The sequence below is a fragment of the Micromesistius poutassou genome (genome assembly GCF_964030765.1).
Source record: "Micromesistius poutassou genome assembly, chromosome: 18".
Lineage (NCBI taxonomy): Eukaryota > Metazoa > Chordata > Actinopteri > Gadiformes > Gadidae > Micromesistius > Micromesistius poutassou.
Window position 1 is genome coordinate 6,508,412 of NC_140288.1, and position 61,246 is coordinate 6,569,657.

Consider the following 61,246-nt stretch of genomic DNA (forward strand, 5'->3'; position numbering starts at 1 on the left):
CCACTCATCACCAGGGCGTCCTGCGCGCCTTTCATAACCCACAGTAAGCCATCTCTATCCGCTCTCTGTGTGGGCCAAATCCTTACAACCAGTGACAGCAAAAAGAACCCTGTTACTTTAGTGCTTCAAAGTGTTCAAGACGCACAAGACACCAATAAATACACAAAAACAAGGGTGGTGCTGTACACTATCGCCGGGCAACTGTACAACGTATGAATAAAAAAAAGAACGATAAAAAAAAAGAAACAATGTATCAAGTTGAGTGATCAGCGCATGATTCCTGTGGTGCTACGATGCTGCGGAAGTGATTGTATTAGTCACACGCTGACAGAAAAACACAGACGCAAATACACACCGCACACAGCCAACACACAACCCACAGTTTGAGTCATCGTGTTCTCTCCGCTCACACCCCCACCTCCCCAATACACACACACACACACACAATGGAAGCTGATTTAAAGACCCTTTGGATTACTATTTGGTAAGTTACTGCCCTTCCTAATCTCTCTCTCTCCCTTTCACTCTCTCCTATTCATTCTGTGTATGTGCAAGACCTCCTGGACACACACACACACACACACACACACACACACACACACACACACACACACATACACACACACACACACAGGGGTTGTTTCCTTGCAAGTGTTGTTAAACCAACACCAACATACGCACACAACTTTATGTGCACCTATTATGCAGGATTGGGCCAAGATGGTGAACTAAATTGAGATCTGTGTATAATTTCTTTCGGGCTGGAAACTTTGGCCAATGGCGCCTCACCCTTCACCCTTCAAATGGATTGCCTTTCTATTTTAAATGATAATTTCCACCCGATTTCCATTTGGGATTTCTTTTGCTCCTTTTTGCCCCGCTTCAAAAAATATTCAAAAATATTCAAAAATATTGAATGCAGAGACTTGGATGTGAGGTGTCTGTGTAAAAGCTCAAACGGTCTGTACACACAAATCAGTCAGCATGCATACAGATGGCACGTAGTTACACCTACACAGCGAGGACGGCAGCACGTTGGATAGCTGAAGGGACAACACTGCACCTCGCACCCACGTCTCGATCACCGTACTGTTATTATTTTGGGGACAGACTCAGCGAAGATGAGGAGGAGGAGGAGGAGGAGGAGGAGGAGTGCTGAGTGAGTCGTGCATCGTGGCCGAGATAGCTTGGTTGGGGGTGTAGAGAATATGCACAACAGACCATAATACTATGGACAGATGGTGAGGGGAGGAGAGGGACTCTGCTGTTCTGCCGGCTGATGTCATACTTGGCTTGTTCCCGTAAAACGTGTCTCTTATCTGAAGTGTCACACGAGGACACTGCAAATGCTCTTAGATTATCCTGTAGCTGGAGGTGGAGCAGCTGCCTTCCCCCCGAGCTATATAGCTGATAGAATACCCAAAAGCTCATCGAAAATAATGTCATCAGCTATATAACCGTAATGTAATCAAATCACATTACAACTGATTAAACATTGCAGCACACAAACAAATGCTTGTCAAAAGCATTTTTAGAGTAAATTGTTGTTTTGTCAGATTTTATTGATCATGCCAATGAACCAATAATGTGGGAAAGATCGATTCCTCAAGACAAGACATTTCTTAATGTCTTGTCTTGAGGAATCGATGGAAAAATACTGGTTTAAAAAATCAAGAACCCAGGAAGATAAAGCACTGTTATTTTCTCTTATTTCACATCTGGTCCACTTCCTAAGAAGACCACTGAGTGGATGGGCAGTATTGGTGTATACCAGTATTATATACCAGTATTGGTGTTGTGACAACCCGCTCCCCACCCGGGGGAACCGGGGGGTAGTGGTTGACGGGGTATACCGCCTTCACCCACCAGTCGGCAGCAGAGCGTGCGTCGGCACCCGGCGCAATCACCGGGATGCAACGCACCTGGCCGGAGGGGGGAAGAGTCGGCATAAAAGACAAGCATGGACGCACACCGGGGGGAACAAGAAGGACCAGCAAAGAGCCAGTAGATATCAGAGAGTCTCACGGAGACCACCGTTATTCTAGTATTCGCTTTGCATTACCTTGTACCCATTGAGCCGAATAAACGCCAGCTTCGGCTCACCCTGAAATCTGAGTGTGGTGCATTCCGTGTGTGTGTGAGTACCATTCGTGAACCGGGCTGCCACATATGGTGGAGGATGCGAGCAACCCGACGCCACTACCTCACACGGTAACGTACCCACTCAATCCATCATGCAGAACCCCGACGGCACCGCCGCTCCCTCTGTTGTTCAGAGACAACAACAGCTCCAGGCACAGGCTGCCGCGTTACAGCGGGAGACGGCGGAAAGTCTCGCTCTGCTCCGCGAAGCGGTGATCCGGCTCACGCAGCATGCCGTCCGCGACGCGGCGACCGCCGCGCCGACGGTCGCGCCGACAGCCGCTCCGACCAGCCGACTCACCAAGCTCGGACCGGACGACGATGTCGAGGCGTACCTGGAGGTATTTGAGAGGACCGCCCGGAGGGAGAACTGGCCGGCGGAACAGTGGGCCCACATCATCTCGCCCTTCCTCACCGGTCCCGCGCAACAGGCGAGCCAGGATCTACCACCCGAGGACGCCGAGCAGTATCCAGCGCTCAAGCAGGCCATACTGGCCTACTACGGGCACAACCTCGTGGCCCGCGCCCAACGGTTTCACGACTGGCGGTTCGACATCCACGGTGCAGTGCGGACCCAGATCGCCCAGCATGGTCGGCTAGTAAGGAGGTGGCTGACCACGGGTGAGGGACCCAGCCCGGCGGATCGGGTACTCATAGATAACACCGTTCGCCAGCTGCCGGCCGACGCCCGGAGGATCCTGGCCCACCACCATCCCGAGACGGTAGACGACTTGGTCCGGCAATTGGAGAACTGGCAGGTAGCCCAGCATCTCAGCGCCAGTCCCCGGATCAGCCTGCGGCCGACCGAGAACCGACGAGACCGGAGGGGACCCCTGACGGCGTCGCGGACACCACCACCGGAGCCGCCGATCGTGTCCCGGGAGGGTCGAGAAGGGAGACGATGCTACGCCTGCGGTCAGCCGGGGCATTTGGCACGAGACTGTCCCGGGGACAGAGACGTGTCGATGCCATCGGCGTATGCGGACGAGGGTACGTACCGGCCCTGTATGTTGGCCACCTGTTGGGCACAGGGGGTAGCTGGGTCCCCGACCATCCCAGCACGGGTTATGACCCAGGACACACAGGCCCTCCTGGACACGGGGAGTGTGGTGACCCTCCTTCGTCCCGAACTAGCGGGGGGGAAGGGTGGGGAACCTATGGAGGTGGCCTGTGTACACGGGGATACCCGGACCTATGGGTCCTGCCATGTGGTCATACGGACCCCCTACGGGGTGTTCACAGCCCGGGCGGGGATCGTACCCCACCTGCCGGTACCCCTTCTTATCGGGAGGGATTGCCCGATTTTCCACAGACTCTGGGATCCGGAGCGGGAAAATCGGGTAAGGGGAGAGCCTGCTCGCCGAGCGAGGAGGAAGGGGCGGCCGGCGTATGGGGCCATCCGGATACCAGCGACCCAGGAGGAGTCATCGGCAGAGAACCCTGGGCCCGAAGGGGACGGACCCTCGCCACCGGGATCTCCAGCCCGCTCGGGAGGGCACGCTTCGGGATCACAGCGGCTCAGACCCGGCACCTCGGATACCCTGACGGCGCCAGACCTGGACGAACCACCCGAGGAAGCAGAGAGTTCTCCTCTCACCGAGTTTTCGGACTTCCTACCGGAGGGGGGGGTAGGAACCACTCGGCCGGGCCAGTTCGCGAGCGCCCAGCTGCAGGACGACGCCCTCAAACACGCCTGGAGCCATGTCCTCGCACACGACGGACAGACCCGGGACTCGGTGAGTTGCCTGCCACACCCACATTTTAGCACCAGGGGGGCTCTGCTATACCGGGTGGTGGAAAAGGACGGGGCGGTGACCGAGCAATTAGTGGTCCCTCGGACGTATGTCAGCAAGGTGCTGTATATGGCCCACACGCACCTCCTGGGAGCACACCTGGGCATGGACAAAACCCGGGATCGGGTCTTGGCGAGATTTTACTGGCCGGGGGTGAAGAGGGACGTAGAACGTTACTGCCAAACGTGCCCGGAGTGTCAGCGGGTAGCTCCTCGCTCCTCGGCTAGGAACCCGCTTATTCCCATGCCAATCATAGAGACTCCGTTTGACAGGATAGCTCTGGACATTGTGGGCCCCCTTCCCAAGACCAGCAGGGGACACCGGTACATACTGGTGCTGGTAGACTATGCAAGCCGGTACCCTGAAGCCCTGCCCCTGCGCGCGGCCACCGCTAAGGCGGTAGCGAGGGAGCTTATGCTTCTGTTTAGCCGGGTGGGGATAGCACGGGAAGTACTGACGGACCAGGGGTCTTGTTTTATGTCTCGGGTCCTAAAAGAACTGCTCAGACTTCTCCAGGTCAAACAGCTCCGGACGTCGGTGTACCACCCCCAGACGGACGGCCTGGTGGAACGGTTTAATAAAACCTTAAAACAGATGCTGAAAAAGGCCATGGACGCAGATGGGAAGAACTGGGACCAGCTGTTGCCCCATGTACTGTTCGCGGTGCGGGAGGTGCCCCAGGCTTCTACGGGTTTCTCTCCGTTCGAGCTTCTGTACGGGAGGAGGCCTCTGGGAATCCTGGATCTCGCCAAGGAGACCTGGGAGAGTCAACCGTCACCCCACCGCACCGCGGTGGAACACGTCGAACAGGTGAGGGACCGAATGGCCCAGGTCTGGCCCATCGTCCGGGAACATCTCGGGCGTGCCCAGCAGGCCCAGACGAGGGTCTACAATCGGGGAGCCCAGCTGCGCGTCTTCCGGCCTGGGGATCTGGTGCTGGTCCTGGTCCCGACGGCGGAGTGCAAGTTCTTGGCCAAATGGCAGGGGCCATACGAGGTGGTCGAGAAAGTTGGAGAGGTAAATTACCGAGTGCGTCAACCAGGGAGGCGTAAGCCTACCCAACTATACCATGTGAACATTTTGAAGCAGTGGAAGGGGGGAGGGGATCCGCCCGATCCGGCACCCCTGGGGTTGGTGGCCCGACGAGGAGTTCCGGTGGTCCCGGTAGGAGAGGACCTCAGCCCGGCCCAGAAGCAAGACCTCGCCGACCTGGTCCTGCAACACCAGGACGTCTTCTCCGAGCTCCCGGGTCGGACCACGGTGATCCAGCACGACATCCGGACGGCGCCTGGAATAAAGGTGAGAGTCCCGCCCTACAGAGTCCCGGAGGCCAGACGGGCGGCGATCCAGGAGGAGGTGGCCCGGATGCTGCGGCTGCACGTCATCGAGGAGTCCCGCAGCGCCTGGTCCAGTCCAGTCGTCCTCGTGCCCAAACCGGACGGGAGTTACAGGTTCTGTAATGACTTCCGACGGCTGAACGAGGTGTCCGACTTCGACGCCTATCCCATGCCAAGGGTGGACGAACTGATCGAGCGACTGGGACCGGCCCGGTATCTCAGCACCCTAGACTTGACCAAGGGATATTGGCAGGTACCCTTGACCAAGTCCGCCCGGGAGAAGACGGCGTTTGCGACCCCGGAGGGCCTGTTCCAGTACACCGTTCTCCCCTTCGGAGTCCATGGAGCCCCGGCGACCTTTCAACGCATGATGGACCAGATCCTGCGGCCGCATCGGGCCTACGCCGCCGCCTACATAGATGACATCATCATCCACAGCGACAGCTGGGATGTCCACATCCGACAGCTGAGGGCCGTACTGGGCGAGCTACGGAAGGCGGGGCTCACCGCCAATCCGGCCAAATGCCGCCTCGGGTTGGAGGAGACGGCCTACCTGGGCTATCAGGTGGGTCGGGGAAACGTCAGGCCCCAGGAGAGCAAGGTGGCTGCCATCAGGGACTGGCCCCGACCGACCTCCAAAAAACAGGTAAAGTCGTTCTTAGGGCTGGTCGGGTATTATCAGCGGTTTATACCCGGTTTCGCCACCCTGGCCAGCCCTATGAACGACCTGACCCGAAAGACATTGCCAGACCGGATCCGGTGGACGGAGGCGGCCGAGAAGGCCTTTGAGTCGCTCCGGGGAGCCTTGTGCTCCGAACCGGTGCTCATAACCCCAGACTTTACTTCTCCCCTCATAGTGCACACCGACGCCTCGGAGGTGGGGCTGGGGGGAGTCCTATCCCAGGTCCGGGCTGGAGAGGAGCACCCTGTCACGTATATCAGCCGGAAGCTCCTGCCCAATGAGAGGAATTACTCGACCGTGGAGAAAGAGGCCCTGGCCATCAAGTGGTCGCTGTCTAAACTCAGGTACTACCTCCTAGGTCGGGAGTTCACCTTGGTCACCGATCACGCCCCGCTGAAGTGGATGGCCGGCACCAAGGACTCCAACGCCAGGGTGACGCGGTGGTTCCTGGCCCTCCAGGACTTCCGGTTCAAGGTGGACCACCGACCTGGCCGAGAACACGCGAACGCCGACGCCTTGTCACGCCGGGATGCCTGCCTGGGCTGGGTTCCCGGGGACCGGAGGCCTCAGCTAACGGGGAAGGGATGTGACAACCCGCTCCCCACCCGGGGGAACCGGGGGGTAGTGGTTGACGGGGTATACCGCCTTCACCCACCAGTCGGCAGCAGAGCGTGCGTCGGCACCCGGCGCAATCACCGGGATGCAACGCACCTGGCCGGAGGGGGGAAGAGTCGGCATAAAAGACAAGCATGGACGCACACCGGGGGGAACAAGAAGGACCAGCAAAGAGCCAGTAGATATCAGAGAGTCTCACGGAGACCACCGTTATTCTAGTATTCGCTTTGCATTACCTTGTACCCATTGAGCCGAATAAACGCCAGCTTCGGCTCACCCTGAAATCTGAGTGTGGTGCATTCCGTGTGTGTGTGAGTACCATTCGTGAACCGGGCTGCCACAGTGTATACGGGTGAAATATGAACCTCATTTGTTGTCGCTTGCAACCCTGGCTTAGCCCCGCCCCCGCCGACTGCGGCGAGGGCGGTAATTAAAGCTCTTCCGATCACACGTCATCGTCAGTCTTGTTTAGCCCCGCAATTTAAACTGGGAATTGAGTTGCCGTCATCATCTGGCTGATTCTAAGTATATTTGGCTCTGGAGAGGAAGTTTTCTGCAGCACTTTGCTTTGGTCATTAATGGAGGCTTTTAAATCAACAACTACACACTTTTTTTAAATACAAAGTATGACTAATGTGTCACCGACCTGACTTTAAAACTTCTGGTTGAATATGCATAGGCGACACGTTTATTAACAATATAACTATAGGTTCAATGTATTTTCTAAGCCTTTTTCAAAGAAAAACAAATTTCTGCGACAGAAAAATCCATAATCAAATCCTGGCTGCACTAAGTCATCAACCGTTTAATGAATATTAGTCACTTAGAGAATGACTCACTTCATCACAACAACAACAACAATATGCAGCACTAATATCGGCCTTTTTTCGAGAATGCTTTATTAGAAATGCTACAAGCATCACTTACTTCCTTCAAATACAGACGCTGGTAAATAAATCTAATTAACCGGCAATGACAACAACAACAACAGCAACAGTTTGCATCCGTTCAAAGTGTATCCAGGCGGGCTCTCCACTCAGATTGCGCGGGGGCCGTTTCACTGCAGAGGACGCACTAATCGCGTCACTTTAACGGCCGCTGCCCGACAGCGGCGCCGCACGTCCAATGTCCTGCGGCCTCGAGTCCTGTTCAATAGCCTAACAAATAATAATAACAATAATCGCATGCAGACGCAAGCGTTGAATTAATAGCTGCATGTCGTGTCCCTTCATTCTGTCTCTGTATAGAAGGATATGAGAGGGGGGGGGGGGGAGGGAGAGAGAGGGATAGAGAGAGAGAGTGTGATAGAGAGAGAGAGAGAGAGAGAGAGAGAGAGAGAGGGAGAGAGAGAAAGTGTGATATAGAGAGAGAGAAGCGTTTACTTGTCTGGCATCAGTACACTGGTACACGGTCTAATGGACATCTGGTGGAAGCCACCCGAGTGTGAAAACAAGCGACGGCCGCGGAACAAACAGCAGGAGAGACAAGAGACGACCACGGATGATCGCTCTGGAATGCTAAACGTACCTAACCGCGTGCGCTCGTCGTTAGGACGTGAAGTGAAAGGCGATTACCGAGCATCAGGCCCGGGCCGGCCGTTACAGTCAGCAGAGGACTATTGTGCAGAGTTATTCGAGTGGAAGTGGATGGAAGTTAACTTTGTCTGAAATTAAACTATCGACACATCCCCAGCATTGGCAGGGAGGGAGACTGGTGATGATGTGATTAAGCCATATTGAGATTGAGCCGTAAAGAGTGAGAGTTTTGTGGTGTGGGCCGGTGCCATCTGGACCATAAGGCCCGTTTTTGGATTTCTCCAGAGATGTGATGGAGGTGAGTTAGCTCCTCCCACTTCTCCAATGACGTCCACACTACTTATTTTAGTGAAGGGACACAGCTGCAGGAGAGACAGCTTGGAACACATATGTCTTCGAGAGAGAGAGAGAGAGAGCGAGCGATAGAGAAAGGGGGAGGGAGAGAGAGAGAGCGAGAGAGAGAGAGGGTTTGACTCAGCATTTTCACTCAGACCTCACAAGGCAGCTCGCTCTTTTATTACTTAATTCAGTTTAGAGGATGAATCCAGAAGGTAATCTAATATTCCCATCCGCAATTTCCGCTGTATACACTGAATCCACCGACCTTAGCTCTGCGACATTAGCTCATCCAACCTACAGCCGGTAAACGAATGACCCACGCACGGGCCACGCATGTAGAACAACACAGCCACGCCTGAACTGACATTATACTGATGATTATTTCATCACTGGCTCTCGCTGAATCCCTCTCCTTGTGTGTGTGTGTGTGTGTGTGTGTGTGTGTGTGTGTGTGTGTGTGTGTGTGTGTACTAAGACCAACATAACTATATAAGTTAGGTTAATAGAAATCTATCCAAAAGTTTAAAATCGTACAAAGTCTTTCCTAAGTTTTTAGTTTGGGAACAAGCAGTCACTTTGATATCCTATTCTTGTGAATCCCTTCATTCCATACTGTTTTGTAATCAGCAATGTACACAGACAAGGGTTTAGTTTGTGATGGAGTTGTATTTGTACAGTAAAACCCTCGTACTACAATGTCAATTTGTGAACCTAGCCATGACAATAATGGAGCCTCCACCAACCACCTCCTCCAACACCTTCCTGTGTTCAGACTGCTGCGTTCCCTCATTGACCCCCCCCCCCACCCATACATCACAGTGGAAGGTTTACGGCGTGTAAAACATATTTATTTAAATATTAAATGCAACATTTTGTAGAAGGAGATACAGGGAAAGTCAAAGTCAGAAACCAGCAAATGCAAACATTGTCTCAAAACATGGTACCTACAAGTACAAGTACAACCCCCCCCACCCAATAGCTGTAAATACTCCACAAAGGCACTGGATAATCTCTTCTATAACAACAGGAATATACGTGTACTATACATAGACGTCCTCCCACCCATTCTGAACCCCCACTTCCCACCAGTTCAGCGTCTGTCCGACAAAGGCATGATAACAAAGGGAAGGTGTTCCCGTGAGCCAGAGCGACCCCTCCCTCACGCTGTATCCCATCCAAGGTCTTTGTTCAATCATGGCGTCAGAGCACTGCATATAAAAAATATATAATAAGCTATAAATATTGCAAAGGACCGGCAGTACGGTCGCGGTACTGGCAGGCGGGCGGGTTAGTGACTTGTACGTTTTTTACGGCGACGGCACATCAGTAAATCAAACCCCATCGCCACCCCGCTAATCCCATCTGAGGGTGCTCAAGAAAGCCCTTCTAATCCCTTCCGTCCGACACCACTACTACACCCCCCCCCCCCCCCCCCCCACCACCACCCCCCTCCCGGCCTGCTGGCTTGAATCGATCCCGTCAGCTGAGCGCCCAGAAATGCTCATGTCAGTAAGCGAGCCACGAGGGGCGAGGCTCCGACCACAGAGCGACGTCCACCGCGTCCCCGACCTCCCCGCTGCCAAGGCACTCGAGAGAATGCAGTTATTAAAAAACTAACTTCATCTGAAAATCAGAGAGCCCTTTTTAGTAACAAAATACAATTGAACGCAAAAAGGGGAGGCACTTACATTTTTTCAGAACCCATAATCGCATAATATCTCGTTAATTAAATACAGTTTAAATAAGAAGGCACATTCTGCACACTTTTTTTGTGGTCGCTTTTCCCTCTCGTTTCTTTTGTGCGGTACTCTTGTGCCAAACGATGACAATCAGTAGGATTTCCCCAAGGAAAAGACAAATCTCTCAGAACAACGAAACCAGAATAATTTAAGTCATATTAGTGTGAAAGTGCGTAGCCGCCCGAGACAGCCTATCAGAAGCTGTGGCACTAACAATATTAAACGTAATGTGTCACCGATTTGTTCTTCTGTGGTTTGCTTCGACAAATCAATTAGCCCGACTGTACACAACCAAATGAAAGGAAGGGAATTGTGCCAAAGTAGGAATCGCAGGTGATCTCTCATCAGGCCAGCGAAGGGACTCTTATGAGGAGAGATGGAAGGCGATGACTCCGTCTCTATATCTTCATTCACGACGTTAACTGTGCCTCAGCATTTTGGCTACGCACGCCTACCTCCAGTCCCTTTGGTTTAAAGGTGACTACACCACCAGGTGTGAGTGGGATTAGCCGTCACAAGTCGTTTGGAAAATATGCCTCTTCTTACATCACAAGTGGGCAAGTGTTGCTCATCTATCGTCACACATCTAGGTGGACACGCCTGCCTGTGATGTCAGAAGAGGCAGATTTTCAGCCGTCTTGTGACGGCTCATCACACTCACACCTGGTGGTGTAGTCACCTTTAAACCCTCCACCTGGTGGGCAGAGAGGGGGAGGGCAACACGAGCATCCAAACGCCCACCGCACTACGCACACACACACACGTGCGCCAGTGAACGTCTACGAGTGCACGAGTTTGATTCCCTGGCCGGTGTCCAGGACGGCGGGGGGGAACCAGCCCAGCTTCATGCGGCGGAAGCAGCGCAGGCAGACGCCACACAGCCAGAACAGGTTGAGGCCGCAGCACCAGGCGGACAGGTGCACCATGGGATACGTGGCCCGGGGGAAGTGCGTGGTCCAGTGCTTGGCCACGTCGCTGCCCGTGGGCAGGTGCAGCGCGTAGTCCCCCCAGCGCCGCGACACGCCGTAGGCCGCCGCCACCGCCCGCCCCTTCTGCGCCCACTGGGTGTCGCTGTCGGGGTTGCAGTTGAACTCCACCCACTCGGCGGTGAAGTCTCCGAGGCGCAGCCCGCCGCCGCCGCCGCCGCCCTCCGCGTCGCCGGCCGAGCGGGACGGGGTGAGCGTGGCGCCCTGCACGGCCACGTAGACGTCCTCCAGCCGCCGCACCTCCTTCACCCAGGGCCCGGCGTGCTCCGTGTCCAGGACCAGGATGAGGCGCGAGCTGTGGCCGCAGTTCTTCTCCCGCCACACCTCCAGCAGCGAGGCCAGCTGGAGGCACTCACCCCCTGGGGAGGGAGGGAGGGATGGGAGGGAGGGAGGGTAGGGAGGAGGGAGAGGCACAAAAGAGAGCTAATCAAGAGTCGGATAGAGAGAGTCACAAAGGGTGATGGAGAGGTGGAGATACTGGGCGAGCCAGAGCCCTGGTGGAAACTAAGAAAGGGAGTCAGAGAGACTCAGGGCCCGGTGCTAGCACCCGGTGAGGGTGAGGAGGGGACAGTGGGCCATTAAGCCTGCAAGGAGGTAGTGTTGCAAAGGTCTGGACATTTTCATAGCAGTGGATGTTCTTCTGACAGCACGGTGGTCACCAGCAGCACGGTGGATTCCAGCTGCTTTGTGCTGTATTCTTATGTGATGAAGCTGATGGATCGCCATAATGCCTGTTCATTTATAATAAGAAGCCTTTCCTAAGCTGGGGTTTTTAAGGTGGCCAATCATCCCGGTTTGTGCCAGACAGTCTATTTAATCCTCTGTCCTGCATGCCGCTAATTGAGAAGATTGTCCCGCATTCAAGGCTGGCCCGAATACACCATTTTAAGCTTTGAATAATTGTTGGGTTTACTGATCGAGTATTTAAAGTGTTCATTTAAAAACAAAACAAGAAGGAAATTCACCGTGCGTATCTTTCCCCGTCTGACTCGGAGCCAGCGGCGACCACAGAATCACCTTTTTTAATCAACGTCTAACCCTTTGAATTTCTAAAGCAGTTTAATAAGTTAACCAAACTTATTTGAATAACTCCAATATCATAGTAGGATCTCTGTGTGGACAAACAAATAAGGCGGTTTGAACGTTGTGCAAAGTTTGGATGAGATTGCAGGACGGCCACTATTCACCCGTAGAGAAAACACACAGGCGCTATTGTGGACCGATTGGCAGAACATTTAAAATATTGCTCCAAGTTCTATTCATGTTTATTCAATTACCAACCCCTTATTAGTGGTACAGCTTTTTGGTATATATTTGTTTAAACACTGAAGTAGCAGCCAAATACTTTCATTATTAAAACCTCTTCTTTATTCAAACCATTATCTCCTGGCTTGCCACAAACTCTTATTTCTATGGCCCTAAGGAACTAGTGGTAGCGCCACAAAACAAATCAATTATTATGAATAAATAATGGTATGATTTCTTATTCAATTTTAAATATTCTCATTTTAATTGACAGTCTAATTATAAATCGCCATCCAATGCACCATCACATTTACATTTAGGGCATTTAGCAGACGCTTTTATCCAAAGCAACTTACAATAAGTACATTTGTCATATGAAGTGAAACAATATATCGCCGTTGGTACAGTGAAGATGTTCATAGAACCAAGTGCAAGTACTAACAATCGCCAGGCTATCCCCATTCCCCGTATACAGCAGTGATAGCTAGCTACTGCAGATGCTACACAACTAAGTACATGCTACACAACATGTATACACAGCACAATTAAGTACATGCTACACAATTAAGTACAGTGAATGAATACAACCTGCACTAAGTGCGTTCATTAAGTGCCAGGACATACAACAAACAATAGTGCAACAGACAAATAAGGGACTGAATGGCTATGTAGAGTCTAGGTGAACTCTGAACAGGTGGGTTTTGAGTCGTTTGCGGAAGCTGGTGAGCGACTCTGCGGTCCTGACATCAGCAGGGAGCTCGTTCCACCACTGTGGTCCCAAGATAGAGAAGAGTTGTGATTTAGCTGATCGACCTTTGGTTGATTCACTAGCGCATCACAAACACATTCATGCACTAGCGCAAATTGTGCAAGATACAGACCCCATACAGTCATGGATCCAACCATACACTAACCCATAGAATGCACATCTATTGATTCAAATATAATCCAGAATCTATAATAATATAGATCCAGGTTTCCTTTAAGGAGTTTTTTTCGTGCTAGGTGCTTCTTGCTTGGAAGACTCATCTGCAATTTTCAACCGCAGTGTCTAGACACAAAAGACCCTTTCTCAAAAACAACTTTTCAAACCTGTCAAGGGATGTTTCCAGTTTACCGAACAAAGAGACAAAACGCTGCAAACTGCCCCTCAGCCACCGTGGCAAAGTTTACGACAATCACCATGGCAGACAGGTGAACCCAACAGGGCAGTGAGCATCAGCTGAGCCTAGCGACCCTGAGGAAAACGTCGTCATTCTCAGGTTGGATTTCTACAGCTGCCCACCAATCCCCCTACCAAACATTCACCCGCTCCCTTGTCGACATCGCTCACGTTGTCAAGGTTACGTCTGACGTGTACGTGTACGTGGAGGGTCAAAGCGTGCCGAAAGGGTCTCTGTTCAGAGAACACGGCGGCGGGTTACGGACGTCCAGAGGAAACCGAAATAGCCGTGCGCTGAAACCAAACTGATGGGCCATTAACGCGCTGAGGGCCAGAATTCAATCTACCCCGACAATGGATGTGTCCGGGGTAATCCCTCGCCCCTGACCACCGCTCTGAACCCTTAACCGGCCCCCTGGAAATGTGAGTCTTGCTCACATACTGTATTGGGCGGCTCATCGGAACGGGAATGTATGTCGGCGGGCCGCGGCCGAGACAAAGAGTAAATACAAACAAGAGAGAACGAGCCATTAGGTTATGCTATCACACTTTGTCTGCCCGGCTGGAACCGATCGGGGGGGCCTCGCTAGCCTAGAAAACACATTCCTCCAGTGTGGTCCCTTCCTCTCCCCACAGGGCTGCTGGGAGATCGTCCTTGTCTTGTCTTGTCAGGCCCAGGGTGGTGGGATGCAGGGAACTAAATCTGGGCCAGTGAGGCACTTCATGGAGACCAGAGCATCAATGACTGCGGCTAGCAAGTGCCTTCTTTGTTGATGAATGCCTCGATTGATTTGTTTAGTTGATTAATCATTAATTTACTATGAAATGTACTAAATTTAACTCAGTAAGGTTTAATTTTGTTGGCTTTTTTTTGTCTTGGTGAGAAGCCAAGTGAGATTGTATTAATTAAAAAGAAAAAAGTTGTACTAAAAACGTTAGAAATTATAAACATTTCTGAAGTTAATGCAAGCAGATGTTAAAGTGGTCCTATTATGGCCTTTTTTACTGTATTATTTATATTGTTTGATCTCATAGAATTGATTTCCAACAGTAAAGGGTTGTCGAGCACATTATTTTTTGTCCTACTTTTATGAGTATGACTATTACAACCCCTATGTGAAACAGCCAGTTGCTGAGAAGAGGCAGTTAGATGGCTATGTGAAGGCTCTGCCTTTGGCAAAGCATACATTCAGAACGAAGAAAACATTTTCTAACTTTGAGATCATTTGTTAGAACTTTGAGATCATTTCTTTGATGTAAAGTGTGTTATAAATAAAATGTATTATTATTATAATTAACCATTGTTAACCAAAACTTTACTTGATGAGAGTAGCAAAATCAAACTGTTCATCTGATGACGCTCTCCCATTGACTCCCAGCAAAAGTACAAGCTTACGTCACCTCGTACCGGAAGTAAAAGAAAGCTGCGGTTGAAATCCCAACGAGCCGTTTCTAGGCAGAGCAGTAACTGTGATTTGCGGTTGTCATTTACTCCACCTTGTGGCAACTTTGTGGTTTTGATACTTTGCCAACCATTTATATACCCCAAAACATACGTAAAGAGCAATAGGAGAAGGAAAAATACGGAAAAGCATAATAGCACCCCTTTAAGTATTCTTACCGCTAACGATTAATTGATTGCAAATGTAACGATCAGATTAAATGCATGCCAACCGATCAACTGGCAAAATGGTTTCTACACCATCTGACACAGTAATCGGAATAGACATTGGCATCAAACTCGATAGATAAAAAACGATTCACCGATCAAAATTACAGTCCAAAACAAAGAAAATCTAGAAACCGACAAATTTGTTTCATTATCCGATAACCTATCGGAATCTAATTTCGGCGCTTTTGCCAACACGAAAAAATAGCGAAACCTACAAAATGTTTTTTCACCATCTGAAACCGTAACCAGAATAGACATTAGCAATCAAACCAAAAAAAACTATTCACCGATCAAAATAACAGTCAAGGAAAAAATGAACCGTCAAACCGACTTTTCAACAAACTGATCAACCGACAAATTTGTTTCATTATCCGGTACGCTATCGGAATCTTATGTTAGCGCTTTCGCTAACTGGGAATTTACACCGCAGGCGAGAGAGAGACGTGAGCGTAACGTAGGCGTATCAATTCACACCGCCACCGTTTTTTTCGCTATATTTTCAAGATTCATCAGATAATAGGCCCCTACACGTCATAACTGAGACGCTTCAGAAACGCTTGAAAATAGAAGTGAAGTGTAGAGCGCTGCCGGTGTGAATCAGTGCACTAGTCTGAATGGATTCTATCTCTGGCTGAAGTCGGACGTCTGACGGCCGACTAAAAAAGGCGTCTAAAACGGCTCCGGTGTGAATCGGCCTCGAGACTCACCGGCGAGCAGCCAGGCGCCGGTGCCCTTCTGGGTGTGGCCGCTGTAGAACACCAGGTAGGTGTCGTGGCGCGGGCCGTCGGCCGTGCGCAGGTCCAGGAAGGCGCGGAGCTTGGCCTGCACAGACTCCAGGGTCACCCCGCCGGTGGAGTAGTCGCAGCCGAACGTCTCCACCATGTGGTGGGAGAAGAGCCGCTGCACGCTGTTCAGGATGCCCGTGGAGCGCAGGTTGGACTCCTGGGCGCGCTCGGGGGCCAGCAGGCTGGGCTGGCCGTCGGCGCTGGACGAGACACCACGTCATGTGTTAAAGGTGACATATTAGACCATAGGCCACATGTGTTAAAGGTGACATATTATACCATAGGCCTGGGCCATATGGCTGAAAGACATATCACAATATAACTTGATCAAATTCAACCATATCGATAACTAGTGATCATTTTAATGACCTAAAAGGACTAGGAATTACCATGCTGGATTTAAACACTTCTGTTTAACACTTAATAGGACCTTCCACTGTGCTTCATTGATAAATACTCCCAATGTCGACACAACAATGAAAAACACTCAGATATTGTAAAAAAGTATGGAACCGTGTTTGTGTAACAAACCCAGCTGCTAGATTCGGTGGTGCAGTCTCTTATTGATATATATTGAACATGTATTATATTGATATTGATCAAAAGTCTAACACGATACGATAATTTATTGTTTTATTGCCCAGGCCTATTATACCACCAGGTGTGAGTGTGATTAACTGTCACAAGCCGGTTTGAAAATCTACCTCTTCTCACAAACGGGCGTGTCCCCCCATCTAGCTGGACATGCCCACTTGTGATGTCAGAAGACACACCTGGTGGTATAATGGTAAGATGGTAAAGGGAATCAGATTTTATGTATTTGATTGTTTCTGAAAAGTGTCAGGTGAGAAGAGGCAGTAAAGACAGAAGCTAGGAAAGATAAGCTAGGAGGGATAAGAAAGAAATGAGTCATTGTAAAATGGGGCATACAGTGGGGAAATTAAGTATTGAACGCGTCAACATTTTACTCAGTAAATATATTTCTGATGGGGCTATTGGGATGAAATATTCACCAGATGTCAGAAACAACCCAAGTAATCCACACATACAGACATCAAAACATGTATGTCCGTGACAAAAGTTATGTGTAATAAAGGGAAATGATAATGGGAATAAATATTGAACACATGAAGAAAAAGAGGTGCAAAAAGGCACGGGAAGCCAATAAACCAGCTGAAATCTGTCAGTATTTAGGAAGCAATCCTGCCCCCTATCAGTGCAAATTAATATCAGCTGGATTAGTCCTAATTGATGGCCTATAAAAAGGTTTCTCATTACCAAGGTGTCACTCAAGAAGCGTTTCATGATGGGTAAAAGCAAAGAGCTACCCCAAGACCTTGCAAGCTTATTGTAGACAAACATACGGATGACATTGGTTACAGACCGATAGCTAAACGTCTGAGTGTTCCAGAGAGCACTGTTGGAGCCATTATTCTGAAGTGGAAAGATGATCATTACACCATTAACCCGGCCACGACCAGGTGCTCCTCGCAAGACAGAGGAGACCATAGAATGATTAGAAGAGTTGTCCAAGAACCAAGGACCACTCGCGGAGATCTTCAGACAGACCTTGAAGAAGCAGGAACACTTGTTTAAAAAAAAACAATTAGTAATGCACTCAACCGCCATGGCCTCTATGCACACTCACCGCGCAAGACACCACTGCTCAAGAAAAGGCATGTGGAAGCTCGCATAAGGTTTGCTGCACAACATTTGGACAAGCCAATGTCATACTGGGAAAATATAATCTGATATAATCTGTCAGATGAGACCAAAATTGAACTCTTTGGCTGTCATAACATAAATGTTTGGAGGAGAAATGGCACTGCACATCACCCTAAAAACACCATACCAGCAGTGAAGTTTGGAGGTGGGAGCAGGCTGCTGGCATCCACCAGGATGCTGAAGATGAAACGAGGGTGGATATTTCAGCAGGACAATGATCCCAAACACACAGCCAAGGAAACTCTCAATTGGTTTCAGAGAAAGAAAATCAAGCTGTTAGAATGGCCCAGTCAATCACGTGAATCCAATTCAAAACCTCTGGAAAGAACCGAAGATCAGAGTTCAAAGAAGATTCCCCCGGAAGTTTGTGTGGAAGAATGGGCAAAAATCACAGCTGGGAAATGTGTGCAACTAGTTTCTTCATACAGGAGGCGTATTGAAGCTGTCATTACCAACAAAGGCTTTTCTACTAAGTATTAAATAAATTTCAGCAAGTGTGTTCAATACTTTTTCCCTGTGTCATTTCACTTTATTAAACACAACTTCATTTATGGACATATTTGTTCTGATATCTTTGTATGTGTGGATTACTTGGGTTGTTACTGACATCTGGTGAAAATGTCATGCCGATAGCCCCATCAGAAATATCTTTACTGAGAAATGTTGACGCGTTCAATACTTATTTTCCCCACTGTATACAGCGAGATTGACCGTTTAATATTTAGTCAATAAGCAGTGTTATCCCAAAGCGACCAATAGGGATCCCAGAAAGGTCATTAATAAACAGGTGGGGGTTAGTCAGTGTGAAACTGTCACAGCTGGATTCCATGATAAAGGGAAAGGAGAAGAAAAAAAAAATGAACACAACACTGTTTCATTGAATCTAGAAACCATAAAGGAAGGCAAGAGCAACTAAACATTGTTGAACACGATGGATGAATGCTAAATAAATAAAAGTCCAAGTTGGAAGTCTTTTCGCTGGACTCGAGCCTCAGTTCATTGTCAGCCTTGGCGATGGGACACGCACACAGAGAGAGAGAGGAAGGTTGGAGTAACAAAGTGAACATTTGAGTGGAGCAGAAGAAGAGTCGGGACAAAAGGGAGACAAAAAAAGTTTTCAGCTGGAAAGGAAGGCGAGACAGAAGGGCGATGGAACCGGTTCTGTGTGTGCTTGCACAAATGTGTTCCCAGGAGAACAGTTAGTCCTCTGCCATTGCCTTCTAGCAAGGCACACGCACGGCCCTCCATAAAAGAAATATTCACACAAATATTCTGCACGCACGCACACACACACACAGATGAGTCGATATTTAAAAGTGACGCACGTACACGCACACTGACTCGCGCACGCCAAGGCTCGGAAAAAAAACTGACTGAACCCATACTTATTTTTCATGCATCTATTCTAAAAACACAAGACCCAGTAGTATCCATGTTTTGGGGTATTCAGCGATTCCCATTGCTGCCTTGTAAGTCCCTACAAACCCAAGATGTGGTTTCACCGTCGACTCCTTGTGCGCCCCGGTAATCACCGTCACCCCTTGAGGAGGAGGTGTGTGCAGTGACTGTGGAAGGAGCCCAATCCCTTTTGCAATGTTCCCAGCCAACAGAGTGTATAATGGCCCTCTCCCGTTTTAGCCGCGGTCCACCCTGAAGGAACAAATCCACTGTGATCCTTCAGGTGGACATGTGCGCTGCAACGGGGCTGTACTGGAGGTTGGGATCCCTGCAGGTAAGATGCGAGTATTGCCACTCCAGACTAGTATCGCTCTCATTACAATCATCAGATAAGTCAAGCATTAGATGCACGTCATTAAAGGTAGAGTAGGCTATCCTGACTCGAGGAAACAGCCAGAGTGAGCTTGATGTTGAAAGTATCCAAACTACCCCTCTCTTCAGTCCTCCCTCCAAAGCGACTCCCCCAAAATACATGACTAGCTCACTATGTGGCATTAGCGGGGCGGCATTAGCTCAGGAGGTTGGCTGGTAACCGCAAGGTTGCTGGTTCGATCCCCGGCTCCTCCTAGCTGAGTGTCATGGTGTCCCTGAGCGAGACGCCTCACCCTGACTGCTCCTAACCCGCTGGCTGTCACCCTGCGTGGTGGACTCCGCCGTCGGGGTGTGAATGTGTGCATGAATGGGTGTCAGTCAACACTGTAAAGCGCTTTGGATAAAAGCGCTATATAAATGAGGACCATTTACCATTTACTGTGTGCTATGAGTGCATAAGTGCACGTAGGTAGGTTGACAGACACGTTGGCCGAGCAATCCAATTGGACAAGCTTATTTCAGCCCTTACATTAGTTCACGCAGTGCTTCGGTGAGATTGGCAAAAACATAGGATTTACTGCCGCTTTCGCTAAATGAAGGTCTTAATTCCATAACAGTGATAAAGTGCCACAGATTAATATGACGCAGATCACATAAGACATGTTATCCCAACCGGTTTATGGGGAACACAACCAACTTAATCCAGCACCTGCGACAGCCATGCGGTGGAATGGCAGGCCGCAGGTGTGTGGAGCACTAAGAGAAGAGCCGCAGATGCCAGCTCATGACACAAAGCGACCGCAGAAAAGCAGGTATCCTTGGCAGCAGCAGCAGTTTCAACGGCCGCTCCTTAAGACTAGAAAGGACCATGGTGGCAGGCGATCACAGACGCAGTGACATTATTACATCACAAAATATATGGTCCCCATTGGTACAGGAAAGGGGGTCATTAAGAGGCTGCAAAGGATGGATCATATGTTTTGGAAATCTAAAGAAATCAAGGTTTACGTTATCTTTAGGCAAAATCAGACATCTCTCTTTACATTCATTCTCTTTACATGCCGCCGGGATGGAAAGAGAATCTCAAGACACTTGACTAAAAAATGCTTCTTAAATAAATTGCATACCCTTAGATAAGAAGATTTAGGATTGGGCTTCAAACTCTTGCATTAGAGTCACCCTCACCACTAGACTACCCTGAGCCCCATGTCCCAATTAAACATTGATATTTATTCCCTTTATGCTTGGCTGTACTTAGCAGCATGGAATTACGGTAATTCTGACCTTAAAAGACTTTGACAAGCTACATCGTAACGTTGCATATCTCAAGTTGCGCATTCAAGTTGCTCTCAGGGATGTTCCAAGTCGTAGAGCAAACAACATACAGTACAACCCTTAGGGACAGGGGAGGGTAGCGGTTAAGGAGTCTGACTCCCAGCCAAAAGGTGCAGGGTTTGATCCCCAACGTCTGTGATCTCCCTTTATGCATCCTTGAGCAAGGCACCACAACCCCTCATCTGCTCCCCTCACCTGTGAATTCAGACCAGTATCTGAATTCACAAAAAAGTCCCTTTGGATGAAAGCACAGGCTAAGTCACAAAGATTGGATGTAGTAAAACGGTGAGGTTCGAATCGCTGATCTTACCATTATGTCCCCAGGGTCAAACATTTCTGAACAAGACTCGAATACAGAACTGCCATGAGTCAGCGTTTTTTTTTTTCCTTTTTAGAAAACTGTAAAAAATTATTCCATCTCAATCCTGGTTTGAGAGCCACCCGACTGCATGTATAAACAGCCTGACTGCGGGTTGCTTTTGGCCTTCTGACAGCGCGGCAGTTGCAGACGCCGCCTCGTATATATATATGGACGTATAAAAAGAGAAATTAAATGGGCCGGCCCTGGCCCGGGCGATGGGTCCGGCGTTCCCACAGCTCTGTTAAATCTCCTCTGATCGCGCCGCGCTCCGGGGGCGGCAGAACTCGCAGTTTGGGATTCAGACCACATCTCACACCATTAGGCTGAGCTCTCCCTCTCTCTCTGCTTCCATCCCTCGGTAGCACTCTCTCGCTCTTTTACGACCCCTTGCCTCCCCCCCCACCCATTCCGCCGTTAGCCACCCGCCACTGTTTACAACCACTTCTCCCCAGCGCCGTATTCTCTCCACTCTCTCTCTCTCTCTCCATCTCTGTGTCTATCTCTCTTTCTCTATGCTTCCTCTATTAAAGACTCTCTCTCCCTCTTCCTCTCTCTTCCTCTCTGCCTACCACTCTTTCTTTGTGTGTCTTTCTGGACAACTCTTTTTCTTCTGTAACCCCTTCTCTCCATCTCTCTCTTCCCTACGGTATCCCTCCCTCCCCTCCCTGACTTTGTCTCCTTCATCTCCCTTCCCTCCCTCCCTTTGTCCCCTATTCCCTCCCTCCCTCCCATCCCTTTTCATTGTCTCCTTCTTCTTCTCCCTTCCCTCCCTCCCTCCCTCCCTGTCCCCTATTCTTTAATTCCCTCTCCCTCCCTCCCTCCACCCCGCCAGCTCTAACATAACTCTCTCGCTCGTCATTCTGAAAAGGCTGATGCGCAGCCATCAAACGGGAGAATACACGCTGGCGCATTCTCGTCATGTCCTCGCCCCTCCCTCCCCCGGGGTGCGCGGGGGGGGGGAGCCTCTGCATACAGAGCGAGCGAAGGGCCCCATCCGAGACTTTTAACGAGACATGGGCAGCATCCCGAAACACACGCAGAGGCTGAACACACAGACACAGAGCGGCCCGTCTGCACAACGCTCGGTTGGAAGGCCTAAACCTCTGGGGCGAATGTTGTGCTGACGCTTACAGAGGGCCAGCGACGAGACAGAGAAACACAGCGACGTTAAGCCCCCAGAAACACAGAGCACCTGTTTTTGTTTACGTGCGCTTTGCACGCGTAAACAAAAACACAAAACCCGAGAATGAATGATATGCTGATTCTGAAATGCGGAGGCTATTGGATATTAGCGTCAGATAGCTGTCCAGATTAAGAGAAAAGATGCTGACATTAAGCCCCTTAGAAACACAAAGCACGTAAACAAACAGCAAAGGTTGGAAAAAAAGAAAATGGGGGAAAAAAAACTGATTCAGCCGGTTTTCAAATGAGCTCGGCAACCGGAGGAAAACCCTGGCTGATTGTGGCTGGCAGCTCGCGAATAACTGCTCCAACTTGGTATGCCGGTGAACGACGCAGTCCCTCAAGGGCCCCCACAAACATTAGCGCGCACGCCGCATGCATAGTTATCAGCCCACTTAGCCACACGCTCCTCTGTTTAACCACAGAGCCACCTGAACGGGGTTGATAGGACGGCACGGAACACAAACAAACAGAGGACACCTCGCATACACTGACGCGTGGGCAGGTAGCACACGCACTATAGGGATGGCCCGGGGGGGGGGAGAGGGGGAGAGAGAGAGAGAGAGAGAGAGAGAGAGAGAGAGAGAGAGAGAGAGAGAGAGAGAGAGAGAGAGAGAGAGATTTTAACGCAGCCATTGTTATTGCTGCAGCCCAAAGCAACATGCATGTTCAACACGTGTTGTGCTGCACACTGACAGCTCTCCCCGGTCACAAGCCGCCCCGTGGGAGCGCCCGTGTCCTCAGATGAGTGGAACTGATTTGCGCGTGCATAACTCATGACCTTTGAACCCGTTACGCGTGTGCATGCGCATGTGGGCGCGTGTTTGGGTACCTGCAGAAGGCTGTCGGTTCCAGGGCAGCCCTGTGTGCATACGTGCGTGCATGTCTGTATGTATGTATATGTATGTATGTAGAACGTTTGTGTGTATGTTTATGTGTATGTGTGTGTGTGTGTCTCTACCCAGTGCGCCGCACGTATGCATGCATGCATGTATGTATGCCGTTTGCGTGTATGTTCATGTGTGTGTGTGTCTCTCTACCTGCACAAGGCCGTAGGTATGACCAGGGCGTAGCCGACACAGGTGCCCCCCAGGCAGCTCCCCAGGTCGTGGAAAAGGCCATGGGCCAGGAACTCCAGGGGAACCACCACCAGCAGGGCACTCAGGAAGAGGCCATTGGTGGGCTGGGGAAACACATGGAACAGAAGAACAATAACACACAACAGGAACAACTGGAATAATCAATGCATTGCTCTTGCGTTGCCTTGCCTTATATTGTATTGCCATTTTGTCTATCTTTGGCAGGCATTCCAGATTTAGAGAACTGGTTAATCTAACCAAGTTATCTATTGTAGAAGTTGTTATATAGGTTAAAGCGTAAAGCGGTCTTTATTTTGGCCCTCCAAAAAAATAAAAACAAAATCGACCCAAACCTCTGCAGTAGCATGATTAGGGTCTCTACACATAAAGCGAAGCATCAACTACTTAGTTACTTAGTTAAACAAATTCAACTTAACAATCTCCCCTCTTGATTCTTGGCTGTTTTAAATTTGCTTGCATCTATTATATTATTTACGGTAGCCGGTAATCGACTTGTGTGGACAGACTTGGAAAACAGTCTTTTTTAATAAACTCCCGCTACGCTAACTAAGTAGTTGATGCTTTGTTTTATGTGTAGGGACCGTAGTCATGCTACTGCAGAGGTTTGGTACTCTGAGCTATATTAGTGGTTAAAAATGCAGATTTGGAAGCGTTCACAGTGCCCCCAGCCAATAACATGGAAGCCAAACATTGCACCGGTCAAACTCTACACCCGATTATCAGCAGAAAAAAGTGTCTGGCTTATTTGATGTGTATACATGCCAAAACAAAGAGCCTGGGTTCAAATTTCGCCGGAATTACGCTTTAAGGTAAGAGACAAAAAAAACAAAAAACAGTGTTCAATATATCTTTTGGGGAGTAACTGATTGTGAGAAAGTAGTCCATTATTGCCATCTGTATACATCATCCCTATTCTGCATGTGTGTCCAGGATTATTATTATTATTATCATGTTCTCTATTTTGTACTGTATTGACTTAATTATTTACCATACAATCCTTATTGTGACTATTTAGTCATTTGGCAGTGGCTTTCTTTCAAAGTGACTACCAGAGACTTTGTACCAGTGAATTTGTGCAACAGCAAGCAACCAATCACTATTACCCACTAGGGGCGTGCTATGGGCATTCTGTTAGCCTTCCATAGAATAGAATATAGTCCAATACAAACGCTGGTCCTGATCTCTGCGGCTGTTCAACAAAGTATTCTGACATTTCAACTGATAGACAACAGCAGAAGGGGGTTCTCATTAAACGCCAATATACATTATATTTCTGCTAAAAGTGAATTGCCCCTCTGGGGGGGATGAGTAGAACCTTCCAATCTGTATCTGCTCAAATCTGCACAAACCACATGCCATCGCAATACAACCAAACCTGTCCTACCTGCGCCCTAACACCCGCGGTCCTACCTGTGACCTAACGCCCGTGGTCCTACCTGTGACCTAACGCCCGTGGTCCTACCTGTGACCTAACGCCCGTGGTCCTACCTGCCAGGACACAGCGCCGAGGAGCGCGGTGGACACCACGCAGAACAGCACCAGCCGCTCCGAGATGAGGCAGAAGTGCCTGATGCCGCGCGACGCCATGACGCTCTGCAGGCCGCGGCTGTCGGAGCGCAGGGCCCGCAGCGCCTTCTGGCACTGGCTGAGCTTGGAGTGGAAGCCCCAGAGGGTGATGAGCAGCACCACGTGGCAGGCCAGCCAGAACAGGCCGAACACGCAGAAGCCCGGGATCACCAGGTACCACAGCTCCAACAGCCCCATCTGAACGGGACGGGGTGGGGGGGGGGGACACGTTTACACTGGGTAGCGTCAGGCTAGATTAAAAGGCCCATATTTTACTTTGCTTTATTTTATTTTATCTATGAGGTTGTGGTGGTGATACGGGATTACAAACCATTACAATTTAGGAGAGATTGGATTTTTCCATAATTGTTGCTCTCACATCATGTATCCCGAGTGGTCAGGAAAGAACAGCACAACAAACAGTGTGTTTTGTTCAGACGATTAACGCCTATTATTAAAAAAAAGAGGAAGAGGAAGTAGCTGCTACAAACGTTATTTTTTAGCAGCGTCTGTAAGCAAATTGACTTCTGCCGGAAACAATTTCACTCAACAAGTCCACTGGGTGAACTGGTGGGGGGGAGGGTGATTTAATGGCTTGTAATGGCTTCCTCAGCGTCACACCTGGTAGTAAAATTGGGGCTCTTTAAATAATGCAATATTAAAAATAGTGTAACTAAAGTGATACTGCGTCATTAGGCAGAAACATGAAACTGCTCCTTGAGGGCACGCACATCTCATTTTGTGAAATGATTGAGTTTTTATTTTATATAAAGCTCCTTATTTCTTAACAAGCAGTAACAGGGGAACATAATCACTCTGATAATGAAAAAATATTAAATTATACTCCCACCCCCCTGACCAGCCCTCCCCCTCAGATCCCTTCCACACACGCTGCTGAGTTTACCTCTCAGGTGGCCGGCAGACAGAGGGCTGGTGGCCGGATGAATGAAGCATGTGGGTATTATTATCCGAAAAGTTAATTTCATTTTTGGCCAAATATTTCAAATGATGTCCTTAATGTTTGTAAGGTTTTATGTTGCATTTATAGTGTGCCTGATTCACACATTGGAAGAGAGAGAGAGAGAGAGAGAGAGAGAGAGAGAGAGAGAGAGAGAGAGAGAGAGAGAGAGAGAGAGAGAGAGAGAGAGAGAGAGAGAGAGAGAGAGAGAGAGAGAGAGAGATAGATAGATAGATAGATAGATAGATAGATAGATAGATAGATAGATAGATAGATAGAGAGCATGCAAAAAGAGAATAAGGCAGCGAGCTGAGGGTTAGCAAACCAACAACCCATGACAAAATCCTGCAACATTTTCCCACAATTCAGCGGCGGACGTGTACCTTCAAGGCCGCCAGCACAAAGAAGGCCACCTCCACCAGGACCAGAGGCAGCAGGGAGAGCGTCCTCCACAGCCGCCCGGGGGAGAGCACGGGCAGCCAGCGTTCGCACGGCCCCACCCCGGAGAAGTAGAGGTCCAGCAGCGGCTCGCACAGCAGCCGGCCCAGGAAGCAGCCCAGGGCGAAGGGGTTGGCGTTGATGCCCAGGGCGTGGGAGAACACCACGACAGAGACGGCGACGAACAACGCCAAGCCGGGCAGCGCCAGCAGGGCCTTCACCCGCAGGGCCACCATGACCACGCCCAGCGCCGCCACCACGCCGACGATGGCCACGGACTTGTCGGAGGGCATGGCGGTGCTGGCGATGCCGAAGCCCAGGAGCTCCAGGAGCTCGATGGAGGTGAGGAGCGTGGGCCTGAGGCGGGCTGCGCCGAGCACGCGCTCCACCAGGGCCCAGACCACTTTGGTGGCCAGACTGGCCACCAGCAGGCAGTTGGTCACCTGCTCCTTGACGTCGTTATCCAGCTTGGGCCCGTCGACGAAGCACAGGAGGCCGAGGAGGAACGCGAACCACAGGTGGAAGAAGCTGAGGCTGGCCGTCTCCACCCCGAAGTAATAGTGGAGGATGCTGGTGATGCCCAGCACGAAGAGGCCCAGGCAGAAGATGACGAGGATCACGGGTTCGTCGGTCACCTCCCAGCGGGTGTACATGCCCACACACACCGCCACGGTGAGGTTGAGGCTGGACAGGTAGCCCAGGAAGCAGACGGCGGTGAACATGTCCACCGCTCTGGGGCCACGCCGGGGCCCCTCATCGTCCTCCTCTCCCCGAGGCATGGTGGAACTCAGTGCTCGTTTGGTCTTAACTCTTTTAACTGGGAATGCGTCCGTTTTTTGCCGTTGTATGGAAACAGAGGATCATCCCTCAAGACTTGTGTCTGTTCCATCAACCCCTGTGAGGAAATGAACAAGGGTGCGTACAGTGTTGTTGAACAGAATGCAAGACAATGACATGTCCTCACTTGTTCACACTGAATACATCCATCCATAGAATCATGTGTGTGTTTCTGCGTGTTTGCTCTGAGGACACATGTTATAACTGAATTATTCAGTGATCATGATCTATCCATTATAGCCATTAACCTGAGGCCATTATTCAGCAGTGAGCAGACATAGACTCATAGACGTTCCTGTCATAACTGAGGATGTGGCATTCTGCAGCCCCTCAAAGTTGGAGGCTACTGTTAGCTTCAGTGCTACCTGTCTCTCCCAAACTCCTCAATCTGTACACATGAACATGACGCACTCGTTTGTTAATGTCAAGCAAATTACGCATTGAATAAAGGCAGAGCAGTAGGAAATGGAATCGTGGGTGTGTCGGTAACGTGTGTGTAATATTGCATTGAGTTACCGAGAGTTACTTACATGTTTGAGATTTTACAAACTAAATGTACTTCCGGATTCAGTGCACTACGGCATCTCAGATGGACCAAAAAAAGCGAACACAACGCGACATTTCTTGATCGACCAAGAACTGCATGTAATGGCAAAGAAAACCTAAGGTTGACAGTTTATAATAACGATAAGAAATTGACTGAGAACTAGGTTACATTTTTGGATTAGCAATGACTTGTAAAATGTCCATTTCAAGGTAGCTGTTGAGTGTGTGATCAGCCACACCAAAAAAAGCTGTTCATGTTGCCTCTTTCCTCAACCTCTCCATAAAAGCGTCAGTTACATGAACTTTCTGAGCCAACATGAAAACAATTTCATGAGCGTGAGTGTGTGTAAACATGTTATATGGTGGATTTTATCTGCTGCTTAGATATTGGCATTAACCACAAGTGAATATGAACACTCATTTACATATATAATCCATTAAAACCATTACTGTGTCCAACTCATGTTGATAATGTAAACATCAACAGTGGTTTATTAGCAAAATCCCATCAGTTTTTCACTCTTTCAAATATTACATTGGTGGTACTAATTGCGCCGTTCTATACATGGCCATTTAGTACTACATTAACGTGTATCTTTGTTATGGCAAATTGGAGGCAAACAAAGTAATTGGATTATGTGAATATGAAGCCCATATCATAAATGACACACACACACACACGTTAACTAACATAAGCTGAATAATGGCGTCTATTTTGTTAAATTTTATTTGCAGATACAGTATCATATATTTGTTTTGACGATTTGAAATGAAAATAGGCAATTCTTTCACTGCTGATTATGAAGCAATTCAACCCTGCACATTTTTAGAGCAAGTGCACAATCAAAGAAGTGTTGTTATTGTGGGTGTGGGAGCATTTCTGCCTCCTCCTCAGATTAAAGCCAATGATGGCAAAAAAAACAGATTAGTCTTGCACTGGAGGCTCTCTGCACAGTGATGTATGCTGTTTTCTGCCCTAAGATGTAATCGTTAGTTATTGGTTTGGATAACCAATAACTTATAATGGCATGTGTCTGTGGTTGTGTGTGCATGAGATAGAGTAAGAGAGAGGCTGATCTGTGTGTGTGTGTGTGTGTGTGTGTGTGTGTGTGTGTGTGTGTGTGTGTGTGTGTGTGTGTGTGTGTGTGTGTGTGTGTGGAAGGGGGGGAGGTAGACAAACTTATTTAAATGATTCAGAACGTGCCTTCCTTACACAGTCAAAACACCATCCATATCCAATCAAGTAGCCCTCTCTCTCTCCCTCTCCCTCTCTCATTAGAATACACACCCAAATCTCCCAGAAAGAGTTCCCTGTTCAAAACACATCCTGTTAGTTAGAGACATGACATGACAAATGCTAATTTCTAATGCAGACTTTTTTTTTGTGAAGCCAAGAAATGGCTGTGTGTGTATGTGTGTTAGGCCTATGTTCTCTAAGCAGCTTACTCAATCATGCCATTACTAGAAAGCAGCACTATAGCAACTAAAGCTGCATCTCACCTCTACAGGATCTCTAGTTACACCTTTGCTATCTCACAACTGAAGCTAAATATTGGCTCTATATGCTACCAGGAAACCTTATAGTAAAGAGTTCTTTAGCTAGTAATGCTACAATTTCAAACCCTGTAGCCACTCAGGCTGCATTTGAACTTTACAGCAACTCAAGCTATGTGTGGGAAGTCTATATACTCAAAGCTATGTTTGAACACTGTTAACTTCAGTGGTATAACGCAGCACAAAATACAGTTGAAGTTGCATTTCAGCCCCCAATATAGCCCAGATTACATAAAGGCCTAAACGACATAACTGCACCGTAGTCAGTTGGTGGCTAGACAGGCAGCCGGTGGCTACGGCTAGCTTGAAGGCTACCTGAAGATTTAGCGTCACCTTTGGCTGATAAAGCTTAATCCGAGCCCTGTAGCAGTTCTAACTACTACTAAAACCATCTTTAGTGCTTAGCAACTCCAAAATGCTTACGCTCATGGGCCGTCCTTCACTGCAGTGAGTCAGCGAGCATTTTGGGCCGACATCAACCCCAGCTGTCCTGTCCTCAGCTGGTCTGTAGCAGGGCCGCTGGTGGTGGTGCCAGCCATGCACAAAAGGGTTTGACTTCTCAAGGTTATTAATTATCCTCAAGCCTGCGAGAGAGGTGGTGTGACCATTCTGGCTTTCTTCAAAGCACTCTTTGTAATATGACTTCCTCAACGGGGCTACCTGACAGATTGCGTAATTGGATAAAGATATTTATAGAAAGCAGAACTCTGTGGAACAGAAAGCATCAGCAAGTCGTCAGCAAATGTTACGTCCAAAACAGTTTATATAAGGCCAAGGCCTGCTTTTAATTATTAAATAATAATGACTGACTATGTCTGGTTGAATATTTAATGTTTGTAAAGAGTAACTGATATCTAGAAGGATGATCTTAAAATAAATGCACTTTGTGACATTTTCAATCTCGTTTCTTAATGGTTTCCTTCCAAGCTGCGACACATCTCCAAACAGAGAAGGAATGACAGGACCTTTTTTTATTTTCTTTCAAACAGATCATATGAACCCGTGGAACGAATGATTCCTGTGTCAGTCAGGTGCCAAAATTGATCAAGTATTCTCAGTGAGAGACAAAAGTTAGTGTGTGCATGCGTGTGCGCGTGGGGGTGTAGGACCGCCACCAGAGAGGTCTTTTCAATCAGAGTTCCATCTTCAGAGGAATCAATATGAAGACGTGGTACAGCCAAAGTGGATGTTAAGGGGAGGCGGAATGCATCAGAAAGGCTAAATCAAAAGCTGTCCATCTTCGGGGCGTCCATCACCAATGGAATGAATTTCCTAAAAAAAAAAGAGTAAAGCCGGCGAATCCAGAAAGATGCAAGAGAGTAGAGTGCATGCTTTAGAAACTTTAAAAGCTCTGCTTATAAATGTCCACTGAATTCTCCCTCACCCACATTCGCTGGGATCAGATGTCTTATTTTTGAGCATAAAAGGAGAGAATAGTGTGGATGATATTGAAGCAAGGAGAATAAAAAAAAGAAACAAACTCTTAGTTTTTTATGGCATGTCATCTAGGTCAATATATATATATATATATATATATATATATATATATACTGTATATATATATAAACTAAAATAAATACAAATAAAAATGAATTAATATGGCTATGAAATAAACCCTGAAATAAAAATATATATACAGTATATATTTAAAAAATAATAATACTGCTTTAAGGAATTGTGGGACGGCATTATCTGCGTTCCTTTCGTAAAGGATGATCCAGTGTATCCTACGATAAAGCAGATAGTAGAGGAAGCATTGAAGCACCTTTCCTTAGCATTAAGATAACTCAAACTGCTCTTATCATGGCTGCCACCTAGGAGCCTTCCTGAGCAAAAAGACTATCTGACCGCAGTCTGGACCATCCTTTACCAAAGGAAAGGAGACGATGCTAGCCCACAATTCCTTGCGGCTGGAACATTTAAAGCGACGTACCATTTGGCGTTTTATAGAAAAATGGTTGGCCCTCCTTTCAGTGTCCTTGTTTAGAAAGGTGCTAGACTAGAACTCAGTACCCTCCCTAATGCTAGCCTCAGCTGCTCTGTACAGGTAGAGGCCCAGGTCAGGTTCCCGCCCCTTTTCATAGATTCTGCCCCTTGCCATGGTCTTATTGCTCCAAAGCCTGTTACCTGCCCTGCCATATTTACTTATTTCATAGCCATATATTTTTTATTTATGGACTTATTTAATATTAAATATTCTCAGTTTAAATTCAGTATGAGCACCATAGGAATTAGCAAAGCCAAACAGAGAGTGAGAGAGGGGGGGGGGGGGGGGGGGGGTCGGGGGGGTGAGAGAAAGTACGTAAAAGTAAATCCCTCTGCACTGATTAATGTTGAAAGGAAGTGAAATCCACCACTCACAGTCACTTCCTGCTCAAAAGGCATCCGTCTCCGTGGCACAATGATGACGGCTCATCTCTTGCCAAGACATCTCCACGTCGACTCAGAGACGGATCAATTCAAATCGCTATTACACTGCGTGTGCACTTGAAGAAAAAAAAACTGCCAGTCATGACGCCAGAGCGATAAACTGCTCTTTTTCACGCCAGGCCTCGGGAGCACAGCTGTTTGTCACGTCGCGTTGAGGAGGAATCTTCCCGGTACGGAGTAGCGTGTCTGAGCTGTGCAGTGGCAGTAGGAACGCAAACATAATTCGTCGTGACACGCGATTTCGACACAAATAAAAATCTAATTCGGTTGAGGATTTAAAAAAAAACGTGTAACTTCAGAAGAAATTTCTCATCTTTAAGACGTTTGCGTAGGCCCAGGGAAGCAAAATATAATTAATGGCACGGAGTGAAACATCTTTTGTTATTATTGGAACCCAAGGTGTTTTTTTATTATTATTATTTGTGAGAACCCTTTACTAGATTTACCACAGCAGTCATAGATTTGCCAATTTAATTGAGCTCTTTCTGTGAGACTGTCCTGCTGAGCAGCGATGGTTTTTTAATAACTAGACTGAGGCACCCCAACCGCGCTGCACAGACAAAAGTCGGGTTCATTTATTCGTGATGACGGGGAGGGAAAGGACATTTCAAAAGAGTACATCTGTTTGTGTCATTCCGCCTCCAAACAGTGCCGCCCGTTTTACTGCATGTTCCCTCGCACGAAGACGCCCCGACTGCGTTCCCTCACCGCCGCCGCTGCGTCCCCTGACTACCGATAATGGTTGTTCATTATCACGAGCGCAATTCATCCAAACGGTTGCTTTGGACGTTCAATCGCTTGTCACGGGCGGCGGCGGTAGTTTCAATAACTCGCCGGCCTTTGTAATTGACGCCCGGAGGAGTCAGTTGTTTTTCTTTCTGCCTTGAACAAAACGGTTGAGTTGCTCTTGCCTCCCCCTCCCCGCCCAGATGGGGTGGGGAGGGGGGGGTGGGTCGATGGGCTGGGGGGGTGGGGCTGTCTCGTACCCCGCCGCCCTGAGCAGTAGACAGATCGACGGTGAATCCATGCCAGACAGCGGGACAGCTTACAGGTCTCTCGCTGTGCTCTCTCAGGTTTTAGCAAATCGGCATCTGTTTGCTTGTGTCTGTGAGCCGATAAAACCCATCAGCCCCCATCATGGAAATGTTTTCAGGGGGAGAAGCGGGGACTGCAGCCAGCTTGTGGAACAAGATACATGGGTGGCGATAGAGAGGGTCGATGCGGCACCGTATAGAACCACAGCTGCAACCCATACGAGCTAAGATGATTACACACAAAGTGACCTACAGGTGAGTTCGGGGAATCAGCCGAGACGCCACGAGAGTTGGAGGTGTAGCAGTAGGGGCAAACACAGGTGTGATCATTAAGTGATTAGAGCTCTTTCACAGCGGTATCCTCATAGGATAAACACAGGTGTCACTCTTAAACTCTCAGGAGGGATATTGTCCACCTGTCCACCTAGAGTGTACAGGTACATATTAGCAGTGTGTCTTTCCTGTTGTGGTACAACCATTTCCCCTGTTGTTCAAACAGGTTGCACTGTAAACACCAAAATGGTGTTTCCTTTGGAGGAATAACACCCCTGTCCGGAAAGGCTTAATGTGGATTTATCTTTACCCTCACCATTTTGAATAAGGCCCTCATTTAAAGTTTGCCGCTGTTGGATATTCTGTGTATTGTTCTGTGTACCTCACTGGTATGAGGCCAGCCACAACAAGGTTATGGAAAAATTGTATGTATAACGTTTGTTATTGTGAAGTTGTCTCTATTTGCCAGATTTTCTATTATTTACAATACTAAAAAAAAAAAAAAACAGTACCAGATTTTTTTTTTTTCCTAGAATAGAAAACTTTGGCTATGTAGTCTGAACAACCAGTTCTATACCACCATGCAATCTGTCTGTCTCTTAAGGTGCACAATCAACTCACCCACCATTTTCCCACATTTCATTGCATTTCACACTCCAGCGCTTCCATTAGCCATTTGAGTTTGTAGTAGGCCTATGCCACCGACGCTTTCCAAACGGGTCATCCAATAAAAACGCAATGCAGCATAGCCTAATGTGACAAAACCAAACAGCATTTTCGTTTAGGCCTAATTGACTGATAGTGAGTATTCATGCCAACAACAACTGATATGCGATCAGCTCAAGTGACTACTGTCCCCATCTGTCTCATGACCCGTCACAGCACAAAGACATTGCTGCTGCCCGGTAATACTATCATAGTGCTACTATAGGTGCTGACGATAGGGTTAGCACCCAATGGCTTGTTTCACATGGTTTGAAAAATATGCTATGCTATGGAGATGTATGGCTGATGCTATAATGATTCTGGTCTCTCATATGATCCACGGTAAAAGTGTGGCAATGTTATACAAGTGAACCGCTTGGGAATTTCGGAGTGAAGACTCCGCTAAGACATGTGCTTTGGCCGAGGATTCAACCCAATCCTGAGGGACGTCCTGGCTCCCCGGGCGTGGCCCTCAAAGGAGAGACACCCACCTTCATCTCTCTCTCTCTCTCTCTCTCTCTCTCTCTCTCTCTCTCTCTCTCTCTCTCTCTCTCTCTCTCTCTCTCACTCTCTCTCTCTCTCTCTCTCTCTCTCTCTCTACCCAGCTCTTTTACCCCTCCAGTCATGCGGGGCATGACTGCAACATATACATGGATACACATGCGTATACACAATATATATACATACACCCACACATACGTACCTGCACACCCAATCAGAGCAGTGACCACAGCAGCGCAAAACATGAAGAGAAACGACACCAGATCAGTCTGAACCTAACCAAACTCACCTTGGTCAGATGGGCATCGGTCACACACTGTGTGCGGGCACGTTGCTGTTTGTGTGTGTTTGTGAGTGAGTGTGCGCATGTTCAAGGCTATTTACAGCCGGTGAAACTTGTGCACTTTCTTAATTTTAGCTCTAATATATGTTGAATTTAGAACACACTTTGTGAAGATGTTCTACCTGGGAGATATTATGCACTTGACTACTGTCCTGATTTGCGACTCGGCACTCTGTCCACTTGTTCTTTCCAAACTTGGTTGTGCAGCACTTTTCTTTTGCTGCACGCCCAGTTTTGAGCAGTTACTCCAATTTAGATTCCCCTCGTCCCCTGATTGTCCTCCTCAGCCTCACTTAGAAGTCGCTTTGGATAAAAGTGGGCTCAATGACTCAACGCAAATGTAAACCAGCCAGTGACCCCAAATTACCAGCTAATCGATGCATCAATGGGAAATTATGAGGGGCTTTTCCACAGCAAAGATAAGGCTCCAGAGTAAGCATTTTTCCTCTATAGCGGTTGTCTGGTTTGTACAAAAGTATCTGTTTTGCCTATTTATGAAAAGCAACACAATCTCCTATGAAATAATTGGTTGAAGAGCAAACACATATACAAATGACAAAGTATTCCAAATAATTGAATCGTAACATTTCAATCATGCATGACACTTCAATTTGTATTGATTGTGGTTGGTTGTTCCCTTTTCCTCCGGAGCTGATTCAAAGCGTTGATAGATGCTAGACTCTATTCATTGAACCTAACATTAGTATTGACTTCAGTGAGGTCATATCAGGAGAAAGTCTGACTGGTGCACGACAAATGGTGACCTTCATTGATTTTCAATTCTTTGAAGTTTAATGTTGACAAATGTTGACTTTTCTGAGATATTGCTATTGTCAAAGGTGTGTTTGTGTGCGTGTGTTTGTGTTAGGAAAGTGGATATACACTCTTTTACACACACACACACACACACACACACACACCACACACACACAGAACAAAACCCTTGTGTCAGATCTGCTCAAAGCAACAATCAAAAACAAAACTTTCACTCAACTCTTTTTTTTTCCCAGTTAGTATTCCGGTCAAGTCACCTTGTTTAAAGCGGTTAGGGTTAGGGTTAGTCTAGCCAATCTATCCATTGTTGGAGTAGTGGAGAACACCTGAGGGATATTCCATCAAAGTCGCTAGAGAAGGCGGCGCTTAGTTGATTAAGCGCAGTTAGAATTAACGCCAACTTCCACTTGAGGCTAAAGCCATTCCATCAATGCATTTCAGCCGCGCATTATTCAGGTTTGTTCAAGCCAGGCTAATGTTATCGTGGATTATGCGTGCTCATGAGATATGGAACCATCCCAGAACCGTGAATGTCAAATCATGGATCTTTTCCAGCGGCGAACAGAAGCTGCTTGGTGGAGGTCTATGAGGAGTACAAGCATATAATAACTCTAAAAGGGAACAGTGTAACATTAATAAAAACAGGGAGACCGCCTGGCAAAAAAATCGCCGATCTGTTGAATGCATAAGTAGTATTAAGCGTAACATATTTTAATTGAATATTGACCATGGGATTTGTAAGCAGGAGGTTTTCACAAGGTAACGTGTCGGACTTACACCCGGTCCTCGGGGTTCAATCCCCACGCATTAATAATTTAGGAAGGATTACTGGAGAAATAAAATAACTTTTCATGCCATTTATTTTCCATTTCTTTGAATATTCTAAATTGACTAACCATAGTATTTATCTAAACAGAAGTGGTCTTGGCTGCCTGCCGAGAAAATCACCTGAATGGAATTTATGTGGCTGACAATTTCCCCTGCAGAGTCTTTGTCATTATGACAAAGGCTTCACTATTAGTAACATTAATATCAACATTACTTAAGTTATATTTTTTTAATTAAGTTATATTTGGGTTCTAGGTAAATTGTAAAAACACATTTATTATATAAAAAGTCAATTGGTAGGCCTACTTTCTCTGACATAAAGGGAATTACAAAAATAAGCCAACGCCAAGACATACTCAGGACATAAAACTCTGGTAGCACGTACCACAGGGCGAGTGCTACACCACTGACCCAACTGCTGGTTCATGATTTTGATAGAATACATAGATTTGTATACAAAATATGTTGAGAAAATATTCAGGATAACAATTGATAGCAATTCATTTAATTATTATTTTTTTGCATCATTTAATCTTAGACCCTTAGTGAAAATATACGCTGTTTGTACCTCATATGTACATTTATGACAAAATTGTGAGGACTAGGCTTGGCGGAACCTTCTGATGGTACACTGTACTACAACCCTTGCTGAACATACCCAGGCTTTCTTGGGCAAACCTGGATCAACAGAGACACAACTGGCGATCAGAGTTAAATGGTACCACCACGCTCACTTAGGATTCGATTAGTCGAGCCAGGTTTTCCCCTTTAGGTTCAACGCGTGTTCACGTGAAAGGGGCGTTTATCGCGTCATTTTAGTCATCTTTACAAACTGGATAGAGCAAGAGCAGTCTATTTCACACAAGAGGAACAGATCATAATGAACTCCTATGAGGAGTTAAAAAATCAGATAACAGCTAGGGGCAACACAGTTGCACATACTGGCTAGGGAGGCGTGCTGGCAAAAAATAGCCCATTGTGTAAATTTGTATAAGTGAAAGATTCTGCATATAGTCTATAAAATAACTATGCCAAATGCAAAATTGTTTGCCATTAATCCAATAGAGTGATTGATGATTTCAAAATGCATAAGCAACGTCCAACCTGCCTTATTCTATAATTTAGGAAATCACTTTAAATACACCCTATGTAAGAAATGTATCGCATATGTTTTCAACAGCTGCAAGGTAAGCGGCGGTGGCGTAGTGGATTATTATAAGACCCGAATGCCAGCGACCGGGGTTCAAATCTTGCCGGTCCATTATCATGCCTTTTACCCCCATAGATGTGGTGCCAGCACGGCCTTGAGAAGTTAATAAGCTCAAAAATATAATTCCATAACCTTTAGTGAATAAGTATTCCATATGACATAAGAATTGAGACTATTTAAGCTTCACATAAATGCGCATCACTTGGGAGATGAAGCCCGCACGCAGAAAATTGATGACTGACTGGCGCTCTACCACTCTCTCATGGAGACACACTGAGCAACAGTAAGTACTGTCTAAATAAGGTCCAACAAGGACGATCAAATAGCGAATACATCTGAAGAGAACCTGTATCTCTCATAAAGAATATTCTCAGGCAAGGGATCGCATCTGTACCGAAAGACCCTCTGTCTCCGGAGAGACCCCTGTACGATGTGGGCTCCGAGGTCCACGGGAACACCCACAAATGGTGACGACATTGTCAAAGGAGGGGCTAGGAAGCTGCACACGCCGATTTAACCCGATAGACTAAGCTGAAAACCTGCTCCCGACCAGGTTTGGTTGACAGCATAAGTCACCATGGTGATACAGCGACGCTAAAAGAGAGCGACTTTCGTGTCCCAGCTAACCCAGGCTTTGAGCGCAACATACCTCGCCACTAATCGAGGTTCGTAGTATACCCCACAGGTTAGTTTGGTCGGATAAGTTGCCGTGGTTATTCAGAGATTCCATTAAGTCACGTTAATAGAACGCAACTCTAGCTGAAAGCGAGGCTAAGCAAAATAAGCCCGGCTTTGCCTTTAGCTTGGTTGATGGAATACCCCTCTTATATGTCATTGAATCTTTACTGAAAACATCTTTCAGGTAAACTTTGTATTGCACACGGCCAATATACGATGCATCCAGAAAATATAAATCATTTAGCACATGGGAAAGTGCATTTTATTTGTATAGCCCTTAGTCACAGACGCAGTCTAGGCAGGCTTTAGTACCCACAAAATAAGACATCCCATAGTAATCATAAGCCTTCTAAAGGGCAGGGAAACACTCATTTGGTTTAGGATAGCAATCAGGTCCAAATATTATAATAGATGTCATGTCAAAGTCATCCCACTATTTTAAATTTAGGCTGGTACCAGGAATGGCAACGCATTACAAAAACACCAACTAAGCCCATTCCAAAATGCTCCAGTCTCTCTGTCTTAGGAAACAAATATCCAATTTCTGAATCAGCACTTTAGCCGAGTTTTGACTGATTGCACTCACACACAAACTTCTGGTGTAACGTTGATCCCCTTTGAAGTTTGAAGGAATCCCTGATATGTGTGACCTTTAGGAGATTGATGTTGTTTGGCTTCCGTCAAGGCATCCTATAGTTTCTGCACTTATTCCTAATACCCCAAGATGCTCTTAAAAATACTGTCTTCTCCCAGGGCACAATAAGATACAGTGGCTATGGTAAGGTACTCGGTTCGATCCCTGATGCCTGCCGTCTACCTGTAGTCATCCTTAGGTCACATATTATACCACCTAATGTGAATCTGATTACCCATTACAAGCCATTTTGAAAATCTGCCTCTTCTGACATCACAAGTGGGTGTGTCCACCTAGATGTATGACGAATAGATGAGCAACGTTTGCTACAGTCCACTGGGTAGTCTGGTAGACTGATCTATCCAGCACACATCTAGGTGGACACGCCCACTTGTGATGTCATAAAAGGCAGGCTTTTCTGAGGCTTGTAATGGGTAATCAGATTTACATTTGGTGGTATAACATGTCACCTTTAAGTAAACTCCACCTGCTTCTTCTCTAATCACTGTGAGAGAATGGAGTTGTTACTGTAGGGCTTGTACATCAGAAGGCATCATGGGAACTTTAGTACTGTGGTACTGTCAACTCCTATATAAATTTAAGTACAACCAATGCTAATCAAAACATTGTTTTTCCAAGTCTCTCGGGATAAATGCTGTGGCAGTTTCAGGCAAAAGAATTTCTCCCCATGATGACGAAAATAACAAGATTAATTACTCAACAATGACCCAAACACCATCGCTACCGGGAATATTCCTACGATCCTACTTCCAAAATGGAGGCGATGTGGGAGGCATGGAGGGACGGGAGCTACCCTCACATGACCTCCTTGTGTTGTTAGTACCCCTGCCCGAGTGTCAGACACGTCCTAACTTGACTCTGATGGGTTGTCATAGCGATTTACAGTGACACACAGATTTGTTAGCGGAGGGGGTCAAAGCGGAGGGGTCGTTCTCTTCACGAGCGTGGCTTCGGGGAGAAGCACGTGGCCGACGACCATCGCCACCCTGCGGGGAAAAAAGCTATCGTGTCGTGACCCGGAGCTGTCGGCGCGGCAACCGCCTCGGTGGGTTTTACAGCGCTCTCCTCTGCGACAGCTGTTTGCAGGGTTGCCAACTTTGGGTTTTTGGCTGGAGTGAGACTCTTGTGAAATCTAATAATGCTGACAGGCCAGAGTTGTTCGGTGGGGGGGGGGGGTTGTGACGCTGTGTAGCGCTTGTCGGAAGCAACGTTTCAGCGAATCAACTGGAATCACCAATCAGAGAATACTGCTGTGAGAACGTTGTAGGGAGATGTCTTAAACTCCTCCCCCTTCATTAAAAACAATACGCTGTGTGCGTTTTGTTTTTTTTTGGCGTGACATTTGTTGCGTGTGCGTGAGAGCGTGAGATTGATGCTGAAAGCGTGAGCGTGAGCCTCCCGCTGATAAAGCGTGTGTGTTTACGTCTGCTCACCAACTCCGCCCGGCGACGGGATGAGGGGAGGGGGACGGGAGAGGCTGCGCTGACCAGCGGGAGGATAGAGAATAGAATATAATGTATTATATATATATATATAGGAGAATAGAATATAATGTATTATATATACGGGAGAATAGAATATAATGTATTATATATACAGGAGAATAGAATATAATGTATTATATATACGGGAGAATAGAATATACAATTCTAGAGATAGAATTTTTATGTCAAAATGGATTAGAATTTTTCAAATATATATACATATTTGTACATATATTTAACAAATGTAAATCCTATCCTATGCATATATATCTATATCTACGTTTATATACATTAGTATATATCTGTAGCTATATCTATATAGATAGAGATACATAGATCTAAGGATATATAGATTATTATTTTCAGTTTTGTACTCGCAGCAAGAAATGAAAAGCAAGGACGAGGATGCATCTCGGAGCGTAGTGATGATTTATTACAGCGTTTAAATAAGAAATGGGCAATGTTGAAATATTACCCCATATGCAACTATAAATCGATCCATCTAGGTAAATAATAAATATAAAGACAGATACATAGATGGTGTTTTATTACATTGTCTTTCGTTAACTCAAAGCATTCAGGAAGAAAATAAGAAAGTACACATTGAGTGTGTGATCTGCATTATAGTCACACTGGGGTGGGGGTGGGGGGGGGGGGGCGGAGGTCTTTACCGGACCGCTCGGAAATGCCTTTGGAAATATAAACGGAGGGCGCAGGCCTGTAAAATCAACCCGTGTCATTATTCAACACCATCTCCCTGTTCTGTCCAATCACTCTCACACGCCCACACACACACACACACACACACACACACACACACACACACACTACATTACTCACTTACTCTCTCTGTTCTGCCCAATCACTCTCTCACACTTACACACACACACACACGTGCACCCAGGCTGGCCCACACACTCTATTTTATTCACTCACTCTTTATTCCCTCCAATCATTCCTTCACAAACGCGTAGACACACGCATGGACGTGCACGCATGTATCTACGCACATACACAGACTCACACACTATTTTATTCATGCTCTCTGTTCTGTCCAATCATTCGTACACAGACGCACACACACACTCCCTTATTCTCTCTCTCTCTCTCTCTCTCTCTCTCTCTCTCTCTCTCTCTCTCTCTCTCTCTCTCTCTCTCTCTCTCTCTCTCTCTCTCTCTCTCTCTCTCTCTCTCTCTCTCTCTCTCTCTCTCATCCCACTCGTCTCCAGCCAGCCATCACAGTTCATCAGCTACAGAGTTTGAGTCATAAAACCTGCCAGTGTTTATTCAAACCACCAACAACAAGTATCAACCAAAACCACCAAACCATAAGCCTGTCAGAAATTCAATAGCTCCGTTTGGCGCCTGCCGATCAAGGTTAGAGTATCAAAACGAACGTCAGCTGAGGTTTTGTTTTATGTTTTTATTTCACACACACACACACACACACACACACACACACACACACACACACTAATAGAGGCACACAACCCACTGCTGCTAGGATCTCACTTTATCTCACTCCCGTATTCATCTCTCATCTTTTTCACACACACAGCCCACCCCACCTTCCCTCCCTCTTTATCATCCTTCATCCCCCTCTTATTTTTACCCCTCCTCTTCTTTCTCCCCTCAACTGTCAACTCCTCCCCTCTTCCCCCTCTAATTCTTTCTCCCCACCTCTCCCCCTCTCTCCCCCCGTCTCTCTCCCCTCCCAGCTTCCTAAAAGCCTGGGTTTGATAATGACATATCAATCTGTAATATACTCTGGTTGTGACTCACCAACAGATGGCTGCACCAAGCACACTTTCTGCCTTTGCGGTGCCCCAGTTACCAATAAAAAAAAAAAACATTTAAAAACTAGTGTCCAAAACTAGTGTCAAACTGTGCTCTCTCTCTCTCTCTCTCTCTCTCTCTCTCTCTCTCTCTCTCTCTCTCTCTCTCTCTCTCTCTCTCTCTCTCTCTCTCTCTCTCTCTCTCTCTCTCTCTCTCTCTCTCTCTCTCTCTCTCTCTCTCTCTCTCTCGTGTGATTTTGAAATGTGATACTTTGTAGATGCTGTGGAGCTTGTTGCTTGAGCAGAGCAAACATTGTTGCCAAAACTAAAGCTTAGGACCTTGTTAATGATGAATTGGAGCACACACACATGGATTGCAAAGAAACTTGCAGATATGGACACACACACACACACACACACACACACACACACTTGTTTAATCCAATCGATTCATATTTTAAATAATTGAATAACATCAGGTTATTAACTTTCATCAAGATAAATGATCTATGTATTAATTCCAGGGGCCACTGGGATGATTGGCATTAGCAAGGAGCAACACACTCATTACACATCACACATTAGCAACAAAAGCTGCTAATGGCTTACCCCCACTGTCTCCCTATTAAAACAGGTTGAGGGGTGGAGAGAGAGAGAGTCTATCAAAGGGACAACAAAGTGTGTTTGGGTACGGTGATGGTGGTAGCGAGGGCTGGGGGGTTTGGGTGTGGGAGGCGGAGGTGGTGCTGCTGACACACAGTAAGATGAAGCGATAGCACTCTCTCTGATGGGAGTGCAGCCATCGCCGCGGAGATAAAGGGCAGCCAGGGGGGAGACAGTGAGGAGACAGTGATAGATTCTCCATCCATTTATTAAAACACAGGCCCCCTGAGGTTGTTAGTGTGGGAACGAAATGTAGATGCCTCCCCTTTCTTTCCTTCGTCTTGGTCTTCGTCTTGTGAGCTACCAGGAGGCACAAGGTGAACCTGCGCCGTGACAATGGCGGTCGCTAGCGCAGAGCCGACGCGATGCTAATGTCGTCGTTATTGGAACCGACAACTGCTAATGGTCATCTGGCATCTGTCACTAGTGATCGTGTTGACTCACATATGGAGTGATACCGAAGTCACTCTGCATAGTTCAGACTGTGATATAATTCATATATAATTAATCAGAGATGTATCAGAGATACATCATATATAATTCTTCAGCTAATGCTGAACCGGAATGCTGTACACAATGCTGTGTGCAGTGTTTCATGCTTACGGGAATGGGAACACATTAATTATCTGATATTAAAATTGTGTTTTCCTAGTTAATAAAAGATTGATAAATCGATAACATAACTAACCCTAATTTGATTGCAATGTAATGTGTTAACCCAATAATATGAATGGCTTTACCTCAATAGCAGTCGGGTTTAAGCAATACAGCAACAAATATGTTTGTCATGGAATAGATGTCAGATATATACTAGATATAAATTGTGAGTAGGAAGAGAGTCAAAGTTCACCGACACCATTGGCAAGGCTTGGTAAAACAACACTACAACATGGTTGGTTCTTTGTAACATATGATCATACATGACAACAAACAAGCATGGGCTGCCTGTGTGTGTGAGGAAGGCTATCACACCCAGGGCATGGTCTTTGGTCCCAGAGGCATTTAATAAAACATCTCTGTTCAGCGAAGCCAGTCATTGGTGAACACATCAAGGCTTTGTTAGCAGAGGGGTGATATATCACCCTTGAGTCATGTGTCAAGCTCACGTATGTAAAAATTGCCGGGTGCTACAGTAGATCACAATTCCCATTTTGATTGCCCGAAAGTCAAAAATATGAAATGATGCAAACTGATACACAATCCCACCCCTCCATAATTGTTTCTACATTTTTTCCATCTTCATCTTCTTTCATTCCCTTTCTTCCGTCCTCTTCTGAGATTTACTCAGATCCATTTGTTAATTATTTACATTAAGCAGTCCTCATTACTCTAAGAGCCGCGTGAGTGAAAGAAACAGAGCGAGCGAGGGAGAGAGAGCAGGAGTGAGAGAGTGAAAGGAAGAGAGCGAGAGAGAGCGAGCGAGGGAGAGAGGGTAGGACAGAGAGTGAAAGGACGAGGGAGAGAGTATGAGGGAGACTGGAACGAGTGAAAGAGAGACAGTAGGAGTGAGAGAAAAAGAGAGTCGGAGCGAGAGACAAGCAAGAGAGAGGGACAAAAAAAGAAAGAGTAGCGAGAGTGTCATCAAGCAATTGAAAGTAAGAAAGAAAGAAAGTACAAGAGAGAGAGCGAGAGAGAGAGAGAGAGAGAGAGAGAGACACACACACACAGACTTCTTCCCACAAAGCCGGGGTGTGAGGCAGGGATGCAGCTTGAGTCCGACCCTGTTCAACATATGCATTAACCAACTAGCAAGGACATTAGAACAGTCTGCAGCCCCCGGCACAACACTAGTAGACACCAAAATCAAATGTCTGCTGTTTGCAGATGACCTGGTGCTGCTGTCCCCAACCAAAGGCCTACAGCAGCACCAAGATCTTCTGCACAGCTTCTCTCAAACCTGGGCCCTGACAGTGAACCTTAGTAAAACCTAAATAATGATATTTGAAAAAGACCCAGCCTCAACAAATACACATTCCACCTAGACACTGTTACTCTAGACACAAACAAAAAACTATACCTACCTCGGCATAAACATGAATGCCACAGGAGACTTCAACAAAGCTGTTAATGACCTGAGAGACAAGGCAAGGAAAATAAATATCAAACTAGACGTCCCAATTAAGATCTGGCTAAAAATCTTTGAGGCAGTGATAGAGCCCATTGGGCTCTACGACTGTGAGGTCTGGGGCCCACTCACTAACCAAGATCTTATAAAATGGGACAAACATCAAACTGAAACCCTCTATGCAGAATTCTGGAAATCAATACTAAAAGTCCAAAGAAAGACACCAAACGCATGCAGAGCAGAATTAGGACGATATCCAATCGTTATTAAAATTGAGAAGAGAACCCTAAAATGTTATAACCACCTTAAGGAAATCGACAGCAACACACTCCACAACAAGGCTCTTACCCACAGAGAGTTACACCCAGAGAAGTGTCCCCTTAGCCAGCTTGTCCTGGGACAAGCTGGGTAAAATAAGAAAACAAAAGGGAAAGTATTTGGCACATTGGAAAGAGTCCACCAAAAACCAGAGTAAATTGGCTTGCTCTTTGTCCCTCAACAGAGACTACACCGTGGCAGAATACCTGACCACCGTGACCGACCCAAACCTGAGGAAATCCTTGATCAGATACAGACTCAGTGAACACAGCCATCGAGAAGGGACACACAGACAGACCTGGCTCCCAGGAGAAGACAGACTGTGCTCCCACTGCACACAAAACCAAAAGGCAATGCAAGGACTTTAAAGACACTCCAGATGCTCACAAACTGCCATACCTGTTGGGAGAAACACAACAGTGTGCGATCGCAGCAGCAAGATTCGTCACCTGTTGTGATGAGAGAAGGACCTCAAACTCCCCATGAACAGACTCACCCCCCTGGACTCACTCTTTACACAATAATTACACTATTGCACACATCCTCCATATTGTAAATACTGTTTATCTAGAGTATCTTTAATTTATCTGTTAATACGAGGTACTGTGATTTTTGTAATTTTTATAATATCGCATATTTTACTTTCTAAAGTACTTTTCTAGTATAATATTTGATATGTATATATATTTTGTATGTAACATTTTACACTTATACCTGACCTTTTTACCTTTTTATTTTCTAACCCTTTTCATTTTATCGTTCACCTGCTTTGGCAATGCAAATGAGAGGCAGAAATGATGGAATGGAAGCGGTCAGGAAGGCTCTGCTGGACATCTCAGAGTGAAGCAGACTGCATTACGTCGGGGGGCCGAGGGGGCACACAGCAGCCAGACTTAACTTGTAGCACGTAAACTAACAAATGACTCCTTGCCCGTGGTGGAAGCCAGAGCTCTTAAGCCTGACAGCCTGAAAGCCCAATCAAGGCCCGCAAAGCTTTAGCTTAGCCTTGGGGGGGGGGGGTGGACATTGCGTTGGAAGGCTTCCCAGTCTACGCTCTCTACAGCTGGGGATCTTCCCAGTTTGGGGGGGGGCATCTCTTGCAGCAGCATGTGTTGTCACAGTGTCTTACAAAGATTTATCATGAATACAGGAAAGAAAAGAAAACGCATAACAACAGGGGATTGGCGGATGCGTGTTTATTTGTGTGACGGCGTGTGTTTAGGGACGGGAATGGGTTGGTGTGGGCAATGGTAGTGGATGGAGAGAGAGAGAGCAAGTGTGAGAGAGAGAGAGTGATATAGAGTCCCTAGTCCTTTCTGTCTGTTTACAGGCGATAAGCAAAGAGATAAGCAAGGGGAAAACCGGTCGAAGGCCTCACACACATCAGCTTGTGCTGCCCCAAAAACACAGTAAGAGCACACAAGTATCTGCTCTTCAAAATGCTTCTCTTTTCAAAGCTCAACACTGAGACTGGGTTTTTCCCCCCCGTTCGCTTCGCACCTCCTTTACTGCCCAGACCACTTTAACCAGGCCGTCGATTTCTGGATGACATCACAATCATACCTCAGCGTTTCCAACTGCCACTGCTGGCTGTTTCTCTCTGCACTCGTCCACTCAGGCCTGTCTTTGCTGCAAGACGGAAAAAGCCCAGAAAAACGTGGTGAACCAAACGGTGCGTTTTCAAGCACGCCGTCGACACGGCCTAATTTTGCCAGAGCCAGAGCGAGGCGGTCTCGTAGGTGGTGGAGACAGGAGTCATGGGGAGAACCGAACCAGTCGGCTGCCCAGAAAACAAACTAGAAACCAGTGTTCCCAGTGTGGAAGGGCAAAAAAAAATCCAGCGCTCTGGCCCACAGCGTCAGTCTCGTTTTTGAGGGAGGACATCATCGCCCGTACCTTGCCTTGCAATAGATTTGATTAGAAAACTAGGTAACGAGGTAGATTTGGTGTAAAGTTAGTGAGCTGGCTTTCTCCACACATGACAGACAAGACATTTAATAAGACACAGTAAACATAACAAAATCACATTGCTCACCGTCCTCTGATTGCTCACCGAGGACTGAACAGGAGCAGCTGACGACACTGTCGGACTCTGTTCTCTGCGTTATATAACAGAGACACTGATGTTGTCGGCAGGGGGGGGATTAGGTGGCAGCATGTGGGTCAAATGGAGAGTATAGCGTAGCATGCTAGGTAGCGGTGAAGCGACGTCAGGCTAGTACATGTAGCCTTGGTGCTAACGAACCAATCGCTTTTGCGGTGTGGAGGGAGCCAGGAAATAGAGTAACAAATAGAGAGCATTTGCTGTATGCTGTGAAATGTTCTGCATTGGTGAGGGTCATGGTCAAAACGATGTTACAAAACAGATGAGGGAAATCAAGAGAGTGACACAGGGTGAGAGAGAGAGATAGAGAGAGGCAAAATGCTTTGAGCTCGCCAGTAAAAGAGTTCACAGATGGTTAATTTCTCAATGCATCTAGAGAAATGACTTTGGATGGGGACTTTTCAAAGCACGTCGAAGGCCGTAGGTTAAATAAAACTCAATTACCGGCTGTGGTTTCATCCACCTGCATTGTAATATTGATAGTAACAAAGAAAAATAACCTCCTTGGGGGGGATCCTGTCACTTTATCGTTTCCATTGCCGTGCAGAAGAGGAAACCGTTTCAGAAATTTAATTGAATACGAGACCCTGCCAATCGTAAACTTAGCCTTGTGTTTATTCGGTACATGCATACTATAGTACTGTCACCGTAGAATTAGAATTAAGACTAATTTGAATATGAATTTGAGAGAGAGAGAGAGTGAGAGACAACTTAAATCACACACACACACACACACACACACACACACACACACACACACACACACACACACACACACACACACACACACACACACACACACACACTTGACTGGGCTCCTCCGACCCCAGCACACAGGATGTCGATGGTGTTGAAGAAACGGTTTATTGTAGATTTCAAATGCGTTACATGCAGCGCAGGAGCTCCATGCTGCCATGTTGGAGATCTCCTTGAGCATGCGTGCGGATGGCTTGTTGAACCTGTGCTGCATTGATTGCCAAATGCACCACTGGTGTGCAGCCTCAACCAGCCCCTGGAGTCACAATCAGTCAGACCAGGTGAGGCTGCTGGAACCAGGATTCAACCACACACACTCCGCAGTCGTCTCCTGGGATGAGGTGTAGATTGTTGCAATGAGGCAGAACATCTTCAGAGAATGATTTATGTAACACATGAAAGCAAACGGGTCATAGATAAATTGTATTCTCAGACTTATGTTATGTAGTTATGTCACACTGTCACTTTCCTCTTTATAAAATACACTGCAGTATAATGGAATCGATTCAAATGTTAACCAGTCAGGGTGTCGTTACAGAAGGCTTGTAGATAACACATTTGACCTACAGGCCGGCTGTAATGACGGCCCTTCTGTTAAAAAGTTTGCAATGTTTCTGTTCTCATGTTCCATTAGTTTTCCCATTTAAATGCATATTACTTACCATGATGTGATGGTGCACCAATGTGGATAGAGCAACAGAGATTGGCACTCCAAACCATAACTACTTTCTTTGACAAACGCCTCCACGCACATGGATGGAAAGTTAGACACATACACACACACACAAAAACCACACATGCACACACATACACACACACTCGCACACATATGTCTGACAGGACAACGTGAGCGATGTGGGAGTGAACCACAAATAATCACTTTGTGTGACGATTTACCCATGAATCACAGCATTTATGGCACATGTCGCTGTGTCGACCCGGCGCAGTGTTGCCTCCTGCCAAGCTCTTTGGAGTCGGGGGGGAAAGCAGATGGATGGATGTTGGAGGTCAGGGATCCAGTTTAATGTTTTCATGGGTAGTGGAGTGGGTGGAGGGGTAGGGGTTAAGGGAGGCACGGAGGTGGAGGAATATAGGTCAGTCACACATGTACACTCGTTCGGTTGATGGCTAACAGATTCTGAATGGAACACTCATCAGGAGCACTTGGTTTCCACGGCGACAAAGAGAGAGAGATGAGAGAGAGAGTTTTAGTAAGTGGAGAGTGGATGGTGTGGTTGGTAAGGAGGGCAACCAGTTTAGTTTGGAGAAAACATTTTGATATTTATGTGAATCAAGGAAACATTGAGGACAGAAAAGGGGACATCATCCCCACAATGAAATGTTCAACCCTGATATTTCCTATCAAGGACATCGTAATCATCTTCAAATGCTACATTTAATTATAAAAATCTGCAGCCCTTGAGTTGTTGTTGTTCGGGAAATATGTTCTTTCCCATTTCCTGGTAATCGATCGTTTATCTCTCTCGCCGGAATAGAAATATATGGGTAAATAGAGTGGAATTAAAGGGAGATACAAAACAGAAAACATGGTAATAGTCAGAGAGACAGGCAATAGAGAGAGAAAAGGGGGGAGAGAGGAGATGATAGATTGGGGGTAGAGAAAGGTGGAGAGAGAGGGGTAGAGATAATGTGAGAGTGGGTGGTCGGGCGAAGTGGAGAGAGAGTGGGCGATATGGATAGAGGCAGAGAGAGAGGGGAGAGAGGGGGAGAAATAGATAGAGAGAGAGTGTTGGCGAGAGGGGGCGATATGGAGAGATAGAGGCAGGGGATGGAGACGGAGCCAGGGGGAGAGAGATGGATAGAGTTGTAGAGAGACGGAGAAGGAGAGGTTAAGAGAGTTGGAGAGAGAGCGGTCAAGAGAGGCCGAGAGAGATGGAGAGAGTGACGTAGGCAGAGACCAAGAGAGAGAGAAGAAAAAAGAGTTTGGGAGAGACGAAAGAGAGATGGAGAGAGATGAAGAGAGAGGGGTAGAGAGAGATGGAGAGAGGAGTAGAGAGAGATGGAGGGAGAGGAGTAGAGAGAGATGGAGGGAGAGGGGTAAAGAGAGACTCAAGAGGGATGGAGTGAGTGGTAGAGAGAGGAAAGAGAGGCAGAGAGATGGAGAGAGAGGGTGATGGAGAGATGGAGGGCTGGGTCAGGGGTGTGTGTGTGCAGCAGTGTCCTTCCAAGGGCACTGTTACTTCGAGTGACTGAACAAAACGCTGGTTTCTGCTCAATGTACCGTCTCCGTTCTGTGGACACCAACCTTCAGAGTGGCAAAGAGGAGGGGGTGACCAGGTTCATTTGTGTGCAATTGTATTCAAAGGAAGGTTGATGATTATTCAAGCAATCCAAATAGTTACCAAATATTAACCAAAAAAGAAAAGTAAGTATTTTAATCAAATTTGAGAGGGAATGAATGAGTGTGTGTGTGTGTGTGTGTGTGTGTGTGTGATTCTGTGTGTGTGATTCTGTGTGTGTGTTTGTCATGAGTCTCCTTTCATGTGTGTGTGTGTAGGAGTAACCCGTGACCCTAGCCTCACCAGGAGATGGACTCAAACAAAGCATATACTGCTGACTTCCCTGAGCTCAGCGAGCGTCTTTTCCTTTGATTACCCTCCTCTTCTTCATCTGACCCGTCCTCTCTCTCTAGCACTCGCTCTTCTCTTCCTCCTTCTCTCCCTCCTTCACCCCTCCAACACATTCTGTTCTCTCTGCTCATTCCCAGAAAACAGCAGCAGAACTGAACCACCTCTCACTGCTTCTCTCTCTCTTGGTCTCTCGCTCACACTCTCTCTCTCTTTCACACTCTCTCTCTCCCTTCTCTATTTTTTTTGCTGAGAAATGGCATAGTAGAGAACAGAGCAGGTGAGGTGTGTACCAGGTTCTGTTCTTGTCATAAACTCTAAAAAACAATCAAATCACGCTATTGGGAGAGTGTTTGCATGGTGTATTAGCCAAACAAGGATTATAACTCCACCTGGCTTGCTGAAGTGATGGCAGATAATCAATGCTTGAGGTGGTGTTTGCTTTTAATTGCTAAACTTGGGTTGTCCCCGACAACCAGGCTCCAATACCTTCTAACTATTTGCAATTGCATTATGTAGCAGACACATTTTATCTGCCGCAACGTACAGAACAGGGAATTCAGATACGTTGTTAAATCCTGCTCAAGGATGTAGACATTGTCGGATGGAGACGGGTACCTTTCGGCTCGGGAGAGTCAACAAACCCCCTCCCCCACGCAGACACACACCCAGACACTCCACCTTTTCCGATAGAGAGCGTTTTTTGTTAAATGAACAAACGCGACGGCAGAGAGTGACATTAATCATTTACAGCGCAGCCGCCCCACCACAACAGAGGAGAAATCAAACATGGTGTTTTGAGGCCCTGTTCATAAGAGGCCTGTCTGGAGGGGTTTCATGTTTTAGCATGACATGGAAAAGAAGGGATATTGAATCAAGGTAGATATTTATACGAGGGCTGAGACCAGGAGGGGGAAGTGATCCTCAGCGCGCAGCCTTCAAAAATGTGCAATTATCATCACTGACGCCTAACGTGGTGGGAGAGAATGTGTTCACGTTTCCACCCAACTTTGCCTGCGCAGCAATTACCGTTAACCATTCTGTGTGTGTGTGTGTGTGTGTGTGTGTATGTGTGTATGTGCACCTGTGTGCATGAATGTGTGTTGGCATCTATGTTTGTGTTTGAGTATGTGGATATGTGTGAGTGCTCTTGTATAATGCCCACACACACACAGACACACACACACACACACACACACAGTGATATACTCCTATGTGTGTGTATGTAGTTGCATCCTCCTCTCTGGTTATATCTTGTATCTGTTTCCATTCCAACTTTTTCCTAGTGGTTGTAAAATAAAAAAATAAACAATAACAATAAAAAAAGGCAATAAAGAAATGTGAGAGACAACAGACAAATAGTGGGCAAGGAAGAGAGAGGGAGATAAAAAGAGAAAATAAATTAGGGAAAGAAGAAGAAGATGGAGTGAGAGAGGGTTAGAGAGAGAGGAAACCGAGAGTGAGTGGCTAGAGAGAGCAAGAGAGAGAGAGAGAGAGAGAGAGAGAGAGCAAGCGAGCATTGAGAGAGAGAGAGAGAGAGAGAGAGAGAGAGAGAGAGAGAGAGAGAGAGAGAGAGAGAGAGAGAGAGAGAGAGAGAGAGAGAGAGAGAGAGAGAGAGAGAGAGAGGTCGATCCCTGGGTCTTGTGTGACAGAAAAGCAGAGTTAGCCGAGCGTGCTAGCAGCTATCTCTCATACCACTGGGGTCTTCATCTGGCAAGGACTAATTACCCTTTCCTGAGTCTGTGTGTGTGTGGGGGAGTGGGGGAGGTTTACATAGGTTTACATCTACATGTAAACCTGCAACCACGGACCATCTACGTCAAAACCTACAACCACGGACCATCTACGTACCAGACCATCAGATCATGAGTAGACATGACATTGATTTCCATTGCTATGCGGATGACACCGAGTTAAAGAGCCTGGTAACAGTTAAAGTCTGGTGCTGCCGATGTTTCCGATGTATTTTGTCCTGCCTTGCTGAAATAAAAATTGGATGTCCAAAAATTTCCTGCAGCCAAATGACTACAAATCTGAAGTGATTATAATCACCCCCCCTGGCCATAGCACTAGCAGCGTTAACTATCTTTCCTCTGGTCTAGGTGCCCTATCTAAGAATGTTCGTATAGAGGCCTGCAACCTAGGAGTTATTTTTCACTCTGAGTTGTCCTTTGATGCTCAGGTGACCAAAGTGTTGCGGTCTTGGACTTTGCCCAACTGAGACAGCTAACCAAGATCAGGTCCTTCTTTCCTTTCCTTGGCAAAATTAGAAAAGGTCATCCATGCTTTTATCTCTTCCAGACTTGACTATTGTAATGCACTTTATTCTGGTATCAGCAAGCGAAACATCCAAAGACTGCAGCTGATTCAAAACGCTGCTGCCAGGCTTTTAACACGTACTAAGAGAAGCGACCACATTAAACCAATCCTTACCTGTGAGGATTGGATAATCTGTAGTAACCTGTAATTACCTGTGAGTTTTAGAATAGATTTTAAGATTTTATTGCTTGTGTTTATAGCCTTGAATGGTCAGGCTCCTGCCTATATCTGCGATCTGCTAACTCCCTATCAGCCTGATCGCTGCTTGAGACCCTCCAGCAGGGCCCTACTAACGGTTCCAAAGTCTCGTCTTATAAAAAAAGGTGACCGGGCCTTTGTTCGGGCCCTAAGCTGTGGAACTCCCTGCCTGGAGATCTCAGGCAGGCAAACTCAGTATCCTCTTTTAAATCTCTTTTTAAGACTCACTTTTCTTATGGCTTTTCCTAACTGATGGCATTTTGTGTACTATTCAAATTATTTTTATCTTGTTTTATTATATGTTTTTGGATTTTATTTTATTGTATTATATTGCATCTTGTAATATCTTGTATTACATTGTTCTTATTGTCTTGGACTATCTGTTTTATTGTTAAGCACTTTGTAACTTTGTTTTGAAAGATGCTATAAAAAGTTATTGTTATTATCTACATCAAAACCTACAAACATGGACCATGTAGATACCTACAACAATGGACCATCTACATACAAACCATGGAACATTAACCTCTAAATCTACAACCACAATACATCTACATCTAAACCTACAACCATGGACCAGCTCCATCTAAACCTACAACCATGGACCAGCTCCATCTAAACCTACAACCATGGACCAGCTCCATCTAAACGTACAACCATTGACAATGAACCTACTTTAAACCTACAATGATGTTGGGTCCTTTTTTGGAGTTGACACGTTTTTCATCCAGGGCGCTCCGCCAAAAACCCAAGGCGATCACAGCAGTAAAAGCCTGAAGCAACGCCAAGGTAGCCACACAAATGTACAAATGAGCAAAAACACCACTTTCCCATTGATAGCAATGGGCAAAGTAGCTGCCACCAGCTGTTCAAAGTGCTCGGTGGGACCAGGGCCTTGTGTCTGTGATAAGATCTCTACAGATGGTAAAACATTGTCAGGTTCTGGAAAGTGCTTCATCAACCTGAACGAGGCAGGCCATTTGTCAAATGAGGGATCACCACCGATGCGGTGACAATGCCGGCTGTTCCTGTGGTTGGTGCGTTGGTGTTGTGATGCTTTTGATCTAAAAAGAACCCACTATCTTGCTAACCGGACATCATTGGTTTGAGGGTCTGACGCCTTCAATCCATCATCGCGATGGCGAAGGTCTCTGTCTTGAGCGAAAGGTGCTCCTCTTGTTAATAGATGTCACACGAGATAGATATTGACAGGAATATTTCGAGAGACAATGTTCGCTTGCGACAGAGCTACTCCTCACCACTTAAAACACTGGTCTGGTTGATTAGTCCATTGTCTCTCCTGACTTCAATAAAACATCCATTACCATTTATATTGGTCAACAGGATGTTTTAGTGAAGCCAGGAGAGACTCAATTACAATTTTAAATGAATACCCTGTGCCGATTTGGCCTAACAACATTTAGTGTGCGTGTTATAAACAACAGCAATATAGCTCTTTGGTCTTTGTGATAACATTTGACATTTTGTGAAGTACTTATGGTGATTATTTTGCCCATTAAGTGACAAACAAACATTGATTTACAGAGATGAAAGGTGTTTACATTACCCATTGTTTACATTCGTGTCAAACAATTTGTAAATTTGGTTGCTAAAAACGACAAATTTTCCATTAATAATTTGATCCAATCACACCGTTGAATTGGTTTGCCACCACACTACTGCCTCACATAGGCAGACGTTGATTTAGAATGCATCTCCCTCCGTCTCTAGTGCACTTCCCTGCTGACCCTCATCAGCCTGGGCCCATGACAAACGCCGTCATCAACTACCTGCATCATTTTGTCAAGCACTGTGGAGACGGAGAAACACATGTGGTCCTTCATTGTGACAACTGCCGTGGGGCAAAACAAGAACCATTTGGTGCTGTGCTACTGTGCCTGATAGACTGTGAACCTTCTTCACCTGAAAAAGACCTTATCTTCACAGGTTTGCCTCTGCCTCTGCCTGCCTTTGGACTGCAGGGTTTCAGGAATACACTCCTGTCATCCATTGATAGGGTTGTGAGAGACAGCTGTCCTGTGAAGCATCCCCTGGTTTATCGGATTGGAGGACGGCACAGTGCTTGTGGGAAGCTGCGACTGACAACAGCATCAGAGCAGCTACTGCTGAAGGCTCCCACAGATTAAGAGCGAACAGTACTTCAGGTGATTTGTCATTGTCATCGTATAAGCTGTTCTGTTTTATGAACATGGTAGTGTCTTGTGAAAATGACGTGTTGTTAACAGTGCGCGATGTTTAAATATACTGTCTTGCTTCTATTATGTTAAAGCTTTGATGCCCGGAGCCCCAGAGTGGTGATGGTCGACAGCCCTGCCCCAGACTGGACATGGCAGGAACATATTTTTGAGTGGATCAGAACATCCTGTAATGATAAGGCAGGAAACATCAAACGCCCTCCACCAAACTCCACAGCACCTCAGAAAATACAGATTTGCTTCAACGGCATCGCCCACGCTGTTTTTTTCTCTTGTAAATTAATGTTTTATTCTCTTTGAAAGCCCATCAGTTAATGAGGTTATTTGTTTTTGAAATAACCAATAATTTCTATCCTTTGTGTGCAAGGTATTTTGCTGACTATGTCTATGATGTAAGATGAACATTTCCATGTTTTAGGGTGCTTGTATTTGAGATGAAAGTTTATTTCAATGTGCAATTAGCAATCTAACCAAGTAACAACTAAGTGGGAGAGTGGCTGGCGGTGGAGTTCACCAGCTATTGTTCCCACCTATTACCTGCCCTTGAGAAGTGTTGAAAATGCTTTAAGGGAGATTTTCCCTGCAAATTGAATTTAGGTGTACCGACATTCAAATACAAATCTATTCCGATACTACTCTTCAGATTTCAATGTATGATGCATCGTCTGAAAAGTTACAATATGCACTTTCATAATCTGTCAAAATATAAAAGCTGAGAAATGACCTTGCAATTCATTGGGGCCGTAACACCAGATGCTTTCAGAAATGATGCATGGATCAATGCTTAAGGCGTTCCATCATTCCATAATGGCTGTTTTTTCAGTTAAAATCTGAAGTTTAAAACATTTTACACTGAAGCCATTCCTTTCTTGTCCAAATCTAGGTTTTTTCTTCACCGACCAAATCATTTTCCAATTGATTTCCACCTACCCTGCTTGGCAGAGTAGATGGAAACCGGCGGGTGGATTCTTCAGATACTATGAACTTCAAATTGTTTTGAACAGAAGTGATGACTGCAGCAAAAGGCTACTGCAGGTTTGAAGTCCTAGGTAACTTCCATCTATGATTCTTAGGTAGTCTCGGTATCTAGTGTGAGTAGCATATTGAGAATGTTCCACTTGCCAGGATTTTAATTTGATCTGAGCCCATGGGACTTCCCCCTTTGTGCCCCTGCACCCTTGAGGAGGAAACCCCGTTCCATTCTTCCCAGCCTGATATTGCGTGGGTAGGTGGAAAAGTTTGAAAGGTGACATATTATAGTGTGTGATTAGCCGTTACAAGCCGTTTTCAAAATCATCCTCTTCTGACATAAGAAGTGGGCGTGCTCACCTAGTTGTATGACGGATAAAGGAGCAACGTTTGCTACAGTCCACTATGTCACCTTTAAGCACCGTGGATGTGTTATGAAAAACATATTAATGTCATTCTTTTTAATTAAATTTTCACTGCATTCCGTGTCATGTTAATGAATTGGGATGTGTATCATGAGTTATTATGTTTATTTGATGATCTATTGATCGGCATCCTCAATGAAATTTGTTCTGCTTGTTTTTCAATAGCTAGCTTTTTGAGAAAGGCTGCGGGTTCTGACGGGTATCTTCTTATTGATTACTACCAAATGCTTATGATTGGAACATTCTTTTGCGACTACACAACACAACGCAGATTTCACTCCGCTACATGTGCATGGTCCAAATTAATGTTATGAAATATGTATTCAGCAAACTATAGCTACACAAACGTAAGCCTATTTTTTGCTTATCTGCTTATCTGGATCTAGACTTGATTTGGGCGGGATTATTTTGGCACTTTTTGATTTAATGATTTTGATTCTATTTGTTGGATTTATTGGAACTAATTCCTGAAAAATAATGAAAATGGGCTTATTTCTGTTGGTGAGAAGGATGTCTTGACCTTGCAAGTTGAACTGTGACCAAAGGGGTTTTATCCATGGGTGTATAATAAGAAAAAGGCTCCCAGAACGTTATGTTCCTGGTGCTAACACAAGCAGTGCCTTATTACCTGATACTATCACTGTGTGGTGGGATGCGTGACTGAGATGATGGTTAGTGTATGGGCATCGAGTCAACCACTGCCCACACACACACACATACACACACACAGATACATACATACACTGCTATAACAGCCAAGAACTCTCCCGTTACCTTATCTTTATCACTCCTCTGCCAATCTCTCTCTATATCTCTCCTTCCTCTCTCTCTTCAATGCCCTATTTATCCCTGGTAGTCTCTCTCAATCTCTTCATATCATATATATCTCCTCTCTCTTTCTCTCTCCTGCCTCTCACTCTTTGTATCTGCATCTCACATTAACTTGCATGTCTCCCTCTCTCCCTCTCGCTCTTTCCGTTACACTTCCCCTTCCCTCTATTTTTGGTATTGCCCCTTCCCATCAACCGCCCCCTCCCACTCCTCCTCCACTCCTTCTCTCCAGCCACCTCTCGCTCCTTCTCTGTCTCCCTGACCATATGTTCTCTTTTACTTCACTCTTCGCTGTTCCGTCGGGCATTAAAGGCGGAGAAGGTGGAGCGTCTGTACAAAGAAAGACGATTTAGATGTTGGCGTGTTGTGTACGATGGAACATAAAAATGACTCAAGCGTGGCTATATATCTCTCAGCAGACATATTGAATTATAAAATAAAGAATGGCTGTATTGGAGATCTCAGAAGTCTCATCGGCTTCAACCCCTGAGTCGTAATGCTACGACTATATATTGCTCTGCCAACCGCACAACAATGTATTCATTGCTGCCTATTGCGGATAAATGGCTTTCTATTTGTGTGTGTGTGTGTGTTTGATGATGTTTTGAGATGCTGTGTGTGTGTTTGTGTGTGTGTGTGTCCTTGTATTAATGGGGCTAATTGTGTGTGTGTTTGTGGGCGTATGCATTTTGCGATTTTGTGAGGTCCTGTTGTGTGTGTGCGTGTTTGTGTGTGTATCTCTGGGATGTTTGTGTGTGTGTGTGTGTGTGTGTGTGTGTGTGTGTGATTTGAGACATTGTGAGGTGCTGTTGTGTGTGTGTGTGTGTGTGTGTATGCATTTCAAGATATCGTGAACTGCTCTGTGTGTGTGTGTGTGTGTGTGTGTGTGTGTGTGTGTGCTTGTGTGTGTATGTGTGGACTGTGGAGCCATTCCATGCAATGCCTCGATGACTCATGATATACAAAAATGATCGCTGCCTCTTTTAAAAATAATGTTTACTTCATGAGCTGCCTCTACATGCGGCACACTCTCTCTACAAAAACCATGAATATTTCATGAAATGTAAGTGTCTCTCTCTCTCCCTCTCTCTCACTCTCTGTCTCTCTTTCTCTCCCCCCCCCCTCTCTCTCTCTCTCTCTACACAGTTTTAATTGAGGTGTGTGAAGCTTAGCAATACAGAGGTATATGAGGACACCATTACCGGGTATAGGGCCAAACGTTTAACCCAACAAGCACCCATAACCTTGTTTGCTTATTTACTATATTAACCATGTGGTCGCCATGACAACCTCACACTCCTCAAACATTCCTACTATTTGCCGGTACATGAGTCCCGGTCCCCAATGTTCAGGTCCTGAGATTGGGTGCTGTGGTTGTATAATTCATTGGTGAGCCAAGTTAGTCTCCAGCTAATGCACTGCTGTAGCCAGCAGTCAGAGTGCCTCCATTTTGGATCTAAAAGCCAACACATCCACACACAGACACATACACATATCCACACACACCAGCATACATACATGCGCAGGAACGCAAAAACACCCATCCATGCTGAAACACAAATACATGCATACATGCCCACAAACAGACACACAGATTATACAAGCATGTGTTCAGGGACACACATAGAGATGCACACCTGCTCTTTATACAATATATACTAGTTTATGTATGTGATGCGGAACATGTCTGCATACGTGTATGTACATACCTGCCAACACACGACAAAAATGGAAGACCTGTTTTTCAATGCCAACCTACTGGAATACAAATTCATGCGCACACACGTATTTGAACGCAAACAAGCACATAGATATTTCTCCATCTGGCAACGTGCCAGGTTTAACTGACGACAAAGGTTATTCCAACGGATCAACACATTTTAATTACCGTGGCTCCAGTCATGGAAGAGACCAACTTCTGTCCAGAATGCATTAATTACATGAGAGAAACAAGATTCTACGGCCTACCATCACCATGGTTTCATTACTTTCACTTTGAGAAATACTAGCTGAAATGAAGGCTCAGACGTACTTTTGCCATTGGCCGTCCGTGGACAGCCTTGATCATGTTCTGGTCTTGCGGACACTTAAGGGCTTATGTCCTTGCAGACCCTCCTCACGTCCACCGCAAGGGCCTGACGTGCGCCTCCCTATGCAGAACCTAAACGGGTTCAAAGCTGCGTCGAAGAGTCTGCGTGGTCGTTGCGTTGCATCGACGTGGAACCATCTTTTGGCGGTTCCATCCATGCTACAGATGAGGGTCCATGTCGGTTTGGCTTCGACATTATGAGCGTTTCCCGATCCAAACTCCATGGCAGTTGGTGGTGGTAATCCACCATAACATTGTTTGCCAAACCCCATACAAACGAAAGAAAATGGCATTTTCATCTCTCACAAGGGCCTTCTTGATCTTTCACCAAGAGTTCAACGCCATTTATTTTGTTGAGTGGATGAAATTCTATACAATTGGGTGACGGTGGATCTCCTCACACCACCTCTCTCCAAACAAGCATCCATTTTGTCTTTCGGACCGTCAGCGGAGCTCCAGCTATGCACACAAATCCGCACAATCACAAATTGTGGTCGTCCGCATTGGGGATCATGCGGGCCTCGCGGACATTAGCCGTTAGCGACATTCATGTCAACCGGAACGAAGAAGACGCTGGCGTGACATGTGAGCGCATTAAGTTTAAATCCGGATTGTCCGTAACTTACAGTGCTCGACGATTCAAATTGTATTCAAATCAATGCATTTTTATTCTTCACACATGATGACGATAAATAACTTGACATCCGACATGCAAGTGACCGTGTGAACATGACAAGTTAGAAATACAAAACACGTTTCTCAGAATACGTTCTTCAGAAAAGATTATTGCAGAGGGATGCCAGGTGCTCTGACGGCTTCGACTTCTTGAACAAGAAAACAACCGTAGATTTTTCGTTCTGTCTCTGTCTTGTTTCATTTGCACTTTTTCTTTTCGCATGGATGCTGATGTCGTCTCGAACAAGATGTCAAATTAATAAAATAGCCAACCTACTCCAGCTTGAATGAGCACCAGGAACAGCATTACACGTCATATGAATATAGCATTAGCATTTGCTCAGTTAGTTATAGTTTCTGTTGTATTCCTGCAAGCTAAACATAAGCCTAGTCGGTTAAGATTAGTTGGTTGTTTGGTTGGTTGGTTGAACTTACCTCTTGTTAGGCATTAGCCTGTAAGCAAGGATAAGTTGGTTGTATTTCCTGCTATCTTAGTATTAGCCTTCTTGGATGTGGTTAGTTGTTGGTTGCATTTACTGCTAGCTTAGCATTAGCATAGTTACCTAGGGATTCGATGGTGGATTGTATTCCATGACAACCTTAGCATTTAGTTACCTACGGTTAGTTGGTGGCTTGTATTTCCCTCTGTCTGACAAACCTATTTGATCTATCCATTTGAAATGACTGAGCTACATAAGGCTGGCAGGGGAGCAGGGGTGTGTGTGTGTGTGTGTGTGTGTGTGTTAGGGATGAGAGGTACTGATGGGTTGTGTAGGATGGAAGTCGACAGAGAGCCTTGTACTGTCTCTGTCTGAATTCAACCAAAGTTTGAAGTGACAAAAGGATGTTATTTTTCAGGGCAAGCTTTATGGAATCCATCTTCAAGGTTCGCTCGAGACACAGGCACACATGCGTGTCTCTCAATCCATTACGCAC

The 61,246-nt window shown here is 46.4% G+C and overlaps 1 protein-coding gene across 3 annotated transcripts; it reads right to left on the bottom strand.

Annotated features, from left to right (window-relative positions):
- Positions 1-9,293: 9,293 nt before the first annotated feature.
- tmem168a (transmembrane protein 168a) lies at positions 9,294-47,193 on the bottom strand. Of its 3 annotated transcripts, none has more exons than XM_084483145.1 (6): positions 47,176-47,193; positions 26,413-27,362; positions 24,994-25,269; positions 23,446-23,588; positions 15,955-16,232; positions 9,294-11,527 (listed from the first exon to the last, which is right to left on the bottom strand). In XM_084483145.1, the coding sequence occupies exons 2-6, from the start codon at positions 27,244-27,246 to the stop codon at positions 10,962-10,964; spliced, it is 2,097 nt and encodes a 698-aa protein (XP_084339271.1). In that variant the 5' UTR covers positions 27,247-27,362; positions 47,176-47,193; the 3' UTR covers positions 9,294-10,961. The 3 variants fall into 3 exon arrangements, with proteins under 3 accessions (XP_084339271.1, XP_084339270.1, XP_084339269.1); XM_084483144.1 differs by lacking the exon at positions 47,176-47,193 and adding an exon at positions 29,828-29,850; XM_084483143.1 differs by lacking the exon at positions 47,176-47,193 and adding an exon at positions 27,835-27,876.
- Positions 47,194-61,246: the final 14,053 nt, after the last annotated feature.

Excerpts from the sequence above, each read along its gene's own strand:
- tmem168a (XM_084483145.1), bottom strand. The coding sequence starts at position 27,246 with ATGCCTCGGGGAGAGGAGGACGATGAGGGGCCCCGGCGTGGCCCCAGA. Across the intron at positions 23,589-24,993 it reads TCGGCGCTGTGTCCTGGCAG|CCCACCAATGGCCTCTTCCT; the intron begins GTAGGACCACGG and ends GTGTTTCCCCAG. Across the intron at positions 16,233-23,445 it reads ATACCTACGGCCTTGTGCAG|CGCCGACGGCCAGCCCAGCC; the intron begins GTAGAGAGACAC and ends TGTCTCGTCCAG.